The 72,089-nt window shown below is 37.4% G+C and overlaps 1 protein-coding gene across 3 annotated transcripts; it reads right to left on the bottom strand.

The window, feature by feature from the left end:
• Window positions 1-45,601: 45,601 nt before the first annotated feature.
• On the bottom strand, window positions 45,602-50,549 carry LOC146755960 (coiled-coil domain-containing protein 87-like). 3 transcript variants are annotated; one of them, XR_014937831.1, is made up of 2 exons: window positions 47,202-47,411; window positions 45,602-46,316 (listed from the first exon to the last, which is right to left on the bottom strand). XR_014937831.1 is itself a non-coding variant. In XM_085525118.1 (2 exons), exons 1-2 carry the CDS (start codon window positions 50,077-50,079, stop codon window positions 46,021-46,023), a joined length of 345 nt encoding a protein of 114 aa, XP_085381244.1. In that variant the 5' UTR covers window positions 50,080-50,549; the 3' UTR covers window positions 45,602-46,020. The 3 variants fall into 3 exon arrangements, 1 of the variants encoding a protein (XP_085381244.1); XR_014937832.1 differs by lacking the exon at window positions 47,202-47,411 and adding an exon at window positions 46,820-47,111; XM_085525118.1 differs by lacking the exon at window positions 47,202-47,411 and adding an exon at window positions 50,031-50,549.
• Between the last annotated feature and the right edge of the window lie 21,540 nt (window positions 50,550-72,089).

The following is a 72,089-nucleotide window of genomic DNA, read 5'->3' as shown; positions in this document are numbered from 1 at the left end:
TCTTACCTAAGAAAATGCTTTTCATTCCTGAGTATAGTATGTTCTAAACAACATATGGTTTTTAATTCCCAAAAGAAGATATTCTCTCTACTAAATGATACTTAGGAGCATAATATGACACATTGTTTCCAGAACACCAGTTTTACTCTACAAAATAAGGACAGTTCCACCCGAAATATCAATTTCTGTCAAAACATTAAAAATTTTCACACAAATATCACTACACATACCAGAAATAAAATGTTATCACTGAAGTATCACTAATTATCCTTGCAAAAATTTCATTTTCTTTCAAAAATAAAGCATTTCATTCCTAAAAATAGCATTTCTAAACAAAATACTGGTTTTCATACACAAAGAAAGACTTTATCCCTACAGAATGATGCTTTGGAGCCTAATAGAATACAGTGATTCAAGAATTCCCAAATTCCTCTACAAAATAAGGACATTCCCACCAGAAATAGCAAGTTGTGTCATAATGTAGAAAACTTTCACACTAATATCCTTGCTTATCTCAGAAATAAAAAGGAATCTCATAAGTATCACTAATTATCCTTTCAAATATTTCATTTTCTTACCAAACTAATGCTTTTCATTCCTAAAAATAGCATTTTCTAAACAAAATACTGGTTTTCATCCCCAAAGGTAGACATTATCTCTACAGAATGTTCCTTTGGAGCATAATAGAATACAGTGTTTCATGAATTCCTGTATTCCTCTACAAAATAAGGACATTTCCGCCCAAAATATCAATTTCTGTCAAGATTTAGAGAACTTTGACATTAATAGCAGTACTTATCCCAGAAAAAAAAAAAAAAAAGGGGTACATTCTTGAGTATCACTTCTTATCCTTGCAAAAATACATTTTTCTTAACAAATACAATGCTTTTCAGCCCTAAAAATATCATTTTCTCCCCAAAATACTGGGTTTCATCCTCAAAAGAAGACAGTTCCTCTAAAAAATGAATATTTGCAGCATAATATGATACATTGTTTACAGAATACCGGAACTCCTCTTTCAAATAAGGACACTTTCCCCCTAAAGATCAATTTCTGTTCTAATTTTTGAAATTTACACACGACTTTCACTACATAGACCAGAAATAATAAGTTCTCTCTAAAGCATCACCATTTATCCTGGCAAATATTTGAGTTTCTTTTGAAAATATGAATTTTCTTCACTAAAAATAGCATTTTCTAAACCTAATACCTGTTTTCATAACCAAAAGAAGATATTTTCTCTAGAAAATGATGCACTGTAGCATTATAGGATGCATTTCTACCAGAATACCCGTTTTCCTCTACAAATTATGGACATTTCCACCCAAAATGACAGTTTCTGTTAAAATTTTTACCATTTACACATGAATATCACCACTTCTTCCAGAAAGAAGAAGTTCTCTCTTAAGTATCACTCCGTATTCTGGCAAAAATACATTTTTCTTACCTAAGAAAATGCTTTTCATTCCTGAGTATAGTATGTTCTAAACAACATATGGTTTTTAATTCCCAAAAGAAGATATTCTCTCTACTAAATGATACTTAGGAGCATAATATGACACATTGTTTCCAGAACACCAGTTTTACTCTACAAAATAAGGACAGTTCCACCCGAAATATCAATTTCTGTCAAAACACTAAAAATTTTCACACGAATATCACTACACATACCAGAAATAAAAAGTTATCACTGAAGTATCACTAATTATCCTTGCAAAAATTTCATTTTCTTTCAAAAATAAAGCATTTCATTCCTAAAAATAGCATTTCTAAACAAAATACTGGTTTTCATACACAAAGAAAGACTTTATCCCTACAGAATGATGCTTTGGAGCCTAATAGAATACAGTGATTCAAGAATTCCCAAATTCCTCTACAAAATAAGGACATTCCCACCAGAAATAGCAAGTTGTGTCATAATGTAGAAAACTTTCACACTAATATCCTTGCTTATCTCAGAAATAAAAAGGAATCTCATAAGTATCACTAATTATCCTTTCAAATATTTCATTTTCTTACCAAACTAATGCTTTTCATTCCTAAAAATAGCATTTTCTAAACAAAATACTGGTTTTCATCCCCAAAGGTAGACATTATCTCTACAGAATGTTCCTTTGGAGCATAATAGAATACAGTGTTTCATGAATTCCTGTATTCCTCTACAAAATAAGGACATTTCCACCCAAAATATCAATTTCTGTCAAGATTTAGAGAACTTTGACATTAATAGCAGTACTTATCCCAGAAAAAAAAAAAAAAGGTACATTCTTGAGTATCACTTCTTATCCTTGCAAAAATACATTTTTCTTAACAAATACAATGCTTTTCAGCCCTAAAAATATCATTTTCTCCCCAAAATACTGGGTTTCATCCTCAAAAGAAGACAGTTCCTCTAAAAAATGAATATTTGCAGCATAATATGATACATTGTTTACAGAATACCGGAACTCCTCTTTCAAATAAGGACACTTTCCCCCTAAAGATCAATTTCTGTTCTAATTTTTGAAATTTACACACGACTTTCACTACATAGACCAGAAATAATAAGTTCTCTCTAAAGCATCACCATTTATCCTGGCAAATATTTGAGTTTCTTTTGAAAATATGAATTTTCTTCACTAAAAATAGCATTTTCTAAACCTAATACCTGTTTTCATAACCAAAAGAAGATATTTTCTCTAGAAAATGATGCACTGTAGCATTATAGGATGCATTTCTACCAGAATACCCGTTTTCCTCTACAAATTATGGACATTTCCACCCAAAATGACAGTTTCTGTTAAAATTTTTACCATTTACACATGAATATCACCACTTCTTCCAGAAAGAAGAAGTTCTCTCTTAAGTATCACTCCGTATTCTGGCAAAAATACATTTTTCTTACCTAAGAAAATGCTTTTCATTCCTGAGTATAGTATGTTCTAAACAACATATGGTTTTTAATTCCCAAAAGAAGATATTCTCTCTACTAAATGATACTTAGGAGCATAATATGACACATTGTTTCCAGAACACCAGTTTTACTCTACAAAATAAGGACAGTTCCACCCGAAATATCAATTTCTGTCAAAACACTAAAAATTTTCACACGAATATCACTACACATACCAGAAATAAAAAGTTATCACTGAAGTATCACTAATTATCCTTGCAAAAATTTCATTTTCTTTCAAAAATAAAGCATTTCATTCCTAAAAATAGCATTTCTAAACAAAATACTGGTTTTCATACACAAAGAAAGACTTTATCCCTACAGAATGATGCTTTGGAGCCTAATAGAATACAGTGATTCAAGAATTCCCAAATTCCTCTACAAAATAAGGACATTCCCACCAGAAATAGCAAGTTGTGTCATAATGTAGAAAACTTTCACACTAATATCCTTGCTTATCTCAGAAATAAAAAGGAATCTCATAAGTATCACTAATTATCCTTTCAAATATTTCATTTTCTTACCAAACTAATGCTTTTCATTCCTAAAAATAGCATTTTCTAAACAAAATACTGGTTTTCATCCCCAAAGGTAGACATTATCTCTACAGAATGTTCCTTTGGAGCATAATAGAATACAGTGTTTCATGAATTCCTGTATTCCTCTACAAAATAAGGACATTTCCACCCAAAATATCAATTTCTGTCAAGATTTAGAGAACTTTGACATTAATAGCAGTACTTATCCCAGAAAAAAAAAAAAAAGGTACATTCTTGAGTATCACTTCTTATCCTTGCAAAAATACATTTTTCTTAACAAATACAATGCTTTTCAGCCCTAAAAATATCATTTTCTCCCCAAAATACTGGGTTTCATCCTCAAAAGAAGACAGTTCCTCTAAAAAATGAATATTTGCAGCATAATATGATACATTGTTTACAGAATACCGGAATTCCTCTTTCAAATAAGGACACTTCCCCCCTAAAGATCAATTTCTGTTCTAATTTTTGAAATTTACACACGACTTTCACTACATAGACCAGAAATAATAAGTTCTCTCTAAAGCATCACCATTTATCCTGGCAAATATTTGAGTTTCTTTTGAAAATATGAATTTTCTTCACTAAAAATAGCATTTTCTAAACCTAATACCTGTTTTCATAACCAAAAGAAGATATTTTCTCTAGAAAATGATGCACTGTAGCATTATAGGATGCATTTCTACCAGAATACCCGTTTTCCTCTACAAATTATGGACATTTCCACCCAAAATGACAGTTTCTGTTAAAATTTTTACCATTTACACATGAATATCACCACTTCTTCCAGAAAGAAGAAGTTCTCTCTTAAGTATCACTCCGTATTCTGGCAAAAATACATTTTTCTTACCTAAGAAAATGCTTTTCATTCCTGAGTATAGTATGTTCTAAACAACATATGGTTTTTAATTCCCAAAAGAAGATATTCTCTCTACTAAATGATACTTAGGAGCATAATATGACACATTGTTTCCAGAACACCAGTTTTACTCTACAAAATAAGGACAGTTCCACCCGAAATATCAATTTCTGTCAAAACATTAAAAATTTTCACACAAATATCACTACACATACCAGAAATAAAAAGTTATCACTGAAGTATCAGTAATTATCCTTGCAAAAATTTCATTTTCTATCAAAAATAAAGCATTTCATTCCTAAAAATAGCATTTCTAAACAAAATACTGGTTTTCATACACAAAGAAAGACTTTATCCCTACAGAATGATGCTTTGGAGCCTAATAGAATACAGTGATTCAAGAATTCCCAAATTCCTCTACAAAATAAGGACATTCCCACCAGAAATAGCAAGTTGTGTCATAATGTAGAAAACTTTCACACTAATATCCTTGCTTATCTCAGAAATAAAAAGGAATCTCATAAGTATCACTAATTATCCTTTCAAATATTTCATTTTCTTACCAAACTAATGCTTTTCATTCCTAAAAATAGCATTTTCTAAACAAAATACTGGTTTTCATCCCCAAAGGTAGACATTATCTCCACAGAATGTTCCTTTGGAGCATAATAGAATACAGTGTTTCATGAATTCCTGTATTCCTCTACAAAATAAGGACATTTCCGCCCAAAATATCAATTTCTGTCAAGATTTAGAGAACTTTGACATTAATAGCAGTACTTATCCCAGAAAAAAAAAAAAAGGTACATTCTTGAGTATCACTTCTTATCCTTGCAAAAATACATTTTTCTTAACAAATACAATGCTTTTCAGCCCTAAAAATATCATTTTCTCCCCATAATACTGGGTTTCATCCTCAAAAGAAGACAGTTCCTCTAAAAAATGAATATTTGCAGCATAATATGATACATTGTTTACAGAATACCGGAATTCCTCTTTCAAATAAGGACACTTCCCCCCTAAAGATCAATTTCTGTTCTAATTTTTGAAATTTACACACGACTTTCACTACATAGACCAGAAATAATAAGTTCTCTCTAAAGCATCACCATTTATCCTGGCAAATATTTGAGTTTCTTTTGAAAATATGAATTTTCTTCACTAAAAATAGCATTTTCTAAACCTAATACCTGTTTTCATAACCAAAAGAAGATATTTTCTCTAGAAAATGATGCACTGTAGCATTATAGGATGCATTTCTACCAGAATACCCGTTTTCCTCTACAAATTATGGACATTTCCACCCAAAATGACAGTTTCTGTTAAAATTTTTACCATTTACACATGAATATCACCACTTCTTCCAGAAAGAAGAAGTTCTCTCTTAAGTATCACTCCGTATTCTGGCAAAAATACATTTTTCTTACCTAAGAAAATGCTTTTCATTCCTGAGTATAGTATGTTCTAAACAACATATGGTTTTTAATTCCCAAAAGAAGATATTCTCTCTACTAAATGATACTTAGGAGCATAATATGACACATTGTTTCCAGAACACCAGTTTTACTCTACAAAATAAGGACAGTTCCACCCGAAATATCAATTTCTGTCAAAACATTAAAAATTTTCACACAAATATCACTACACATACCAGAAATAAAAAGTTATCACTGAAGTATCAGTAATTATCCTTGCAAAAATTTCATTTTCTTTCAAAAATAAAGCATTTCATTCCTAAAAATAGCATTTCTAAACAAAATACTGGTTTTCATACACAAAGAAAGACTTTATCCCTACAGAATGATGCTTTGGAGCCTAATAGAATACAGTGATTCAAGAATTCCCAAATTCCTCTACAAAATAAGGACATTCCCACCAGAAATAGCAAGTTGTGTCATAATGTAGAAAACTTTCACACTAATATCCTTGCTTATCTCAGAAATAAAAAGGAATCTCATAAGTATCACTAATTATCCTTTCAAATATTTCATTTTCTTACCAAACTAATGCTTTTCATTCCTAAAAATAGCATTTTCTAAACAAAATACTGGTTTTCATCCCCAAAGGTAGACATTATCTCCACAGAATGTTCCTTTGGAGCATAATAGAATACAGTGTTTCATGAATTCCTGTATTCCTCTACAAAATAAGGACATTTCCGCCCAAAATATCAATTTCTGTCAAGATTTAGAGAACTTTGACATTAATAGCAGTACTTATCCCAGAAAAAAAAAAAAAGGTACATTCTTGAGTATCACTTCTTATCCTTGCAAAAATACATTTTTCTTAACAAATACAATGCTTTTCAGCCCTAAAAATATCATTTTCTCCCCAAAATACTGGGTTTCATCCTCAAAAGAAGACAGTTCCTCTAAAAAATGAATATTTGCAGCATAATATGATACATTGTTTACAGAATACCGGAATTCCTCTTTCAAATAAGGACACTTCCCCCCTAAAGATCAATTTCTGTTCTAATTTTTGAAATTTACACACGACTTTCACTACATAGACCAGAAATAATAAGTTCTCTCTAAAGCATCACCATTTATCCTGGCAAATATTTGAGTTTCTTTTGAAAATATGAATTTTCTTCACTAAAAATAGCATTTTCTAAACCTAATACCTGTTTTCATAACCAAAAGAAGATATTTTCTCTAGAAAATGATGCACTGTAGCATTATAGGATGCATTTCTACCAGAATACCCGTTTTCCTCTACAAATTATGGACATTTCCACCCAAAATGACAGTTTCTGTTAAAATTTTTACCATTTACACATGAATATCACCACTTCTTCCAGAAAGAAGAAGTTCTCTCTTAAGTATCACTCCGTATTCTGGCAAAAATACATTTTTCTTACCTAAGAAAATGCTTTTCATTCCTGAGTATAGTATGTTCTAAACAACATATGGTTTTTAATTCCCAAAAGAAGATATTCTCTCTACTAAATGATACTTAGGAGCATAATATGACACATTGTTTCCAGAACACCAGTTTTACTCTACAAAATAAGGACAGTTCCACCCGAAATATCAATTTCTGTCAAAACACTAAAAATTTTCACACGAATATCACTACACATACCAGAAATAAAAAGTTATCACTGAAGTATCACTAATTATCCTTGCAAAAATTTCATTTTCTTTCAAAAATAAAGCATTTCATTCCTAAAAATAGCATTTCTAAACAAAATACTGGTTTTCATACACAAAGAAAGACTTTATCCCTACAGAATGATGCTTTGGAGCCTAATAGAATACAGTGATTCAAGAATTCCCAAATTCCTCTACAAAATAAGGACATTCCCACCAGAAATAGCAAGTTGTGTCATAATGTAGAAAACTTTCACACTAATATCCTTGCTTATCTCAGAAATAAAAAGGAATCTCATAAGTATCACTAATTATCCTTTCAAATATTTCATTTTCTTACCAAACTAATGCTTTTCATTCCTAAAAATAGCATTTTCTAAACAAAATACTGGTTTTCATCCCCAAAGGTAGACATTATCTCTACAGAATGTTCCTTTGGAGCATAATAGAATACAGTGTTTCATGAATTCCTGTATTCCTCTACAAAATAAGGACATTTCCACCCAAAATATCAATTTCTGTCAAGATTTAGAGAACTTTGACATTAATAGCAGTACTTATCCCAGAAAAAAAAAAAAAAAGGTACATTCTTGAGTATCACTTCTTATCCTTGCAAAAATACATTTTTCTTAACAAATACAATGCTTTTCAGCCCTAAAAATATCATTTTCTCCCCAAAATACTGGGTTTCATCCTCAAAAGAAGACAGTTCCTCTAAAAAATGAATATTTGCAGCATAATATGATACATTGTTTACAGAATACCGGAATTCCTCTTTCAAATAAGGACACTTCCCCCCTAAAGATCAATTTCTGTTCTAATTTTTGAAATTTACACACGACTTTCACTACATAGACCAGAAATAATAAGTTCTCTCTAAAGCATCACCATTTATCCTGGCAAATATTTGAGTTTCTTTTGAAAATATGAATTTTCTTCACTAAAAATAGCATTTTCTAAACCTAATACCTGTTTTCATAACCAAAAGAAGATATTTTCTCTAGAAAATGATGCACTGTAGCATTATAGGATGCATTTCTACCAGAATACCCGTTTTCCTCTACAAATTATGGACATTTCCACCCAAAATGACAGTTTCTGTTAAAATTTTTACCATTTACACATGAATATCACCACTTCTTCCAGAAAGAAGAAGTTCTCTCTTAAGTATCACTCCGTATTCTGGCAAAAATACATTTTTCTTACCTAAGAAAATGCTTTTCATTCCTGAGTATAGTATGTTCTAAACAACATATGGTTTTTAATTCCCAAAAGAAGATATTCTCTCTACTAAATGATACTTAGGAGCATAATATGACACATTGTTTCCAGAACACCAGTTTTACTCTACAAAATAAGGACAGTTCCACCCGAAATATCAATTTCTGTCAAAACATTAAAAATTTTCACACGAATATCACTACACATACCAGAAATAAAAAGTTATCACTGAAGTATCACTAATTATCCTTGCAAAAATTTCATTTTCTTTCAAAAATAAAGCATTTCATTCCTAAAAATAGCATTTCTAAACAAAATACTGGTTTTCATACACAAAGAAAGACTTTATCCCTACAGAATGATGCTTTGGAGCCTAATAGAATACAGTGATTCAAGAATTCCCAAATTCCTCTACAAAATAAGGACATTCCCACCAGAAATAGCAAGTTGTGTCATAATGTAGAAAACATTCACACTAATATCCTTGCTTATCTCAGAAATAAAAAGGAATCTCATAAGTATCACTAATTATCCTTTCAAATATTTCATTTTCTTACCAAACTAATGCTTTTCATTCCTAAAAATAGCATTTTCTAAACAAAATACTGGTTTTCATCCCCAAAGGTAGACATTATCTCTACAGAATGTTCCTTTGGAGCATAATAGAATACAGTGTTTCATGAATTCCTGTATTCCTCTACAAAATAAGGACATTTCCGCCCAAAATATCAATTTCTGTCAAGATTTAGAGAACTTTGACATTAATAGCAGTACTTATCCCAGAAAAAAAAAAAAAAAAGGTACATTCTTGAGTATCATTTCTTATCCTTGCAAAAATACATTTTTCTTAACAAATACAATGCTTTTCAGCCCTAAAAATATCATTTTCTCCCCAAAATACTGGGTTTCATCCTCAAAAGAAGACAGTTCCTCTAAAAAATGAATATTTGCAGCATAATATGATACATTGTTTACAGAATACTGGAACTCCTCTTTCAAATAAGGACACTTTCCCCCTAAAGATCAATTTCTGTTCTAATTTTTGAAATTTACACACGACTTTCACTACATAGACCAGAAATAATAAGTTCTCTCTAAAGCATCACCATTTATCCTGACGAATATTTGAGTTTCTTTTGAAAATATGAATTTTCTTCACTAAAAATAGCATTTTCTAAACCTAATACCTGTTTTCATAACCAAAAGAAGATATTTTCTCTAGAAAATGATGCACTGTAGCATTATAGGATGCATTTCTACCAGAATACCCGTTTTCCTCTACAAATTATGGACATTTCCACCCAAAATGACAGTTTCTGTTAAAATTTTTACCATTTACACATGAATATCACCACTTCTTCCAGAAAGAAGAAGTTCTCTCTTAAGTATCACTCCGTATTCTGGCAAAAATACATTTTTCTTACCTAAGAAAATGCTTTTCATTCCTGAGTATAGTATGTTCTAAACAACATATGGTTTTTAATTCCCAAAAGAAGATATTCTCTCTACTAAATGATACTTAGGAGCATAATATGACACATTGTTTCCAGAACACCAGTTTTACTCTACAAAATAAGGACAGTTCCACCCGAAATATCAATTTCTGTCAAAACATTAAAAATTTTCACACGAATATCACTACACATACCAGAAATAAAAAGTTATCACTGAAGTATCACTAATTATCCTTGCAAAAATTTCATTTTCTTTCAAAAATAAAGCATTTCATTCCTAAAAATAGCATTTCTAAACAAAATACTGGTTTTCATACACAAAGAAAGACTTTATCCCTACAGAATGATGCTTTGGAGCCTAATAGAATACAGTGATTCAAGAATTCCCAAATTCCTCTACAAAATAAGGACATTCCCACCAGAAATAGCAAGTTGTGTCATAATGTAGAAAACTTTCACACTAATATCCTTGCTTATCTCAGAAATAAAAAGGAATCTCATAAGTATCACTAATTATCCTTTCAAATATTTCATTTTCTTACCAAACTAATGCTTTTCATTCCTAAAAATAGCATTTTCTAAACAAAATACTGGTTTTCATCCCCAAAGGTAGACATTATCTCTACAGAATGTTCCTTTGGAGCATAATAGAATACAGTGTTTCATGAATTCCTGTATTCCTCTACAAAATAAGGACATTTCCACCCAAAATATCAATTTCTGTCAAGATTTAGAGAACTTTGACATTAATAGCAGTACTTATCCCAGAAAAAAAAAAAAAAAAGGTACATTCTTGAGTATCACTTCTTATCCTTGCAAAAATACATTTTTCTTAACAAATACAATGCTTTTCAGCCCTAAAAATATCATTTTCTCCCCAAAATACTGGGTTTCATCCTCAAAAGAAGACAGTTCCTCTAAAAAATGAATATTTGCAGCATAATATGATACATTGTTTACAGAATACCGGAACTCCTCTTTCAAATAAGGACACTTCCCCCCTAAAGATCAATTTCTGTTCTAATTTTTGAAATTTACACACGACTTTCACTACATAGACCAGAAATAATAAGTTCTCTCTAAAGCATCACCATTTATCCTGGCAAATATTTGAGTTTCTTTTGAAAATATGAATTTTCTTCACTAAAAATAGCATTTTCTAAACCTAATACCTGTTTTCATAACCAAAAGAAGATATTTTCTCTAGAAAATGATGCACTGTAGCATTATAGGATGCATTTCTACCAGAATACCCGTTTTCCTCTACAAATTATGGACATTTCCACCCAAAATGACAGTTTCTGTTAAAATTTTTACCATTTACACATGAATATCACCACTTCTTCCAGAAAGAAGAAGTTCTCTCTTAAGTATCACTCCGTATTCTGGCAAAAATACATTTTTCTTACCTAAGAAAATGCTTTTCATTCCTGAGTATAGTATGTTCTAAACAACATATGGTTTTTAATTCCCAAAAGAAGATATTCTCTCTACTAAATGATACTTAGGAGCATAATGTGACACATTGTTTCCAGAACACCAGTTTTACTCTACAAAATAAGGACAGTTCCACCCGAAATATCAATTTCTGTCAAAACACTAAAAATTTTCACACGAATATCACTACACATACCAGAAATAAAAAGTTATCACTGAAGTATCACTAATTATCCTTGCAAAAATTTCATTTTCTTTCAAAAATAAAGCATTTCATTCCTAAAAATAGCATTTCTAAACAAAATACTGGTTTTCATACACAAAGAAAGACTTTATCCCTACAGAATGATGCTTTGGAGCCTAATAGAATACAGTGATTCAAGAATTCCCAAATTCCTCTACAAAATAAGGACATTCCCACCAGAAATAGCAAGTTGTGTCATAATGTAGAAAACTTTCACACTAATATCCTTGCTTATCTCAGAAATAAAAAGGAATCTCATAAGTATCACTAATTATCCTTTCAAATATTTCATTTTCTTACCAAACTAATGCTTTTCATTCCTAAAAATAGCATTTTCTAAACAAAATACTGGTTTTCATCCCCAAAGGTAGACATTATCTCTACAGAATGTTCCTTTGGAGCATAATAGAATACAGTGTTTCATGAATTCCTGTATTCCTCTACAAAATAAGGACATTTCCACCCAAAATATCAATTTCTGTCAAGATTTAGAGAACTTTGACATTAATAGCAGTACTTATCCCAGAAAAAAAAAAAAAAAAGGTACATTCTTGAGTATCACTTCTTATCCTTGCAAAAATACATTTTTCTTAACAAATACAATGCTTTTCAGCCCTAAAAATATCATTTTCTCCCCAAAATACTGGGTTTCATCCTCAAAAGAAGACAGTTCCTCTAAAAAATGATTATTTGCAGCATAATATGATACATTGTTTACAGAATACCGGAATTCCTCTTTCAAATAAGGACACTTCCCCCCTAAAGATCAATTTCTGTTCTAATTTTTGAAATTTACACACGACTTTCACTACATAGACCAGAAATAATAAGTTCTCTCTAAAGCATCACCATTTATCCTGGCAAATATTTGAGTTTCTTTTGAAAATATGAATTTTCTTCACTAAAAATAGCATTTTCTAAACCTAATACCTGTTTTCATAACCAAAAGAAGATATTTTCTCTAGAAAATGATGCACTGTAGCATTATAGGATGCATTTCTACCAGAATACCCGTTTTCCTCTACAAATTATGGACATTTCCACCCAAAATGACAGTTTCTGTTAAAATTTTTACCATTTACACATGAATATCACCACTTCTTCCAGAAAGAAGAAGTTCTCTCTTAAGTATCACTCCGTATTCTGGCAAAAATACATTTTTCTTACCTAAGAAAATGCTTTTCATTCCTGAGTATAGTATGTTCTAAACAACATATGGTTTTTAATTCCCAAAAGAAGATATTCTCTCTACTATATGATACTTAGGAGCATAATATGACACATTGTTTCCAGAACACCAGTTTTACTCTACAAAATAAGGACAGTTCCACCCGAAATATCAATTTCTGTCAAAACACTAAAAATTTTCACACGAATATCACTACACATACCAGAAATAAAAAGTTATCACTGAAGTATCACTAATTATCCTTGCAAAAATTTCATTTTCTTTCAAAAATAAAGCATTTCATTCCTAAAAATAGCATTTCTAAACAAAATACTGGTTTTCATACACAAAGAAAGACTTTATCCCTACAGAATGATGCTTTGGAGCCTAATAGAATACAGTGATTCAAGAATTCCCAAATTCCTCTACAAAATAAGGACATTCCCACCAGAAATAGCAAGTTGTGTCATAATGTAGAAAACTTTCACACTAATATCCTTGCTTATCTCAGAAATAAAAAGGAATCTCATAAGTATCACTAATTATCCTTTCAAATATTTCATTTTCTTACCAAACTAATGCTTTTCATTCCTAAAAATAGCATTTTCTAAACAAAATACTGGTTTTCATCCCCAAAGGTAGACATTATCTCTACAGAATGTTCCTTTGGAGCATAATAGAATACAGTGTTTCATGAATTCCTGTATTCCTCTACAAAATAAGGACATTTCCACCCAAAATATCAATTTCTGTCAAGATTTAGAGAACTTTGACATTAATAGCAGTACTTATCCCAGAAAAAAAAAAAAAAAGGTACATTCTTGAGTATCACTTCTTATCCTTGCAAAAATACATTTTTCTTAACAAATACAATGCTTTTCAGCCCTAAAAATATCATTTTCTCCCCAAAATACTGGGTTTCATCCTCAAAAGAAGACAGTTCCTCTAAAAAATGAATATTTGCAGCATAATATGATACATTGTTTACAGAATACCGGAATTCCTCTTTCAAATAAGGACACTTCCCCCCTAAAGATCAATTTCTGTTCTAATTTTTGAAATTTACACACGACTTTCACTACATAGACCAGAAATAATAAGTTCTCTCTAAAGCATCACCATTTATCCTGGCAAATATTTGAGTTTCTTTTGAAAATATGAATTTTCTTCACTAAAAATAGCATTTTCTAAACCTAATACCTGTTTTCATAACCAAAAGAAGATATTTTCTCTAGAAAATGATGCACTGTAGCATTATAGGATGCATTTCTACCAGAATACCCGTTTTCCTCTACAAATTATGGACATTTCCACCCAAAATGACAGTTTCTGTTAAAATTTTTACCATTTACACATGAATATCACCACTTCTTCCAGAAAGAAGAAGTTCTCTCTTAAGTATCACTCCGTATTCTGGCAAAAATACATTTTTCTTACCTAAGAAAATGCTTTTCATTCCTGAGTATAGTATGTTCTAAACAACATATGGTTTTTAATTCCCAAAAGAAGATATTCTCTCTACTAAATGATACTTAGGAGCATAATATGACACATTGTTTCCAGAACACCAGTTTTACTCTACAAAATAAGGACAGTTCCACCCGAAATATCAATTTCTGTCAAAACACTAAAAATTTTCACACGAATATCACTACACATACCAGAAATAAAAAGTTATCACTGAAGTATCACTAATTATCCTTGCAAAAATTTCATTTTCTTTCAAAAATAAAGCATTTCATTCCTAAAAATAGCATTTCTAAACAAAATACTGGTTTTCATACACAAAGAAAGACTTTATCCCTACAGAATGATGCTTTGGAGCCTAATAGAATACAGTGATTCAAGAATTCCCAAATTCCTCTACAAAATAAGGACATTCCCACCAGAAATAGCAAGTTGTGTCATAATGTAGAAAACTTTCACACTAATATCCTTGCTTATCTCAGAAATAAAAAGGAATCTCATAAGTATCACTAATTATCCTTTCAAATATTTCATTTTCTTACCAAACTAATGCTTTTCATTCCTAAAAATAGCATTTTCTAAACAAAATACTGGTTTTCATCCCCAAAGGTAGACATTATCTCTACAGAATGTTCCTTTGGAGCATAATAGAATACAGTGTTTCATGAATTCCTGTATTCCTCTACAAAATAAGGACATTTCCACCCAAAATATCAATTTCTGTCAAGATTTAGAGAACTTTGACATTAATAGCAGTACTTATCCCAGAAAAAAAAAAAAAAAAGGTACATTCTTGAGTATCATTTCTTATCCTTGCAAAAATACATTTTTCTTAACAAATACAATGCTTTTCAGCCCTAAAAATATCATTTTCTCCCCAAAATACTGGGTTTCATCCTCAAAAGAAGACAGTTCCTCTAAAAAATGAATATTTGCAGCATAATATGATACATTGTTTACAGAATACTGGAACTCCTCTTTCAAATAAGGACACTTTCCCCCTAAAGATCAATTTCTGTTCTAATTTTTGAAATTTACACACGACTTTCACTACATAGACCAGAAATAATAAGTTCTCTCTAAAGCATCACCATTTATCCTGACGAATATTTGAGTTTCTTTTGAAAATATGAATTTTCTTCACTAAAAATAGCATTTTCTAAACCTAATACCTGTTTTCATAACCAAAAGAAGATATTTTCTCTAGAAAATGATGCACTGTAGCATTATAGGATGCATTTCTACCAGAATACCCGTTTTCCTCTACAAATTATGGACATTTCCACCCAAAATGACAGTTTCTGTTAAAATTTTTACCATTTACACATGAATATCACCACTTCTTCCAGAAAGAAGAAGTTCTCTCTTAAGTATCACTCCGTATTCTGGCAAAAAATACATTTTTCTTACCTAAGAAAATGCTTTTCATTCCTGAGTATAGTATGTTCTAAACAACATATGGTTTTTAATTCCCAAAAGAAGATATTCTCTCTACTAAATGATACTTAGGAGCATAATATGACACATTGTTTCCAGAACACCAGTTTTACTCTACAAAATAAGGACAGTTCCACCCGAAATATCAATTTCTGTCAAAACGCTAAAAATTTTCACACGAATATCACTACACATACCAGAAATAAAAAGTTATCACTGAAGTATCACTAATTATCCTTGCAAAAATTTCATTTTCTTTCAAAAATAAAGCATTTCATTCCTAAAAATAGCATTTCTAAACAAAATACTGGTTTTCATACACAAAGAAAGACTTTATCCCTACAGAATGATGCTTTGGAGCCTAATAGAATACAGTGATTCAAGAATTCCCAAATTCCTCTACAAAATAAGGACATTCCCACCAGAAATAGCAAGTTGTGTCATAATGTAGAAAACTTTCACACTAATATCCTTGCTTATCTCAGAAATAAAAAGGAATCTCATAAGTATCACTAATTATCCTTTCAAATATTTCATTTTCTTACCAAACTAATGCTTTTCATTCCTAAAAATAGCATTTTCTAAACAAAATACTGGTTTTCATCCCCAAAGGTAGACATTATCTCTACAGAATGTTCCTTTGGAGCATAATAGAATACAGTGTTTCATGAATTCCTGTATTCCTCTACAAAATAAGGACATTTCCACCCAAAATATCAATTTCTGTCAAGATTTAGAGAACTTTGACATTAATAGCAGTACTTATTACAGAAAAAAAAAAAAGGTACATTCTTGAGTATCACTTCTTATCCTTGCAAAAATACATTTTTCTTAACAAATGCAATGCTTTTCAGCCCTAAAAATATCATTTTCTCCCCAAAATACTGGGTTTCATCCTCAAAAGAAGACAGTTCCTCTAAAAAATGAATATTTGCAGCATAATATGATACATTGTTTACAGAATACCGGAATTCCTCTTTCAAATAAGGACACTTTCCCCCTAAAGATCAATTTCTGTTCTAATTTTTGAAATTTACACACGACTTTCACTACATAGACCAGAAATAATAAGTTCTCTCTAAAGCATCACCATTTATCCTGGCAAATATTTGAGTTTCTTTTGAAAATATGAATTTTCTTCACTAAAAATAGCATTTTCTAAACCTAATACCTGTTTTCATAACCAAAAGAAGATATTTTCTCTAGAAAATGATGCACTGTAGCATTATAGGATGCATTTCTACCAGAATACCCGTTTTCCTCTACAAATTATGGACATTTCCACCCAAAATGACAGTTTCTGTTAAAATTTTTACCATTTACACATGAATATCACCACTTCTTCCAGAAAGAAGAAGTTCTCTCTTAAGTATCACTCCGTATTCTGGCAAAAATACATTTTTCTTACCTAAGAAAATGCTTTTCATTCCTGAGTATAGTATGTTCTAAACAACATATGGTTTTTAATTCCCAAAAGAAGATATTCTCTCTACTAAATGATACTTAGGAGCATAATATGACACATTGTTTCCAGAACACCAGTTTTACTCTACAAAATAAGGACAGTTCCACCCGAAATATCAATTTCTGTCAAAACACTAAAAATTTTCACACGAATATCACTACACATACCAGAAATAAAAAGTTATCACTGAAGTATCACTAATTATCCTTGCAAAAATTTCATTTTCTTTCAAAAATAAAGCATTTCATTCCTAAAAATAGCATTTCTAAACAAAATACTGGTTTTCATACACAAAGAAAGACTTTATCCCTACAGAATGATGCTTTGGAGCCTAATAGAATACAGTGATTCAAGAATTCCCAAATTCCTCTACAAAATAAGGACATTCCCACCAGAAATAGCAAGTTGTGTCATAATGTAGAAAACTTTCACACTAATATCCTTGCTTATCTCAGAAATAAAAAGGAATCTCATAAGTATCACTAATTATCCTTTCAAATATTTCATTTTCTTACCAAACTAATGCTTTTCATTCCTAAAAATAGCATTTTCTAAACAAAATACTGGTTTTCATCCCCAAAGGTAGACATTATCTCTACAGAATGTTCCTTTGGAGCATAATAGAATACAGTGTTTCATGAATTCCTGTATTCCTCTACAAAATAAGGACATTTCCACCCAAAATATCAATTTCTGTCAAGATTTAGAGAACTTTGACATTAATAGCAGTACTTATCCCAGAAAAAAAAAAAATAAGGTACATTCTTGAGTATCACTTCTTATCCTTGCAAAAATACATTTTTCTTAAGAAATACAATGCTTTTCAGCCCTAAAAATATCATTTTCTCCCCAAAATACTGGGTTTCATCCTCAAAAGAAGGCAGTTCCTCTAAAAAATGAATATTTGCAGCATAATATGATACATTGTTTACAGAATACCGGAACTCCTCTTTCAAATAAGGACACTTTCCCCCTAAAGATCAATTTCTGTTCTAATTTTTGAAATTTACACACGACTTTCACTACATAGACCAGAAATAATAAGTTCTCTCTAAAGCATCACCATTTATCCTGGCAAATATTTGAGTTTCTTTTGAAAATATGAATTTTCTTCACTAAAAATAGCATTTTCTAAACCTAATACCTGTTTTCATAACCAAAAGAAGATATTTTCTCTAGAAAATGATGCACTGTAGCATTATAGGATGCATTTCTACCAGAATACCCGTTTTCCTCTACAAATTATGGACATTTCCACCCAAAATGACAGTTTCTGTTAAAATTTTTACCATTTACACATGAATATCACCACTTCTTCCAGAAAGAAGAAGTTCTCACTTAAGTATCACTCCGTATTCTGGCAAAAATACATTTTTCTTACCTAAGAAAATGCTTTTCATTCCTGAGTATAGTATGTTCTAAACAACATATGGTTTTTAATTCCCAAAAGAAGATATTCTCTCTACTAAATGATACTTAGGAGCATAATATGACACATTGTTTCCAGAACACCAGTTTTACTCTACAAAATAAGGACAGTTCCACCCGAAATATCAATTTCTGTCAAAACATTAAAAATTTTCACACAAATATCACTACACATACCAGAAATAAAATGTTATCACTGAAGTATCACTAATTATCCTTGCAAAAATTTCATTTTCTTTCAAAAATAAAGCATTTCATTCCTAAAAATAGCATTTCTAAACAAAATACTGGTTTTCATACACAAAGAAAGACTTTATCCCTACAGAATGATGCTTTGGAGCCTAATAGAATACAGTGATTCAAGAATTCCCAAATTCCTCTACAAAATAAGGACATTCCCACCAGAAATAGCAAGTTGTGTCATAATGTAGAAAACTTTCACACTAATATCCTTGCTTATCTCAGAAATAAAAAGGAATCTCATAAGTATCACTAATTATCCTTTCAAATATTTCATTTTCTTACCAAACTAATGCTTTTCATTCCTAAAAATAGCATTTTCTAAACAAAATACTGGTTTTCATCCCCAAAGGTAGACATTATCTCTACAGAATGTTCCTTTGGAGCATAATAGAATACAGTGTTTCATGAATTCCTGTATTCCTCTACAAAATAAGGACATTTCCACCCAAAATATCAATTTCTGTCAAGATTTAGAGAACTTTGACATTAATAGCAGTACTTATCCCAGAAAAAAAAAAAAAAAGGTACATTCTTGAGTATCACTTCTTATCCTTGCAAAAATACATTTTTCTTAAGAAATACAATGCTTTTCAGCCCTAAAAATATCATTTTCTCCCCAAAATACTGGGTTTCATCCTCAAAAGAAGGCAGTTCCTCTAAAAAATGAATATTTGCAGCATAATATGATACATTGTTTACAGAATACCGGAACTCCTCTTTCAAATAAGGACACTTTCCCCCTAAAGATCAATTTCTGTTCTAATTTTTGAAATTTACACACGACTTTCACTACATAGACCAGAAATAATAAGTTCTCTCTAAAGCATCACCATTTATCCTGGCAAATATTTGAGTTTCTTTTGAAAATATGAATTTTCTTCACTAAAAATAGCATTTTCTAAACCTAATACCTGTTTTCATAACCAAAAGAAGATATTTTCTCTAGAAAATGATGCACTGTAGCATTATAGGATGCATTTCTACCAGAATACCCGTTTTCCTCTACAAATTATGGACATTTCCACCCAAAATGACAGTTTCTGTTAAAATTTTTACCATTTACACATGAATATCACCACTTCTTCCAGAAAGAAGAAGTTCTCTCTTAAGTATCACTCCGTATTCTGGCAAAAATACATTTTTCTTACCTAAGAAAATGCTTTTCATTCCTGAGTATAGTATGTTCTAAACAACATATGGTTTTTAATTCCCAAAAGAAGATATTCTCTCTACTAAATGATACTTAGGAGCATAATATGACACATTGTTTCCAGAACACCAGTTTTACTCTACAAAATAAGGACAGTTCCACCCGAAATATCAATTTCTGTCAAAACATTAAAAATTTTCACACGAATATCACTACACATACCAGAAATAAAAAGTTATCACTGAAGTATCACTAATTATCCTTGCAAAAATTTCATTTTCTTTCAAAAATAAAGCATTTCATTCCTAAAAATAGCATTTCTAAACAAAATACTGGTTTTCATACACAAAGAAAGACTTTATCCCTACAGAATGATGCTTTGGAGCCTAATAGAATACAGTGATTCAAGAATTCCCAAATTCCTCTACAAAATAAGGACATTCCCACCAGAAATAGCAAGTTGTGTCATAATGTAGAAAACTTTCACACTAATATCCTTGCTTATCTCAGAAATAAAAAGGAATCTCATAAGTATCACTAATTATCCTTTCAAATATTTCATTTTCTTACCAAACTAATGCTTTTCATTCCTAAAAATAGCATTTTCTAAACAAAATACTGGTTTTCATCCCCAAAGGTAGACATTATCTCTACAGAATGTTCCTTTGGAGCATAATAGAATACAGTGTTTCATGAATTCCTGTATTCCTCTACAAAATAAGGACATTTCCACCCAAAATATCAATTTCTGTCAAGATTTAGAGAACTTTGACATTAATAGCAGTACTTATCCCAGAAAAAAAAAAAAAAAGGTACATTCTTGAGTATCACTTCTTATCCTTGCAAAAATACATTTTTCTTAACAAATACAATGCTTTTCAGCCCTAAAAATATCATTTTCTCCCCAAAATACTGGGTTTCATCCTCAAAAGAAGACAGTTCCTCTAAAAAATGAATATTTGCAGCATAATATGATACATTGTTTACAGAATACCGGAATTCCTCTTTCAAATAAGGACACTTCCCCCCTAAAGATCAATTTCTGTTCTAATTTTTGAAATTTACACACGACTTTCACTACATAGACCAGAAATAATAAGTTCTCTCTAAAGCATCACCATTTATCCTGGCAAATATTTGAGTTTCTTTTGAAAATATGAATTTTCTTCACTAAAAATAGCATTTTCTAAACCTAATACCTGTTTTCATAACCAAAAGAAGATATTTTCTCTAGAAAATGATGCACTGTAGCATTATAGGATGCATTTCTACCAGAATACCCGTTTTCCTCTACAAATTATGGACATTTCCACCCAAAATGACAGTTTCTGTTAAAATTTTTACCATTTACACATGAATATCACCACTTCTTCCAGAAAGAAGAAGTTCTCTCTTAAGTATCACTCCGTATTCTGGCAAAAATACATTTTTCTTACCTAAGAAAATGCTTTTCATTCCTGAGTATAGTATGTTCTAAACAACATATGGTTTTTAATTCCCAAAAGAAGATATTCTCTCTACTAAATGATACTTAGGAGCATAATATGACACATTGTTTCCAGAACACCAGTTTTACTCTACAAAATAAGGACAGTTCCACCCGAAATATCAATTTCTGTCAAAACACTAAAAATTTTCACACGAATATCACTACACATACCAGAAATAAAAAGTTATCACTGAAGTATCACTAATTATCCTTGCAAAAATTTCATTTTCTTTCAAAAATAAAGCATTTCATTCCTAAAAATAGCATTTCTAAACAAAATACTGGTTTTCATACACAAAGAAAGACTTTATCCCTACAGAATGATGCTTTGGAGCCTAATAGAATACAGTGATTCAAGAATTCCCAAATTCCTCTACAAAATAAGGACATTCCCACCAGAAATAGCAAGTTGTGTCATAATGTAGAAAACTTTCACACTAATATCCTTGCTTATCTCAGAAATAAAAAGGAATCTCATAAGTATCACTAATTATCCTTTCAAATATTTCATTTTCTTACCAAACTAATGCTTTTCATTCCTAAAAATAGCATTTTCTAAACAAAATACTGGTTTTCATCCCCAAAGGTAGACATTATCTCTACAGAATGTTCCTTTGGAGCATAATAGAATACAGTGTTTCATGAATTCCTGTATTCCTCTACAAAATAAGGACATTTCCACCCAAAATATCAATTTCTGTCAAGATTTAGAGAACTTTGACATTAATAGCAGTACTTATCCCAGAAAAAAAAAAAAAAAAGGTACATTCTTGAGTATCATTTCTTATCCTTGCAAAAATACATTTTTCTTAACAAATACAATGCTTTTCAGCCCTAAAAATATCATTTTCTCCCCAAAATACTGGGTTTCATCCTCAAAAGAAGACAGTTCCTCTAAAAAATGAATATTTGCAGCATAATATGATACATTGTTTACAGAATACTGGAACTCCTCTTTCAAATAAGGACACTTTCCCCCTAAAGATCAATTTCTGTTCTAATTTTTGAAATTTACACACGACTTTCACTACATAGACCAGAAATAATAAGTTCTCTCTAAAGCATCACCATTTATCCTGACGAATATTTGAGTTTCTTTTGAAAATATGAATTTTCTTCACTAAAAATAGCATTTTCTAAACCTAATACCTGTTTTCATAACCAAAAGAAGATATTTTCTCTAGAAAATGATGCACTGTAGCATTATAGGATGCATTTCTACCAGAATACCCGTTTTCCTCTACAAATTATGGACATTTCCACCCAAAATGACAGTTTCTGTTAAAATTTTTACCATTTACACATGAATATCACCACTTCTTCCAGAAAGAAGAAGTTCTCTCTTAAGTATCATTCCGTATTCTGGCAAAAAATACATTTTTCTTACCTAAGAAAATGCTTTTCATTCCTGAGTATAGTATGTTCTAAACAACATATGGTTTTTAATTCCCAAAAGAAGATATTCTCTCTACTAAATGATACTTAGGAGCATAATATGACACATTGTTTCCAGAACACCAGTTTTACTCTACAAAATAAGGACAGTTCCACCCGAAATATCAATTTCTGTCAAAACGCTAAAAATTTTCACACGAATATCACTACACATACCAGAAATAAAAAGTTATCACTGAAGTATCACTAATTATCCTTGCAAAAATTTCATTTTCTTTCAAAAATAAAGCATTTCATTCCTAAAAATAGCATTTCTAAACAAAATACTGGTTTTCATACACAAAGAAAGACTTTATCCCTACAGAATGATGCTTTGGAGCCTAATAGAATACAGTGATTCAAGAATTCCCAAATTCCTCTACAAAATAAGGACATTCCCACCAGAAATAGCAAGTTGTGTCATAATGTAGAAAACTTTCACACTAATATCCTTGCTTATCTCAGAAATAAAAAGGAATCTCATAAGTATCACTAATTATCCTTTCAAATATTTCATTTTCTTACCAAACTAATGCTTTTCATTCCTAAAAATAGCATTTTCTAAACAAAATACTGGTTTTCATCCCCAAAGGTAGACATTATCTCTACAGAATGTTCCTTTGGAGCATAATAGAATACAGTGTTTCATGAATTCCTGTATTCCTCTACAAAATAAGGACATTTCCACCCAAAATATCAATTTCTGTCAAGATTTAGAGAACTTTGACATTAATAGCAGTACTTATTACAGAAAAAAAAAAAAGGTACATTCTTGAGTATCACTTCTTATCCTTGCAAAAATACATTTTTCTTAACAAATGCAATGCTTTTCAGCCCTAAAAATATCATTTTCTCCCCAAAATACTGGGTTTCATCCTCAAAAGAAGACAGTTCCTCTAAAAAATGAATATTTGCAGCATAATATGATACATTGTTTACAGAATACCGGAATTCCTCTTTCAAATAAGGACACTTTCCCCCTAAAGATCAATTTCTGTTCTAATTTTTGAAATTTACACACGACTTTCACTACATAGACCAGAAATAATAAGTTCTCTCTAAAGCATCACCATTTATCCTGGCGAATATTTGAGTTTCTTTTGAAAATATGAATTTTCTTCACTAAAAATAGCATTTTCTAAACCTAATACCTGTTTTCATAACCAAAAGAAGATATTTTCTCTAGAAAATGATGCACTGTAGCATTATAGGATGCATTTCTACCAGAATACCCGTTTTCCTCTACAAATTATGGACATTTCCACCCAAAATGACAGTTTCTGTTAAAATTTTTACCATTTACACATGAATATCACCACTTCTTCCAGAAAGAAGAAGTTCTCTCTTAAGTATCACTCCGTATTCTGGCAAAAATACATTTTTCTTACCTAAGAAAATGCTTTTCATTCCTGAGTATAGTATGTTCTAAACAACATATGGTTTTTAATTCCCAAAAGAAGATATTCTCTCTACTAAATGATACTTAGGAGCATAATATGACACATTGTTTCCAGAACACCAGTTTTACTCTACAAAATAAGGACAGTTCCACCCGAAATATCAATTTCTGTCAAAACACTAAAAATTTTCACACGAATATCACTACACATACCAGAAATAAAAAGTTATCACTGAAGTATCACTAATTATCCTTGCAAAAATTTCATTTTCTTTCAAAAATAAAGCATTTCATTCCTAAAAATAGCATTTCTAAACAAAATACTGGTTTTCATACACAAAGAAAGACTTTATCCCTACAGAATGATGCTTTGGAGCCTAATAGAATACAGTGATTCAAGAATTCCCAAATTCCTCTACAAAATAAGGACATTCCCACCAGAAATAGCAAGTTGTGTCATAATGTAGAAAACTTTCACACTAATATCCTTGCTTATCTCAGAAATAAAAAGGAATCTCATAAGTATCACTAATTATCCTTTCAAATATTTCATTTTCTTACCAAACTAATGCTTTTCATTCCTAAAAATAGCATTTTCTAAACAAAATACTGGTTTTCATCCCCAAAGGTAGACATTATCTCTACAGAATGTTCCTTTGGAGCATAATAGAATACAGTGTTTCATGAATTCCTGTATTCCTCTACAAAATAAGGACATTTCCACCCAAAATATCAATTTCTGTCAAGATTTAGAGAACTTTGACATTAATAGCAGTACTTATCCCAGAAAAAAAAAAAATAAGGTACATTCTTGAGTATCACTTCTTATCCTTGCAAAAATACATTTTTCTTAAGAAATACAATGCTTTTCAGCCCTAAAAATATCATTTTCTCCCCAAAATACTGGGTTTCATCCTCAAAAGAAGGCAGTTCCTCTAAAAAATGAATATTTGCAGCATAATATGATACATTGTTTACAGAATACCGGAACTCCTCTTTCAAATAAGGACACTTTCCCCCTAAAGATCAATTTCTGTTCTAATTTTTGAAATTTACACACGACTTTCACTACATAGACCAGAAATAATAAGTTCTCTCTAAAGCATCACCATTTATCCTGGCAAATATTTGAGTTTCTTTTGAAAATATGAATTTTCTTCACTAAAAATAGCATTTTCTAAACCTAATACCTGTTTTCATAACCAAAAGAAGATATTTTCTCTAGAAAATGATGCACTGTAGCATTATAGGATGCATTTCTACCAGAATACCCGTTTTCCTCTACAAATTATGGACATTTCCACCCAAAATGACAGTTTCTGTTAAAATTTTTACCATTTACACATGAATATCACCACTTCTTCCAGAAAGAAGAAGTTCTCACTTAAGTATCACTCCGTATTCTGGCAAAAATACATTTTTCTTACCTAAGAAAATGCTTTTCATTCCTGAGTATAGTATGTTCTAAACAACATATGGTTTTTAATTCCCAAAAGAAGATATTCTCTCTACTAAATGATACTTAGGAGCATAATATGACACATTGTTTCCAGAACACCAGTTTTACTCTACAAAATAAGGACAGTTCCACCCGAAATATCAATTTCTGTCAAAACATTAAAAATTTTCACACAAATATCACTACACATACCAGAAATAAAATGTTATCACTGAAGTATCACTAATTATCCTTGCAAAAATTTCATTTTCTTTCAAAAATAAAGCATTTCATTCCTAAAAATAGCATTTCTAAACAAAATACTGGTTTTCATACACAAAGAAAGACTTTATCCCTACAGAATGATGCTTTGGAGCCTAATAGAATACAGTGATTCAAGAATTCCCAAATTCCTCTACAAAATAAGGACATTCCCACCAGAAATAGCAAGTTGTGTCATAATGTAGAAAACTTTCACACTAATATCCTTGCTTATCTCAGAAATAAAAAGGAATCTCATAAGTATCACTAATTATCCTTTCAAATATTTCATTTTCTTACCAAACTAATGCTTTTCATTCCTAAAAATAGCATTTTCTAAACAAAATACTGGTTTTCATCCCCAAAGGTAGACATTATCTCTACAGAATGTTCCTTTGGAGCATAATAGAATACAGTGTTTCATGAATTCCTGTATTCCTCTACAAAATAAGGACATTTCCACCCAAAATATCAATTTCTGTCAAGATTTAGAGAACTTTGACATTAATAGCAGTACTTATCCCAGAAAAAAAAAAAAAAAGGTACATTCTTGAGTATCACTTCTTATCCTTGCAAAAATACATTTTTCTTAACAAATACAATGCTTTTCAGCCCTAAAAATATCATTTTCTCCCCAAAATACTGGGTTTCATCCTCAAAAGAAGGCAGTTCCTCTAAAAAATGAATATTTGCAGCATAATATGATACATTGTTTACAGAATACCGGAACTCCTCTTTCAAATAAGGACACTTTCCCCCTAAAGATCAATTTCTGTTCTAATTTTTGAAATTTACACACGACTTTCACTACATAGACCAGAAATAATAAGTTCTCTCTAAAGCATCACCATTTATCCTGGCGAATATTTGAGTTTCTTTTGAAAATATGAATTTTCTTCACTAAAAATAGCATTTTCTAAACCTAATACCTGTTTTCATAACCAAAAGAAGATATTTTCTCTAGAAAATGATGCACTGTAGCATTATAGGATGCATTTCTACCAGAATACCCGTTTTCCTCTACAAATTATGGACATTTCCACCCAAAATGACAGTTTCTGTTAAAATTTTTACCATTTACACATGAATATCACCACTTCTTCCAGAAAGAAGAAGTTCTCTCTTAAGTATCACTCCGTATTCTGGCAAAAATACATTTTTCTTACCTAAGAAAATGCTTTTCATTCCTGAGTATAGTATGTTCTAAACAACATATGGTTTTTAATTCCCAAAAGAAGATATTCTCTCTACTAAATGATACTTAGGAGCATAATATGACACATTGTTTCCAGAACACCAGTTTTACTCTACAAAATAAGGACAGTTCCACCCGAAATATCAATTTCTGTCAAAACATTAAAAATTTTCACACGAATATCACTACACATACCAGAAATAAAAAGTTATCACTGAAGTATCACTAATTATCCTTGCAAAAATTTCATTTTCTTTCAAAAATAAAGCATTTCATTCCTAAAAATAGCATTTCTAAACAAAATACTGGTTTTCATACACAAAGAAAGACTTTATCCCTACAGAATGATGCTTTGGAGCCTAATAGAATACAGTGATTCAAGAATTCCCAAATTCCTCTACAAAATAAGGACATTCCCACCAGAAATAGCAAGTTGTGTCATAATGTAGAAAACTTTCACACTAATATCCTTGCTTATCTCAGAAATAAAAAGGAATCTCATAAGTATCACTAATTATCCTTTCAAATATTTCATTTTCTTACCAAACTAATGCTTTTCATTCCTAAAAATAGCATTTTCTAAACAAAATACTGGTTTTCATCCCCAAAGGTAGACATTATCTCTACAGAATGTTCCTTTGGAGCATAATAGAATACAGTGTTTCATGAATTCCTGTATTCCTCTACAAAATAAGGACATTTCCACCCAAAATATCAATTTCTGTCAAGATTTAGAGAACTTTGACATTAATAGCAGTACTTATCCCAGAAAAAAAAAAAAAAGGTACATTCTTGAGTATCATTTCTTATCCTTGCAAAAATACATTTTTCTTAACAAATACAATGCTTTTCAGCCCTAAAAATATCATTTTCTCCCCAAAATACTGGGTTTCATCCTCAAAAGAAGACAGTTCCTCTAAAAAATGAATATTTGCAGCATAATATGATACATTGTTTACAGAATACCGGAACTCCTCTTTCAAATAAGGACACTTTCCCCCTAAAGATCAATTTCTGTTCTAATTTTTGAAATTTACACACGACTTTCACTACATAGACCAGAAATAATAAGTTCTCTCTAAAGCATCACCATTTATCCTGGCAAATATTTGAGTTTCTTTTGAAAATATGAATTTTCTTCACTAAAAATAGCATTTTCTAAACCTAATACCTGTTTTCATAACCAAAAGAAGATATTTTCTCTAGAAAATGATGCACTGTAGCATTATAGGATGCATTTCTACCAGAATACCCGTTTTCCTCTACAAATTATGGACATTTCCACCCAAAATGACAGTTTCTGTTAAAATTTTTACCATTTACACATGAATATCACCACTTCTTCCAGAAAGAAGAAGTTCTCTCTTAAGTATCACTCCGTATTCTGGCAAAAATACATTTTTCTTACCTAAGAAAATGCTTTTCATTCCTGAGTATAGTATGTTCTAAACAACATATGGTTTTTAATTCCCAAAAGAAGATATTCTCTCTACTAAATGATACTTAGGAGCATAATATGACACATTGTTTCCAGAACACCAGTTTTACTCTACAAAATAAGGACAGTTCCACCCGAAATATCAATTTCTGTCAAAACATTAAAAATTTTCACACGAATATCACTACACATACCAGAAATAAAAAGTTATCACTGAAGTATCACTAATTATCCTTGCAAAAATTTCATTTTCTTTCAAAAATAAAGCATTTCATTCCTAAAAATAGCATTTCTAAACAAAATACTGGTTTTCATACACAAAGAAAGACTTTATCCCTACAGAATGATGCTTTGGAGCCTAATAGAATACAGTGATTCAAGAATTCCCAAATTCCTCTACAAAATAAGGACATTCCCACCAGAAATAGCAAGTTGTGTCATAATGTAGAAAACTTTCACACTAATATCCTTGCTTATCTCAGAAATAAAAAGGAATCTCATAAGTATCACTAATTATCCTTTCAAATATTTCATTTTCTTACCAAACTAATGCTTTTCATTCCTAAAAATAGCATTTTCTAAACAAAATACTGGTTTTCATCCCCAAAGGTAGACATTATCTCTACAGAATGTTCCTTTGGAGCATAATAGAATACAGTGTTTCATGAATTCCTGTATTCCTCTACAAAATAAGGACATTTCCACCCAAAATATCAATTTCTGTCAAGATTTAGAGAACTTTGACATTAATAGCAGTACTTATCCCAGAAAAAAAAAAAAAAAAAGGTACATTCTTGAGTATCATTTCTTATCCTTGCAAAAATACATTTTTCTTAACAAATACAATGCTTTTCAGCCCTAAAAATATCATTTTCTCCCCAAAATACTGGGTTTCATCCTCAAAAGAAGACAGTTCCTCTAAAAAATGAATATTTGCAGCATAATATGATACATTGTTTACAGAATACCGGAACTCCTCTTTCAAATAAGGACACTTTCCCCCTAAAGATCAATTTCTGTTCTAATTTTTGAAATTTACACACGACTTTCACTACATAGACCAGAAATAATAGGTTCTCTCTAAAGCATCACCATTTATCCTGGCGAATATTTGAGTTTCTTTTGAAAATATGAATTTTCTTCACTAAAAATAGCATTTTCTAAACCTAATACCTGTTTTCATAACCAAAAGAAGATATTTTCTCTAGAAAATGATGCACTGTAGCATTATAGGATGCATTTCTACCAGAATACCCGTTTTCCTCTACAAATTATGGACATTTCCACCCAAAATGACAGTTTCTGTTAAAATTTTTACCATTTACACATGAATATCACCACTTCTTCCAGAAAGAAGAAGTTCTCTCTTAAGTATCACTCCGTATTCTGGCAAAAATACATTTTTCTTACCTAAGAAAATGCTTTTCATTCCTGAGTATAGTATGTTCTAAACAACATATGGTTTTTAATTCCCAAAAGAAGATATTCTCTCTACTAAATGATACTTAGGAGCATAATATGACACATTGTTTCCAGAACACCAGTTTTACTCTACAAAATAAGGACAGTTCCACCCGAAATATCAATTTCTGTCAAAACACTAAAAATTTTCACACGAATATCACTACACATACCAGAAATAAAAAGTTATCACTGAAGTATCACTAATTATCCTTGCAAAAATTTCATTTTCTTTCAAAAATAAAGCATTTCATTCCTAAAAATAGCATTTCTAAACAAAATACTGGTTTTCATACACAAAGAAAGACTTTATCCCTACAGAATGATGCTTTGGAGCCTAATAGAATACAGTGATTCAAGAATTCCCAAATTCCTCTACAAAATAAGGACATTCCCACCAGAAATAGCAAGTTGTGTCATAATGTAGAAAACTTTCACACTAATATCCTTGCTTATCTCAGAAATAAAAAGGAATCTCATAAGTATCACTAATTATCCTTTCAAATATTTCATTTTCTTACCAAACTAATGCTTTTCATTCCTAAAAATAGCATTTTCTAAACAAAATACTGGTTTTCATCCCCAAAGGTAGACATTATCTCTACAGAATGTTCCTTTGGAGCATAATAGAATACAGTGTTTCATGAATTCCTGTATTCCTCTACAAAATAAGGACATTTCCACCCAAAATATCAATTTCTGTCAAGATTTAGAGAACTTTGACATTAATAGCAGTACTTATCCCAGAAAAAAAAAAAAAAAAGGTACATTCTTGAGTATCACTTCTTATCCTTGCAAAAATACATTTTTCTTAACAAATACAATGCTTTTCAGCCCTAAAAATATCATTTTCTCCCCAAAATACTGGGTTTCATCCTCAAAAGAAGACAGTTCCTCTAAAAAATGAATATTTGCAGCATAATATGATACATTGTTTACAGAATACCGGAACTCCTCTTTCAAATAAGGACACTTTCCCCCTAAAGATCAATTTCTGTTCTAATTTTTGAAATTTACACACGACTTTCACTACATAGACCAGAAATAATAAGTTCTCTCTAAAGCATCACCATTTATCCTGGCAAATATTTGAGTTTCTTTTGAAAGTATGAATTTTCTTCACTAAAAATAGCATTTCCTAAACCTAATACCTGTTTTCATAACCAAAAGAAGATATTTTCTCTAGAAAATGATGCACTGTAGCATTATAGGATGCATTTCTACCAGAATACCCGTTTTCCTCTACAAATTATGGACATTTCCACCCAAAATGACAGTTTCTGTTAAAATTTTTACCATTTACACATGAATATCACCACTTCTTCCAGAAAGAAGAAGTTCTCTCTTAAGTATCACTCCGTATTCTGGCAAAAATACATTTTTCTTACCTAAGAAAATGCTATTCATTCCTGAGTATAGTATGTTCTAAACAACATATGGTTTTTAATTCCCAAAAGAAGATATTCTCTCTACTAAATGATACTTAGGAGCATAATATGACACATTGTTTCCAGAACACCAGTTTTACTCTACAAAATAAGGACAGTTCCACCCGAAATATCAATTTCTGTCAAAACATTAAAAATTTTCACACGAATATCACTACACATACCAGAAATAAAAAGTTATCACTGAAGTATCACTAATTATCCTTGCAAAAATTTCATTTTCTTTCAAAAATAAAGCATTTCATTCCTAAAAATAGCATTTCTAAACAAAATACTGGTTTTCATACACAAAGAAAGACTTTATCCCTACAGAATGATGCTTTGGAGCCTAATAGAATACAGTGATTCAAGAATTCCCAAATTCCTCTACAAAATAAGGACATTCCCACCAGAAATAGCAAGTTGTGTCATAATGTAGAAAACTTTCACACTAATATCCTTGCTTATCTCAGAAATAAAAAGGAATCTCATAAGTATCACTAATTATCCTTTCAAATATTTCATTTTCTTACCAAACTAATGCTTTTCATTCCTAAAAATAGCATTTTCTAAACAAAATACTGGTTTTCATCCCCAAAGGTAGACATTATCTCTACAGAATGTTCCTTTGGAGCATAATAGAATACAGTGTTTCATGAATTCCTGTATTCCTCTGCAAAATAAGGACATTTCCACCCAAAATATCAATTTCTGTCAAGATTTAGAGAACTTTGACATTAATAGCAGTACTTATCCCAGAAAAAAAAAAAAAAGGTACATTCTTGAGTATCACTTCTTATCCTTGCAAAAATACATTTTTCTTAACAAATACAATGCTTTTCAGCCCTAAAAATATCATTTTCTCCCCAAAATACTGGGTTTCATCCTCAAAAGAAGACAGTTCCTCTAAAAAATGAATATTTGCAGCATAATATGATACATTGTTTACAGAATACCGGAACTCCTCTTTCAAATAAGGACACTTTCCCCCTAAAGATCAATTTCTGTTCTAATTTTTGAAATTTACACACGACTTTCACTACATAGACCAGAAATAATAAGTTCTCTCTAAAGCATCACCATTTATCCTGGCAAATATTTGAGTTTCTTTTGAAAGTATGAATTTTCTTCACTAAAAATAGCATTTCCTAAACCTAATACCTGTTTTCATAACCAAAAGAAGATATTTTCTCTAGAAAATGATGCACTGTAGCATTATAGGATGCATTTCTACCAGAATACCCGTTTTCCTCTACAAATTATGGACATTTCCACCCAAAATGACAGTTTCTGTTAAAATTTTTACCATTTACACATGAATATCACCACTTCTTCCAGAAAGAAGAAGTTCTCTCTTAAGTATCACTCCGTATTCTGGCAAAAATACATTTTTCTTACCTAAGAAAATGCTTTTCATTCCTGAGTATAGTATGTTCTAAACAACATATGGTTTTTAATTCCCAAAAGAAGATATTCTCTCTACTAAATGATACTTAGGAGCATAATATGACACATTGTTTCCAGAACACCAGTTTTACTCTACAAAATAAGGACAGTTCCACCCGAAATATCAATTTCTGTCAAAACATTAAAAATTTTCACACGAATATCACTACACATACCAGAAATAAAAAGTTATCACTGAAGTATCACTGATTATCCTTGCAAAAATTTCATTTTCTTTCAAAAATAAAGCATTTCATTCCTAAAAATAGCATTTCTAAACAAAATACTGGTTTTCATACACAAAGAAAGACTTTATCCCTACAGAATGATGCTTTGGAGCCTAATAGAATACAGTGATTCAAGAATTCCAAAATTCCTCTACAGAATAAGGACATTCCCACCAGAAATAGCAAGTTGTGTCATAATGTAGAAAACTTTCACACTAATATCCTTGCTTATCTCAGAAATAAAAAGGAATCTCATAAGTATCACTAATTATCCTTTCAAATATTTCATTTTCTTACCAAACTAATGCTTTTCATTCCTAAAAATAGCATTTTCTAAACAAAATACTGGTTTTCATCCCCAAAGGTAGACATTATCTCTACAGAATGTTCCTTTGGAGCATAATAGAATACAGTGTTTCATGAATTCCTGTATTCCTCTGCAAAATAAGGACATTACCACCCAAAATATCAATTTCTGTCAAGATTTAGAGAACTTTGACATTAATAGCAGTACTTATCCCAGAAAAAAAAAAAAAAGGTACATTCCTGAGTATCACTTCTTATCCTTGCAAAAATACATTTTTCTTAACAAATACAATGCTTTCCAGCCCTAAAAATATCATTTTCTCCCCAAAATACTGGGTTTCATCCTCAAAAGAAGACAGTTCCTCTAAAAAATGAATATTTGCAGCATAATATGATACATTGTTTACAGAATACCGGAACTCCTCTTTCAAATAAGGACACTTTCCCCCTAAAGATCAATTTCTGTTCTAATTTTTGAAATTTACACACGACTTTCACTACATAGACCAGAAATAATAAGTTCTCTCTAAAGCATCACCGTTTATCCTGGCAAATATTTGAGTTTCTTTTGAAAATATGAATTTTCTTCACTAAAAATAGCATTTTCTAAACCTAATACCTGTTTTCATAACCAAAAGAAGATATTTTCTCTAGAAAATGATGCACGGTAGCATTATAGGATGCATTTCTACCAGAATACCCGTTTTCCTCTACAAATTATGGACATTTCCACCCAAAATGACAGTTTCTGTTAAAATTTTTACCATTTACACATGAATATCACCACTTCTTCCAGAAAGAAGAAGTTCTCTCTTAAGTATCACTCCGTATTCTGGCAAAAATACATTTTTCTTACCTAAGAAAATGCTATTCATTCCTGAGTATAGTATGTTCTAAACAACATATGGTTTTTAATTCCCAAAAGAAGATATTCTCTCTACTAAATGATACTTAGGAGCATAATATGACACATTGTTTCCAGAACACCAGTTTTACTCTACAAAATAAGGACAGTTCCACCCGAAATATCAATTTCTGTCAAAACATTAAAAATTTTCACACGAATATCACTACACATACCAGAAATAAAAAGTTATCACTGAAGTATCACTAATTATCCTTGCAAAAATTTCATTTTCTTTCAAAAATAAAGCATTTCATTCCTAAAAATAGCATTTCTAAACAAAATACTGGTTTTCATACACAAAGAAAGACTTTATCCCTACAGAATGATGCTTTGGAGCCTAATAGAATACAGTGATTCAAGAATTCCCAAATTCCTCTACAAAATAAGGACATTCCCACCAGAAATAGCAAGTTGTGTCATAATGTAGAAAACTTTCACACTAGTATCCTTGCTTATCTCAGAAATAAAAAGGAATCTCATAAGTATCACTAATTATCCTTTCAAATATTTCATTTTCTTACCAAACTAATGCTTTTCATTCCTAAAAATAGCATTTTCTAAACAAAATACTGGTTTTCATCCCCAAAGGTAGACATTATCTCTACAGAATGTTCCTTTGGAGCATAATAGAATACAGTGTTTCATGAATTCCTGTATTCCTCTGCAAAATAAGGACATTTCCACCCAAAATATCAATTTCTGTCAAGATTTAGAGAACTTTGACATTAATAGCAGTACTTATCCCAGAAAAAAAAAAAAAGGTACATTCTTGAGTATCACTTCTTATCCTTGCAAAAATACATTTTTCTTAACAAATACAATGCTTTTCAGCCCTAAAAATATCATTTTCTCCCCAAAATACTGGGTTTCATCCTCAAAAGAAGACAGTTCCTCTAAAAAATGAATATTTGCAGCATAATATGATACATTGTTTACAGAATACCGGAACTCCTCTTTCAAATAAGGACACTTTCCCCCTAAAGATCAATTTCTGTTCTAATTTTTGAAATTTACACACGACTTTCACTACATAGACCAGAAATAATAAGTTCTCTCTAAAGCATCACCGTTTATCCTGGCAAATATTTGAGTTTCTTTTGAAAATATGAATTTTCTTCACTAAAAATAGCATTTTCTAAACCTAATACCTGTTTTCATAACCAAAAGAAGATATTTTCTCTAGAAAATGATGCACTGTAGCATTATAGGATGCATTTCTACCAGAATACCCGTTTTCCTCTACAAATTATGGACATTTCCACCCAAAATGACAGTTTCTGTTAAAATTTTTACCATTTACACATGAATATCACCACTTCTTCCAGAAAGAAGAAGTTCTCTCTTAAGTATCACTCCGTATTCTGGCAAAAATACATTTTTCTTACCTAAGAAAATGCTTTTCATTCCTGAGTATAGTATGTTCTAAACAACATATGGTTTTTAATTCCCAAAAGAAGATATTCTCTCTACTAAATGATACTTAGGAGCATAATATGACACATTGTTTCCAGAACACCAGTTTTACTCTACAAAATAAGGACAGTTCCACCCGAAATATCAATTTCTGTCAAAACATTAAAAATTTTCACACGAATATCACTACACATACCAGAAATAAAAAGTTATCACTGAAGTATCACTGATTATCCTTGCAAAAATTTCATTTTCTTTCAAAAATAAAGCATTTCATTCCTAAAAATAGCATTTCTAAACAAAATACTGGTTTTCATACACAAAGAAAGACTTTATCCCTACAGAATGATGCTTTGGAGCCTAATAGAATACAGTGATTCAAGAATTCCCAAATTCCTCTACAAAATAAGGACATTCCCACCAGAAATAGCAAGTTGTGTCATAATGTAGAAAACTTTCACACTAATATCCTTGCTTATCTCAGAAATAAAAAGGAATCTCATAAGTATCACTAATTATCCTTTCAAATATTTCATTTTCTTACCAAACTAATGCTTTTCATTCCTAAAAATAGCATTTTCTAAACAAAATACTGGTTTTCATCCCCAAAGGTAGACATTATCTCTACAGAATGTTCCTTTGGAGCATAATAGAATACAGTGTTTCATGAATTCCTGTATTCCTCTACAAAATAAGGACATTTCCACCCAAAATATCAATTTCTGTCAAGATTTAGAGAACTTTGACATTAATAGCAGTACTTATCCCAGAAAAAAAAAAAAAGGTACATTCTTGAGTATCACTTCTTATCCTTGCAAAAATACATTTTTCTTAACAAATACAATGCTTTTCAGCCCTAAAAATATCATTTTCTCCCCAAAATACTGGGTTTCATCCTCAAAAGAAGACAGTTCCTCTAAAAAATGAATATTTGCAGCATAATATGATACATTGTTTACAGAATACCGGAACTCCTCTTTCAAATAAGGACACTTTCCCCCTAAAGATCAATTTCTGTTCTAATTTTTGAAATTTACACACGACTTTCACTACATAGACCAGAAATAATAAGTTCTCTCTAAAGCATCACCATTTATCCTGGCAAATATTTGAGTTTCTTTTGAAAATATGAATTTTCTTCACTAAAAATAGCATTTCCTAAACCTAATACCTGTTTTCATAACCAAAAGAAGATATTTTCTCTAGAAAATGATGCACTGTAGCATTATAGGATGCATTTCTACCAGAATACCCGTTTTCCTCTACAAATTATGGACATTTCCACCCAAAATGACAGTTTCTGTTAAAATTTTTACCATTTACACATGAATATCACCACTTCTTCCAGAAAGAAGAAGTTCTCTCTTAAGTATCACTCCGTATTCTGGCAAAAATACATTTTTCTTACCTAAGAAAATGCTTTTCATTCCTGAGTATAGTATGTTCTAAACAACATATGGTTTTTAATTCCCAAAAGAAGATATTCTCTCTACTAAATGATACTTAGGAGCATAATATGACACATTGTTTCCAGAACACCAGTTTTACTCTACAAAATAAGGACAGTTCCACCCGAAATATCAATTTCTGTCAAAACATTAAAAATTTTCACACGAATATCACTACACATACCAGAAATAAAAAGTTATCACTGAAGTATCACTAATTATCCTTGCAAAAATTTCATTTTCTTTCAAAAATAAAGCATTTCATTCCTAAAAATAGCATTTCTAAACAAAATACTGGTTTTCATACACAAAGAAAGACTTTATCCCTACAGAATGATGCTTTGGAGCCTAATAGAATACAGTGATTCAAGAATTCCCAAATTCCTCTACAAAATAAGGACATTCCCACCAGAAATAGCAAGTTGTGTCATAATGTAGAAAACTTTCACACTAATATCCTTGCTTATCTCAGAAATAAAAAGGAATCTCATAAGTATCACTAATTATCCTTTCAAATATTTCATTTTCTTACCAAACTAATGCTTTTCATTCCTAAAAATAGCATTTTCTAAACAAAATACTGGTTTTCATCCCCAAAGGTAGACATTATCTCTACAGAATGTTCCTTTGGAGCATAATAGAATACAGTGTTTCATGAATTCCTGTATTCCTCTGCAAAATAAGGACATTTCCACCCAAAATATCAATTTCTGTCAAGATTTAGAGAACTTTGACATTAATAGCAGTACTTATCCCAGAAAAAAAAAAAAAAGGTACATTCTTGAGTATCACTTCTTATCCTTGCAAAAATACATTTTTCTTAACAAATACAATGCTTTTCAGCCCTAAAAATATCATTTTCTCCCCAAAATACTGGGTTTCATCCTCAAAAGAAGACAGTTCCTCTAAAAAATGAATATTTGCAGCATAATATGATACATTGTTTACAGAATACCGGAACTCCTCTTTCAAATAAGGACACTTTCCCCCTAAAGATCAATTTCTGTTCTAATTTTTGAAATTTACACACGACTTTCACTACATAGACCAGAAATAATAAGTTCTCTCTAAAGCATCACCATTTATCCTGGCAAATATTTGAGTTTCTTTTGAAAATATGAATTTTCTTCACTAAAAATAGCATTTTCTAAACCTAATACCTGTTTTCATAACCAAAAGAAGATATTTTCTCTAGAAAATGATGCACTGTAGCATTATAGGATGCATTTCTACCAGAATACCCGTTTTCCTCTACAAATTATGGACATTTCCACCCAAAATGACAGTTTCTGTTAAAATTTTTACCATTTACACATGAATATCACCACTTCTTCCAGAAAGAAGAAGTTCTCTCTTAAGTATCACTCCGTATTCTGGCAAAAATACATTTTTCTTACCTAAGAAAATGCTATTCATTCCTGAGTATAGTATGTTCTAAACAACATATGGTTTTTAATTCCCAAAAGAAGATATTCTCTCTACTAAATGATACTTAGGAGCATAATATGACACATTGTTTCCAGAACACCAGTTTTACTCTACAAAATAAGGACAGTTCCACCCGAAATATCAATTTCTGTCAAAACATTAAAAATTTTCACACGAATATCACTACACATACCAGAAATAAAAAGTTATCACTGAAGTATCACTAATTATCCTTGCAAAAATTTCATTTTCTTTCAAAAATAAAGCATTTCATTCCTAAAAATAGCATTTCTAAACAAAATACTGGTTTTCATACACAAAGAAAGACTTTATCCCTACAGAATGATGCTTTGGAGCCTAATAGAATACAGTGATTCAAGAATTCCCAAATTCCTCTACAAAATAAGGACATTCCCACCAGAAATAGCAAGTTGTGTCATAATGTAGAAAACTTTCACACTAATATCCTTGCTTATCTCAGAAATAAAAAGGAATCTCATAAGTATCACTAATTATCCTTTCAAATATTTCATTTTCTTACCAAACTAATGCTTTTCATTCCTAAAAATAGCATTTTCTAAACAAAATACTGGTTTTCATCCCCAAAGGTAGACATTATCTCTACAGAATGTTCCTTTGGAGCATAATAGAATACAGTGTTTCATGAATTCCTGTATTCCTCTGCAAAATAAGGACATTTCCACCCAAAATATCAATTTCTGTCAAGATTTAGAGAACTTTGACATTAATAGCAGTACTTATCCCAGAAAAAAAAAAAAAAGGTACATTCTTGAGTATCATTTCTTATCCTTGCAAAAATACATTTTTCTTAACAAATACAATGCTTTTCAGCCCTAAAAATATCATTTTCTCCCCAAAATACTGGGTTTCATCCTCAAAAGAAGACAGTTCCTCTAAAAAATGAATATTTGCAGCATAATATGATACATTGTTTACAGAATACCGGAACTCCTCTTTCAAATAAGGACACTTTCCCCCTAAAGATCAATTTCTGTTCTAATTTTTGAAATTTACACACGACTTTCACTACATAGACCAGAAATAATAAGTTCTCTCTAAAGCATCACCATTTATCCTGGCAAATATTTGAGTTTCTTTTGAAAATATGAATTTTCTTCACTAAAAATAGCATTTTCTAAACCTAATACCTGTTTTCATAACCAAAAGAAGATATTTTCTCTAGAAAATGATGCACTGTAGCATTATAGGATGCATTTCTACCAGAATACCCGTTTTCCTCTACAAATTATGGACATTTCCACCCAAAATGACAGTTTCTGTTAAAATTTTTACCATTTACACATGAATATCACCACTTCTTCCAGAAAGAAGAAGTTCTCTCTTGAGTATCACTCCGTATTCTGGCAAAAATACATTTTTCTTACCTAAGAAAATGCTTTTCATTCCTGAGTATAGTATGTTCTAAACAACATATGGTTTTTAATTCCCAAAAGAAGATATTCTCTCTACTAAATGATACTTAGGAGCATAATATGACACATTGTTTCCAGAACACCAGTTTTACTCTACAAAATAAGGACAGTTCCACCCGAAATATCAATTTCTGTCAAAACATTAAAAATTTTCACACAAATATCACTACACATACCAGAAATAAAAAGTTATCACTGAAGTATCACTAATTATCCTTGCAAAAATTTCATTTTCTTTCAAAAATAAAGCATTTCATTCCTAAAAATAGCATTTCTAAACAAAATACTGGTTTTCATACACAAAGAAAGACTTTATCCCTACAGAATGATGCTTTGGAGCCTAATAGAATACAGTGATTCAAGAATTCCCAAATTCCTCTACAAAATAAGGACATTCCCACCAGAAATAGCAAGTTGTGTCATAATGTAGAAAACTTTCACACTAATATCCTTGCTTATCTCAGAAATAAAAAGGAATCTCATAAGTATCACTAATTATCCTTTCAAATATTTCATTTTCTTACCAAACTAATGCTTTTCATTCCTAAAAATAGCATTTTCTAAACAAAATACTGGTTTTCATCCCCAAAGGTAGACATTATCTCTACAGAATGTTCCTTTGGAGCATAATAGAATACAGTGTTTCATGAATTCCTGTATTCCTCTACAAAATAAGGACATTTCCACCCAAAATAACAATTTCTGTCAAGATTTAGAGAACTTTGACATTAATAGCAGTACTTATCCCAGAAAAAAAAAAAAAAAGGTACATTCTTGAGTATCACTTCTTATCCTTACAAAAATACATTTTTCTTAACAAATACAATGCTTTTCAGCCCTAAAAATATCATTTTCTCCCCAAAATACTGGGTTTCATCCTCAAAAGAAGACAGTTCCTCTAAAAAATGAATATTTGCAGCATAATATGATACATTGTTTACAGAATACCGGAACTCCTCTTTCAAATAAGGACACTTTCCCCCTAAAGATCAATTTCTGTTCTAATTTTTGAAATTTACACACGACTTTCACTACATAGACCAGAAATAATAAGTTCTCTCTAAAGCATCACCATTTATCCTGGCAAATATTTGAGTTTCTTTTGAAAATATGAATTTTCTTCACTAAAAATAGCATTTTCTAAACCTAATACCTGTTTTCATAACCAAAAGAAGATATTTTCTCTAGAAAATGATGCACTCTAGCATTATAGGATGCATTTCTACCAGAATACCCATTTTCCTCTACAAATTATGGACATTTCCACCCAAAATGACAGTTTCTGTTAAAATTTTTACCATTTACACATGAATATCACCACTTCTTCCAGAAAGAAGAAGTTCTCTCTTAAGTATCACTCCGTATTCTGGCAAAAATACATTTTTCTTACCTAAGAAAATGCTTTTCATTCCTAAGAATAGCATATTCTTAACCACATCTGCTTTTCATCACCAAAAGTAGAAATTTTCCCTACAGAATGATGCTTTGGAGCATAATAGAATACAGTGTTTCTAGAATTCCCAAATTCCTCTACCAAATAAGGACATTCCCACCAGAAATATCAATTTATGTCAAAATTTAGAAAACTTTCACATTAATATCCTTGCTTATCTCAGAAATAAAAAGGAATCTCCTAAGTATCACTAATTATCCTTGCAAAAATTTCATTTTCTTGCCAAAATAATTCTTTTCATTCCTAAAAATAGCATTTTCTAAACAAAATACTGGTTTTCATACACAAAGGTAGACATTATCTCTACAAAATTATGCTTTGGAGCATAACATGGTAGATTGTTTCCAGAATTCCTGTATTCCTTTACAAAATTAGGACATTTCCACCCGAAATATCGATTTCTGTCAAGATATAGAGAACTTTGACACCAATTGCTGTACTTATCTCTGAAAGAAATAAAAAGTTCATTCTTGATCATCACTCTTTATCCTTGCAAAAATACATTTTTCTTACCAAATAAAATGATTTTCATTCCTAAAAATTGCATTTTCTAAACCAAATAATGGTTTTCATCCCCAAAGAAGACATTTTCTTTACTGAATGTTGGTTTGTGGATAAGAGAATACATTATTTCAGGAATTCTTGTTTTCCTCTGCAAAATAAAAGACATTTCTACCCCAGTTATCTGTCTCCAGATGCAGGTCAACCCAATGCTGTCATGACTTGAGCAGGTTGCCCTCCCTTTGCTGCTTAACCCAGTACTGCCATGCCATGTGCAGGGTGCCCTCCATCCAGCAGCAGCTCAACCCAATGCTGCCATGCTATGTGCAGGGTGCCATCCAGATGCAGCTCAACCCAGTGCTGCCATGCCATGTGCAGGTTGCCCTCCATCCAGCTGCAGCTCAACCCAATGCTGCTCGTCCATTCATTGCTCACCTGCTTCTGCTCCTGCAGCAGCTTCACACACTGCAGCGCTGTTAATGTTCCGCTGGCAAATTGGGCCCGCATTGCTGCACCACTCACACAGCTCCTTGCAGGACCTGAACCAATTGCAGAATGGGGCCGGTGGGTTCCGTGCTGAGCCACTGCCCCTTCCCCACCCTGGGTGGCTTCTATGAGGTCAGAGTGTCATTGTGACACACCAGCACAGGAGGGTCCTTGAAGGTCACAGTGGGTTTGTGTCTATGTTGGGTTTGGGTTTGAGGATTGGATTTGGGGTAGGGTTGGTTTTAGCTTTGGAGTTTGGTTTTGTGTCTATGTTGGGTTTAGGTTTGGGGTTTGGGTTTGGGGTAGCTGTGGTTTTAGGTTTGGGGTTTGGGCTTGGGGCAGGGTTGGTTTTAGGTTTGGGGTTTGGGTTTGGGATAGGATTGGTTTTAGGTTTGGGGTTTGGGTTCAGGGTAGGGTTGGTTTTAGGTTTGGGGTTTGGGTTTGGGGTAGGGTTGGTTTTGGTTTGGGTTTGGAGTAGGGTTGGTTTTAGGTTTGGGGTTTGGGTTTGGGGTAGGGTTGGTTTTAGCTTTGGGGTTTGGTTTTGTGTCTATATTGGGTTTAGGTTTGGGGTTTGGGTTTGGGGCAGGGTTGGTTTTAGGTTTGGGGTTTGCGTTTGGGATAGGGTTGGTTTTAGGTTTGGGGTTTGGGTTCAGGGTAGGGTTGGTTTTAGGTTTGGGGTTTGGGTTTGGGGTAGGGTTGGTTTTGGGTTGGGTTTGGGGTAGGGTTGGTTTTAGGTTTGGGGTTTGGGTTTGTGTCTGTGTTCAGTTTGGGGTAGCTGTGGTTTTAGCTTTGGGGTTTGCATTTGGGGCAGGGTTGGTTTTAGGTTTGGGGTTTGGGTTTGGGGTAGGGTTGGTTTTGGGTTGGGTTTGGGGTAGGGTTGGTTTTAGGTTTGGGGTTTGGGTTTGGGGTAGGGTTGGTTTTAGATTTGGATTAGGGTTTGTGTCTATGTTCAGTTTGGGATAGGATTGGTTTTAGGTTTGGGGTTTGGGTTTGTGTCTGTGTTCAGTTTGGGGTAGGGCTGCTTTTAGGTTTGGGGTTTGGGCTTGGGGTAGGGTTGGTTTTAGATTTGGATTAGGGTTGAGGGTAGGGTTGGTTTTAGATTTGGATTAGGGTTCAGGGTAAGGTTGGTTTTAGGTTTGGGGTTTGGGTTTGTGTCTATGTTGGGTTTGGGGTAGGGTTGGTTTTAGGTTTGGGGTTTGGGTTTGTGTCTGTGTTCAGTTTGGGGTAGCTGTGGTTTTAGCTTTGGGGTTTGCGTTTGGGGCAGGGTTGGTTTTAGGTCTGGGGTTTGGGTTTGGGATATGGTTGGTTTTACGTTTGGGGTTTGGGTTTGGGGTAGGGTTGGTTTTGGGTTTGGGTTTTTGGTTTGGGGTAGGGTTGGTTTTAGATTTGGATTTGGGTTTGGGGCAGGGTTGGTTTTAGATTTGGATTAGAGTTCAGGGTAGGGTTGGTTTTAGGTTTGGGATTTGGGTTTGTGTCTATGTTGGGTTTGGGGTAGGCTTGCTTTTAGGTTTTAGGTTTGGGGTTTGGGGTAGGGTTGGTTTTCGATTTGGATTTGGCTTCAGGGTAGGGTTGGTTTTAGATTTGGATTAGGGTTCAGGGTAGGGTTGGGTTTAGCTTTGGGGTTTGGGTTTGTGTCTATGTTGGTTTTGGGGTTTCAGTTTGGGGTAGGGTTTGTTTTAGATTTGTGGTTTGCGTTTGTATCTATGCTGGGTTTGGGTTAGGGGTACAGTTGGTTTTAGGTTTGGGGTTTGGGTTTGTGTCTATGTTGAGTTTGGGTTTGTGTCTGTGTTGGTTTATGGTTAGGCTTTGGCACTGGATTAGGGTAGGGTTGGGTTTGGGTTAGGCTTCGGCCTTGGATTAGGGTTCGGTTTTGGTTTAGGGTTTGGGATGGCATTTGGGTCAGAGTTAGGGTTGTGAATCATGCACAACTTAAGCAGATCCAACCTGAAGGACAAAGGCGCTGGAGTAAATGTCAGCTCAGGAACAGAACTGGGAGTGGGCCGCAGAGTTTGCTTTCAAGGGAAGATTGGACAGATGTGCTGCTGTTGAAAATAAGATTGCAGATGTGCTGGTGTTGAAGATAAGATGGCAGAACAGATGCCTCAGCTGGATGTAGCATCAACAGGAACCAGTTTGGGCACCCCCCCTTAGAGAGTTGGGCATTTATAGTGAGAATGGCTATTAGCCTTCATCCCACCACCACCAGAGATGTTCATTAATGCTTGGAATCTCTGCCCATGTCATTGGGATTAATGACCATGTATAGGCTATGCCTATCAATGGGTAGTCGCTGCAGTGATCCCCACGCACCCAGTGCTGCAATAAAGGGAACAGAACTCATTGGCGTGTCACATTCCTGTCTTGATTTCGTTGGCTTCACCATGGCCACAGCTTATAGGACTGGTCATAGATCAGCTTCCAAAGCCCCTTTTTTTAAAGGAGATGCCACAAAGCTGTACTGCCTGGTGGTGTTGTTGATCAGGTAGTAGAGAGCATTCAAAAGGCTCCAAATGATGCATTATAGAAAGCTGCAGCCACATCATGAATCCCTTCCCCTGCCCCCATCCCCAAATCCATCACCAATCAACCCCTCCATCCACGGCCCCAAATCCCCCCCTTCCATTTCTAGGAACCTATGAAGCTACATTGTGTGCCTCCGGTGGCACAGTGGTTAAGGACGCCACTTTGCAACACCAGAGGCCCGGGTTCAAATCTCCCCTGTGTCGCAAGTGGTAGAAGTGCCGCTCTGCTACACAGGAGGCTCAAATCCTGGGGGTTGGACTCGATGATCTCTAAGGTCCCTTCCAACCCGCATGAGACTGTGATACTCTGATACATCCATGGCCCCAGATCCATCTCCAATGAACCTTTATTCACAGCCCCAAATTCATCCCTCCATTTAGAGGAACCAATGAACCCCTTTATCCACAGCCCCAAATCCATCTCCAATGTACCTCCACCCATGACCCCAAACCCATCACCAATGAACCTTCATCCACCACCCCAAATCCATCCCTTCCATTTATAGGAACCAACGAACCCCTTCATTGATGGCCCCAAATCCTTCCCTTCCATTTATAGGAACCAATTAACCCCTCCATCCCATCCCCAACCCCCCACTTCCCCCTTCAGCCTCAACGCACAGAACTGACACATTGTGGGCCTAAAAATGAACCCAAAATCCAAACCCTAAATAAACAGGCCCAAAATGATGCAAAATGAACCCAAAACCAGACCCCAAATTAAGCCGTGGGGCTTCCAAACTCCACCTCAGCACCTTCCCACCTTTGGCTGCTTGATGCCCCCCATGGCAGCAGCTCTCCTGCCCTGCTGCAGCCTGTAGAGCATCTCCCCCCGGTTCCTCCTCATCTTTTCCTCATAGCTTCGGCCCTTTAAGGTCACGACGTCGCCATATTCCTCCTTCAGCTTCTTCATCACAGCCTTCAGTTCCCCTTCGTACCTCGTGAGCTCTGCATTCAGCTGTTGCCGTGTCTCACCAGGCCATGATGGGAGCCCATGTTGGCCTTGGAAGCCATTGGGGTTGGAGTCTGGGATCCCACGTTGACCTATAAAGAAGCCATTGGGGTTGGAGTCACAGCCACCCAGGAGGGGGGTTGAAGGCAGAGCACAGATGAGGGTCCTGCATCCTGAAGGAGCATCTGGTACAGAGCAGACACATCTGAAGGATGAGCTCCAGCATGGCTGGCACCAACAAGGAGCAACCCAGGATGAGCAAGAACGGCCCCAGGGTGGGAACTGCCTCTGGACAGACATGCAGTGACACTGAAGGTACACGTGCCCACAGCCACCAAGGGAGCGGTGCTGCAGCCAGTCTTGGGATGGAAATGGCACTTTCCATCTGCCACCTCCATCCTGCCCAGCAGTGGGAGGGGTGCCAGGAAGCAGCAGATGCAGAGTGTGACCTGCTTTTATTTTAATCTCCAGAGCGAGTTGCCGTCTGGGATGCCGTGGCAGCCTTTGTATGAGAGAATCATGGAACAATTGGAGCAGGAAGGAACCCCAAAAGGGCACCCGGTCCCACCGCCCTGCGGGGAACAGGGACACCTACCTCCAGATGAGGTTGCTCTGAGCCTGGTCCAGCCTGGCCTTGAAAGCCTGTCTGGGCACCCACCACCTCTCTGGGCAAGACATCCCAGTGCCTCACCACCCTCCAGCCAAATCCTTCTTCCTCCCATCCAAAGCCAATCTTCCCTCTTTCTGCCTGAAACTGTTTCCCCTCCTCCTATCCCAAGTGACCCTGCTAACAGCTTTAGAAAGCCTTCATGCAGCATGAAAACATGCCTGTGAGCAAACAAGGAGAGAGCAGCAAGGATTGCTGTTGCACTGCGTCACGCCGCTCACTGCCCTCTCCTCCCTTACCAACTCCCCAAAATAAAGCCCACCCCCCCCCCCCTTCAATATATACTCATTAATAACACACACACACACACCCTTTATATAGAAACCCGGAACGCAGCGTTGGGTGCGGCGCAGCCCCGGGGCAGGAAGCGCTGATGATGGGAGGGGGCTGGGCCATATACACTCATATGGGCCCGCCCCTAAGCTCTGCCCCCCTGCACGGAAGGACACAAAGTTCCCCTGTCGTGGCTGTGGGTGACCACTAGGGGGCGCCGTAGGCATAAAGATTGCCCCCCACGCCCCTTCCCCTTCAACCCAATTTGGTTCCAAAGAGACCCCCCCGCCCCCCCCATTAAACTGGGGTCTTAGAGTGCCCCCACTGACTCCAAATACCTCCCCCAACCCACCCTATAGACCCCAAACCCACCCCACTGCACCCTAATCCCACCCCACAGCCCCCAAACACCCCCCCAAGCCCACCTTAAAACCCCCAAAGTCCACCCCATAACCCCCAGATACCCCCCAAACCCACCCTATGGCCCCAAAATCCACCCCTCAGCCCCCAAATACTCCCTTAAACCTACAATATAGACCCCAAACCCACCCCACTGCACCCTAATCCCACCCCACAGCCCCCAAACACCCCCCAAACCCACCTTAAAACCCCCAAAGGCCACCCCATAACCCCCAGATACCCCCCAAACCCACCCTATGGACCCCAAATCCACCCCTCAGCCCCCAAATACCCCCTTAAACCCACCCTATGGATCTCAAATCCACCCCTTAGCTCCAAAATACCCCCTTAAACCATGCTGGAGCCTTGGGGGCGGCTGTTGGCGGCCCTCAGCCCACAAACCTCTTCCGCTCCCTCTGCCGTTCCCCCCCCTCCGCCCCACGCAACCAGGTCAGGCCTCTCCGGTCTCCACTCCCCCTTCCCCCCATTATCCCCAATGGGTCCGTGCCGTAACCCGCTCCCCCGGAGGGAACGCGTGCTCTGCAGAAATGAGTCCCCTGGGAAACGCGATCCGCTTCACTGGTGTTCCGCCCTTGCTTTGGTTCCTACGGCCTACAGAGCCGGAGGAAGGCGATCCCGGGAAGGGGGGGGGGGTGGTGTCCTCAGAGGGGTGGGGACGTGTCAGCTGTGTCTCCACGGAGGGCTGTGTGTCCCCCCCCTACAGGTGGAGCTGCTGCTGCTGCTGCTCGTGTACCCCCGTGGGCGCCCCCCCCCACCACCCAAAACGAAGGGGGGCTGCGGGGATACCTGAGAGTATTGGCTCGGGCGCCCGGCCCGCCCCGGCCCAAAGCGTGCAGCCGCTACCTGCGGCGTTTGGCTGCCCGGAGCCTGGGGGGGTTACGGGTGGGCTTTGGCACGATGGGGAGCCCCGGAGGGGGGTTACGGCTTTGCCTCCGTTTGGAGCCCGACAACGCGACCCCCCCTCATCGCCTCCACATCCTGCCGGTGCTGCTGCAGATGGGGGGGGGGGCTCAGGGCTGATCGGTGCGGTTGGAGTCGGGGGGAGCAGAATTAAGGCTCACCCTGCGCCCCTCCCGGTTTCCCCCCCACCCCCCACTCCTCCCGGTCAATGCCCTATTCAGCTCCTAAGGCCCCGGGCGATGGGGGGTGTCTCCGACTCCTCTTTGCCCCCCCTTCCTTTACCCGTAGCGGCTCAATTGCGACCCTCCCCCCACCTTGGGATGCCTCCAGGCGACGCCGCATGTTCGACGCCATGTGGGAAACGCTGGGAGTGGGACCCGAAAGCCAGTTGGTGTGAGAAGGGGCTCGGCCCCCCGCCGTCATCACCCCCTTCATGTTGGATGAAGGGGACGGAGATGGGGGGTGGGTGGCGGCCGCCTCGTTGCCCCCCCGTGGTCTGGCCATAGGAAATAATTCATCTCGATGGTTTTCTTATGGATTCATTTGCTTCCTCGAGGTTGTCCTGACATTTGGCAATTTCCTTCAGTAGCGTTTTGAGCCTTTTCACTTCTGCATCCTTCTGCTGTAGAAATATCACATTCCAAACAGGACGAACCAGATCATTTTAGAAACAATTACAAGCCAAGTTGCATTTTGGTGTTAAAAACAGCCATAGACTCATAGAATAGCCTGGGTTGAAAAGGACCACATTGTGCAGGGTCTCCAACCAGCAGACCAGGCTGCCCAGAGCCACATCCAGCCTGGCCTGGAATGCCTCCAGGGATGGAGCATCCACAACCTCAATGGGCAACCTGTTCCAGTGTGTCACCACCCTCTGTGTGAAAAACATCAACCTAATATCCAACCTAAACGTCCCCATATAACTTTAAAACCATTCCCCCTTGTCCTATCACTATCCACCCTTGTAAACAGCCATTCCCCTGCCTGTTTATATGCTCCTTTCAAATACTAGAAGGCCACAGCGAGGTTTCCCTGGAACCTTCTCTTCTCCAAGCACAACAAGCCCAGTTCCCTCAACCTGTCCTCACAGGAAAGGTACTCCAGCCCTCTGATCATCTTACTGGCCCCCCTTAGCGTTATTTGCAATTCTCTTTTGCCTTCCTGCAAGCACACCTGCTTCAGGGCACATTTCATCCCACTGTTAGGCCTTGTAAGAAGCACTATGGAAAGTCCATATGCAGAAAACACTGGCATTCCATTCACTAACTGAGAAACTATTCTGCCCTTGCTCCTGACTCTTGTCCCTGCCTCCTCCTGCACTGGGCAGTGTTTGTGGGCAATGAAAGAAATACCCACATTCTGGAAAATACAGACAAAAAAGAAACAGGCAGAAAAGCGGCACTAATACTTTGTCACTGGTGGGAATCTCCACAGAAAGTGCTGTGCTAAAGGTGTGAGGTTAAGGGATCATCACTGTCATGATAAAAGTCACAGCATGGAAGATTTAGCGATGGCGTGCTGACTAGAAGGAAAAAACAACACTTACCTTGGAGCTTGTTCATTTTCTCTCCTATCATCGGATATCTTCTCATCATCTACGTAGCTCTGAAGTTGGCCAAAGCCTGTTGCCATGAGCTTTGCTAAACGCAACAGTGCTGTGGCTCAGAGGTATTACACCGGCACATAGCATAGGAGAACTCCATAACCCAAGTGTCAAGGGAAGAAGAAAGGGGAACTGTTACAATTAATTACGTTCACTAAATTGATAATTGTAGGCTTCTTGTCACACACTACTGCCTACAGCAAAACAGCACAGATGTTGACAACTGTGATTTCTGCATACAAGCAACCACTCGAGGCTGAGCACACTCTCCTGTCCCTTTGCCATGTCTAGAAAGACCCAGAAGAGCTCAGTGTTCTCTCGCTGTTAGTTTACATCCTCCAAGCACTTCCAAAGGCACGCTGCTCTGTAGAAAAAGCTGAGCTTATCAGAAAGTTTGTGCAGGAAGAAGGCAGCAGTGTCAGTGCACGTCATCCTGGGGGATCTGAAAGCATTTGTGAAGAGAACAGGGAAAGAAGAGGGAAGAGAGCAAAACCAACAGGCACTAGCACTGCTGCCCACAGGGGGCGGGGCTTGAGGCACGGCCTGTTCCAGAGGGGGGCCTGGCACAGTTAGGGCCAGCTCAGGGCCCAGAGCAGAGGGGGAGCAGGCAGAGGCAGGGCCTTGGGGCCCAGGATGGAGGAGGACCAGGCACAGCTGGGGCCAGCTCAGGGCCCAGAGCAGAGGGGGACCAGGCACAGCTGAGGCCACTGCAGGGCCCAGGTGAGAGGGGAACCCAGCACAGTCGGGGCTGCTTTGGGGCCTGGGCCGGAAGGGGGCCGGGCACAGCCAGGGCCTATCCCCCTTTTTTGCACATATGAAATGCTCCCAGCTGTGCTGCACAGCAGAACATCTTTCAATGGAGATGAAAGCCTGTGAAATGAAAGAATCCTTTCTTATTTCTTTCACATTTGTGTTTGTTGACTGCAGTTCCAACCAGGTGGACTCGCAGTGTCTTGCAAGTGCCACCTGGAAGCAGGTACAGACTGGAGACACAGCACCCTCAATGTCCAGGTGAGTAACAGCAGCCAAGGAGGCCTTTGGGCTCTGCAGGGTCCAAGTGTGGAGCATTACACACAGGAGCAGCTGAGTATAAAGACAGTGGCAGAGCTGCAGAGCTTGCCATAGTAGGGAGGCACAGTGGCTCAGCTCATTTCCCACAGTAACACAGGAAATAAGAGCCATGAGGGAAATGCAGATGCCTTCTGCCCCCATCAGAGGGGAGGAATGAGCTGCACTTCCACAGAGACATTCCTCTCACAGCCACTCACACCTCAGGTGTGGAGGGACGAGCTGGGGCTGCTGGTGGCAGCTGTGGAACACTGCCATCTGTGGTGCTCCATCCTACCTTGGAGGTGGGCATGTAGAGCTGAGGACCTTTGTCACTGCACAAATGACTGCAAGCAGAGATGTAGCAGAGGGAACATAAAGCATTTGATAACTTATACAAAGCAATGAGTAATAGAAATGACAATATTTCCAACCAAATATCCCCCATCCTAACAGTCATATCTGATCTCTACAATCCCACCCAAACAATTTCCCAGCCCCCTCCAATTCCTCCTCACTATCCCACCCCTGAATTTCCCTCCCCCAATTCCCACACAGTAATTGCCCACACTAATTACCAGCATGCAGGGCATGGGGAACACCTGTTCCTTGTGTGCAGACACCTGGAAAAAAAAGAAGTGGCAGGGAACTGGGGGTCTGTAGCAGGTTGTGGAGGCTCTGCATAGAACGTAACCCCAGACCACAACCCCATCAGCTGCTGGAGCAGCATCATCCCTGTCATTGGGGGATGTTGCCAGTGGTGGACAGGGACACAGGGAGAAGCCACACCTTGGTGTAGCTCTGATCTGCTCATGTCCAGTCCAATCCTCTATAGCACTTTCCATCTTCTGTCCTTTGTTCTTAACCGTATCCTTCCTTCTCTTCTGCTCTTTTCCTTTCTTTTAGGTGTCTTACCTGTATCTGCTTTTCCCCTCTTCTGTTCTTTTACTGCTCTGGTCAGCATCCAGTGTCTGCACCACAACTCTAGGTTTTGGGATGGAGAAAGGTACACAGGGCATAGATTTGTACAAGAAAAGCTCTCTTGCTGTGCCCAACAGATGACAAAAAGGAACCCTCAGGACCACAGAGGCAGCTTGTTTCTCCAAAGGCCACAGCGTAAGCTCGTGTAACTGGGAAGGACTCTGTTATACATCTCCTAAAAGTGCCTTTGAATTAATAATTTTCTGGTCTTGTTTCCAATTGTTGCTCAGAGGAAATGAGGTTTTTATCCTTGTATCTTTGCAGGAAGACAGAGAGGAGGGAACCTGTCTGGTGAAATGCTCAGGTGCTGTTTCCTTCCTTGCACCAACAGCCTGTTTGTGTCCATGCGATGCCAGTTGTCCTCCTGACAGTTTCTACCGGTCCTTCTCCGAGTCCTTCTGCTAAGCACTGCTATTTCTGTATCCTCAGGGCCCTGTTAGGACTAAAAAGGGGAGCAGATAACAGACGGAAGAATCTGGCCTTCTGCTGGGTGAAAGCCGCCTGCATGTCCTGTTCCTGCTTTCTCTTTTCCCCAGGTGGCATTGTGCTTCCCAAGGAGCTGACTCGCGGAATCAAACTCTATAATCCAGAGATGGGTTATAAAGCAGGTATGTTTATTCCAGCGTTGCGCAGCGCCGGGTGCAAGGGGGATAGCTCCTCCAAACTTGCACACCGTAAAGAGAAAAGTGTGTTACAGATATAGGTTAAGCTAATACATAAACAATAGTCTCCTCCTCAGTTTGATTACATATTCATTACATTCCCTATGGCCCTGTTCCCCGCGACCCCATTCCCTCATTCCCCCTGACCCCATTCCCCGTGACCCTTGCCGATGTTTTGGGGTGAAATTCTTCTTCTGTTTTCTTCTTGGTGTTATCTGCTGTTATTGTTCTCCCATGTCGGCATCATCTTGCCCGGCGGGGGATCTAATCCTTCTTGTCAGAGGTCTCCGGACAGTTTCTTCTTATCTTTATTGCCCTCTTCTCTGGCTTTATTTTGACTAAGTGTCTGCAATTCCCCCTTTCCCTGCACTTTTAAATGTACAGTTACCCTTTGTCTTGGTTTCTGTGAAGTTCCCCTTTCCCTTTCTATAGCAAAGTGTTACCTTACCACCATTTTGAGGCTTTGCTCACTCTTCAATTCCCCCCTTTTCTTTAATCTAGCAGGCTTTTACCTGCTAGATTCTTAATGGGTCTCAAAATAGATTCCGCTCTCTACCTTTTGTCTCAGCTCATGTCTCTTCCAAACCTCGTATTCCCTTCCAGTACCTTGGTACAGACACAAAAGACATCTTATAACAACACAAGTAAAACACACCAAGAGTAGCAAGGTGATGCAGGCTTAGAAAAGCTGTTTTAGTCATCCTAAATTTGGCAACTAGTAAGTTTATCCCATGATCCAGAGAAAACTATTCCCCAATCGGTGTTATCCCTGCCTACTCCATGTTGCAATGCATCTTTGGATAAACAGGATATCTCCTTTTGGATTGTCCATCAAGCATCTGCAGCAGCATCCTCAATTGTTTCTAAGGTTACAGAAATTTTCATACAATGGTACCCCCCTTTTCTTGGGAGTTCTGTGAACTCAATTTGCTGTTGTTGCCCTGGAAGGCCCTCTCCCATGAGGCCCACTTGTGCCCTATTCCTGGTACTGGGACTGTACTTTGTAGTGTTGGTTTGCTCAATATATTCTCTTATCTTCCCTTATAACCAATTTCCATAAAATACTAAAGGGCATAATAATGTGTCCATTTGGGCATGCACACATCTGTCAGCTTGCTCTCTTCCTTTCTAAATTATTAATTGGACTCCTGTTCTCTTTAGAATATTTTACAGGTTTTGACTTGGCTTCAGAGATTTTAAGTTTACCGTCTGGAATTGAAGCCCTCTTCAACTGCCTGTTCTGCCACCTGATCTATCATCTTATTTTCTGTTTCCTGTACAGTGTTACATTTCTGATGTCTTTTACAACATATAATAACCATTGGTAGATTTAAATCAGGCTGTTTTCCTTGTGTGTGAGCAATCCTTGCTCTTTTCAGATGGTACTATGAGCGTGTGGCACATATTTAGCATCTGTCCATATGATTAAAGCTCTTGTCAAGGCAGTTATTTCAGTCTTCTGAGGGGAAGTCCCCACAGCTGGTGGTTGTGCTTCGGTTACCTGGTCAGTAGCAGTTACTGCATGTCCTGCCTTACAGTCTCCTTGTCTCATAAAACTGCAGCTTCTGGTAAACCAGGTGTCTTCTGCATCTTCTAAGGGTTCGTCCTTCAGGTTCGACTGACTGGCTGGAATGTGCAGCTTCAGTTGATTTAAAGCAGTCATGTAATACTGGTTCTCCGGGTGTTCCGCTAAGGAAAGATACTGGGTTGACAATATTAGTCACAATTATTTCTACATCACCCTGCTCTACCAGGATGGCCTGGTATTTCAGGAATCTTTGGGGTGAGAGCCAATGAACTAATGTCCCCCCTTTTGCCTCCAATACAGTAAACACTGTATGAGATATTAAAACTGGTATCCTTTGGCCCAGTGTAGATTTATGGGCTTCTTGAATATTGAGCACTAGTGCAGCCACTGCCCTCAGGCACCCTGGCCATCCCTTACTCACTTCAAGCTGTTTGAGGTTTACCATCAGTCCGTAGCTGTGTATCCATGGTCAGCACCCTCCTGTCATTCCTGGGAACGTATGGAGTTCCTTGGCAGTTTGCAGCTCATTGGCTTAGCAGATGGCTTCTTTCTTGGTAGTCCTTAAGGTTCAAAGTCCAGCTGTAATTTCTGAGTTATTTGTGCTTTCTGTAAACCAAGAAACTCAGCAAACTCTCAGTCTATTCTACACAGTCCTTTTGTCGCTGTGGCATCCACATGCTCCGGTAAAGTTCCACCCTAGGATGGAGGATCCCAGGTCTCAGGCTCACAAGTTGACCGGTTCTCAAAAATCATTAAGCTGTTCTCACAACCCTGGGTAACACTGTCCAGGTTAACTGAGTCTCTTCTCCCTTTATTAGGGCTTTCCTATTCAAAGGCAAATAACCTTAGGCTTCCTTTAGCCAAACCAGGCAGAAGAGACATCCCTCAAATCCAGAAGGTAAACTCCACCTAGTCATTCCTTAACTTGGTTGATAAAGTGCATGGATTTTCCATTACTGAGTGTATCCATTCAACAGTTCCATTACTTGTCCTCATGTCTTCTACCAAACTATCAAAAATTTAGCAAATTGGCAAAACTGGAGTTTTGTACTTGGATTCCCATTCAATTAGTAATTCAAACTCAAAAAATTATCTATTATTTCTTTTATCCTTCTACAGTCACATATCCTCAAAGGGCATCACTTTACCCTGAGTGGGTGAGCTCTTGCTTTTAACTTAATTTTTGGCCCTGATGCCCACACCCCTAAGTGTGTCTTATTTGAGATTGCTGTGGCTCCTGGGGGTATAACATTGTTTTTCCCAGTTTGTGTTAATAGTCAGACTTACAATTCTTAATCAGCCAATATTGTTTGACCCTTAGCTCCAGTTTTATTAAATTTCTTGCCAGGGTAACCTGACAGGTACAAGAATTCCTGTATTCCTACTTGTTTTCTTAGCTTATATTTAATTAATTCCAAAAGTAAGCCTTTTCTTGTTGGGCAGTAGCACCTACTAATGTTACAAAACCATCTATGGGTAGTAAGAAGCTCCCATATCCATCAGAAAATGAACTACTTTATCCTGCTTCTTTAGCTGCAGTTTCATCGGTGTATCTGCTAGGGTAAACTTCCCAAGTTCTCATTGTTCAGCTCTGCAATCAGAGACAATTCCTTCTCACTCAGCTTGGTCAGATTTCTCTACCAGTGTCCCACTGCAGTTTGTACACTGCTTTCATTCCAGCGGAGCAGAGCCCTCCCTGGGCTCTTCAAGCCTCCATCCCCTTTCCTCGTGGGGGATCCCTGGGTCCTATGGCCCTACTCTAGCACCACAACAGTAACAGCTGTTATTATTCTCAATTTCCTGAACATCTCTGATTCTCAATCAGGTGTTTGTTTTGTTTTCTGTTGTTGTTGTTGTTTGTTTGTTTTCTTCTTATTGTACTCCTCTCTTCAGACCTGACATCCCTGTTTTTATCTTTGCCTTCCTCAACCTGCGTCCTTCCCAAACTTTTTCGCTTTCCAAACTCTAATCATTACATTTCACCTCCTCTCCAGAGCCATCCAGTGCTGCCCAGATTTCAGATTTCCCACATCTCTGCACATGAAGGCTATTCTCACTTCCAGTGCCCTGTCCTCTCCACCTTCCCCTTTGCTGTTTACTGCAGCAGTCTCTGACCCTGGCTCCCTCTCCCACTCTGAGAGTTCTGATTGCAGGGGAACGGTGCGGGGGGGTTGTTCTCATGCCAGCACAGATAAACTCACTTTCTCTTTAACCCTTTTTCCTCTGTACACTATTCCACTATTTGTACCCTCATTTACACTTCCACGTACCCTCAACGATACTTCCGTATGACATTAACAACTACACTTTCTTATACCAGCAAAACAGTTTGTCCCATTCCCTTCAAAACCCACAAATCAAACAACACAGTTCTTCAGTTTCCATAAACACTCTTACTACCTTATAACTTTCCCTTAGCAATCCATATCGTTCAGTTATACACCTCTCGCCACAGAGCCATCACTGACTGACCCACCTCCCTTACACCTCTTCGCAGGCAGAACACAGTATCACATAAATGGCTTGATACTCATACCACACAGACATCCCTCTATATGTTCATTGTCCCTGTCCTCTAGCTTATACATCAACCACCACTGATTACAATATTTAATCAGAATTTTTTTTCAGCTCAGGGTTCCTCCTGGTTCCCCAGCGATATCTCGCCAATGTGCCAGTATACACGTCAGGGGTGAGCGCGCAGGGACCTCTTTGCTCTGTGATTTTCCCATCGTAACTTAATATAAACCACCGTATTCTTTTATAAGTAAAACCACTTCTGACACAACAGCATTGTTATGACTTATGACCACATACTTTACAACAACCAGTAATTAATAATACAAAATAAACATGTATTAAAACAAAGACAAACAAGTATTGGAGACAACTTTCGCTTCGTCCGTCCCCGGCCGTTTCCCTCGCGGGAGGACGGAACCGCGGGTCAGGACTCCACACTCGCCCCGCAGCTGTGCTGCGTCTCACTCACACCACACTCACACGACAATTCAAACACAATTACAATATATCATTTGTTAAGCTTAACCAAAGATGTTAAGAACACCGGTGCTAGTTGTTGACTTAGGTCACCTATATAGACAGCGCTGTATGATACCAATTATCCCAGGATTACCCAAATCACCCTGTACCAGAGAGCAGACAAGCTCTGCCCAATTAGCAATCACCTGAATGTGAGCAATAGATCTTTTACCATGCGTACGACTTACTGGCCCCTTTGTAAGCATTCCCTAGGGAGTCCTAACCCAGCCGGCAACCTAACCTAACCCGTGAGCTCACATCCCTGGGGGGGAGCACGCCGACTCCACTGTGCCCTGCGTAGGACGTCTCCTCACGACTTACGGCTCCCCCATTTCACATACCTGGTCCGCCGATAGATGGTTCTTGTCTGCTCCTGCAGTGATCAGATGAGGGAGGGGAGTCCTTCCGAGAAATCTCGGGGCGCGCCAAAGGCGTCCCCCTTCTCAGCTGGTCCTGCAGCCGAACAGAGAGGGTCCCATCTGGGGTGCCAAATTGACTCGCGGAATCAAACTCTATAATCCAGAGATGGGTTATAAAGCAGGTATGTTTATTCCAGCGTTGCGCAGCGCCGGGTGCAAGGGGGATAGCTCCTCCAAACTTGCACACCGTAAAGAGAAAAGTGTGTTACAGATATAGGTTAAGCTAATACATAAACAATAGTCTCCTCCTCAGTTTGATTACATATTCATTACATTCCCTATGGCCCCGTTCCCCGCGACCCCATTCCCTCATTCCCCCTGACCCCATTCCCCGTGACCCTTGCCGATGTTTTGGGGTGAAAGTCTTCTTCTGTTTTCTTCTTGGTGTTATCTGCTGTTATTGTTCTCCCATGTCGGCATCATCTTGCCCGGGGGGGGATCTAATCCTTCTTGTCAGAGGTCTCCGGACAGTTTCTTCTTATCTTTATTGCCCTCTTCTCTGGCTTTATTTTGACTAAGTGTCTGCAATTCCCCCTTTCCCTGCACTTTTAAATGTACAGTTACCCTTTGTCTTGGTTTCTGTGAAGTTCCCCTTTCCCTTTCTATAGCAAAGTGTTACCTTACCACCATTTTGAGGCTTTGCTCACTCTTCAGAGCATATGGACCTTTTAGATGGGAGTGCGCAGCAAGGAACACATGGGGTCTCAGCTTCCTTCCTGCTCTACATCTGAGTGAGGGACACTGTGACCTGCTCAGGAGGCAAGATGTCATGTCAGGGAGGTGTGTTTTCCTTGTTGTTTTTTATCATCTGTGCTTTGCTTTGCTGTGTTATTTTTTTTCCTTTGCAGTTCTATGGTTTTCTTTCCTATTTGGTGTTTTCTATGTCGTGTTTTTTTTGTTTTTTGTTTTTTGTTTTTTGTTTTTTGGTTTTTTTATAAGTTTTTTTCTGTTTTTCCTTGTCTTAGTTTTTTTCTTTTGTTTGATTTATCATTTTTTCTTTGCTTTTATTATTATTATTTTTTTTAATTCTGTGTTATTTCCTAAAATCCTTCATGGTTTATTTGTTGTTGTGTTTTTCATCTATGTTTTGCTATTTTTCTTTATATACGCTGTATGAGAACTGTTGAATCACAGTCTGAGCCACTGATTATCACCTAGGGAAGGGACCTGGTCAGCCCTGGTTAGTGCAGGTGAGGGCAATGCAGCTGAGTGACTGGAAGGGATGGAGCCTGGCTGCACCTCTCTTACAGCTCATTTTTGAAGGCTGACTGCCCCTGGGTGGAATTTTTTTTGATGGTTTCTCCTCTGTGGAGTTTGTTCTGTGCACTTCCATCCTCAGTGGTGGGTGAGCCATTCTTTCCTTACCTTTGTAGTATATTCACACTGTGCTAGTCTTTCTGTTGTTACAGATAGTATGTGTTTTTTTTCTATTTGTTTTCTGTGGTTTTTTAAACTTTGATTCCCTGGTTTTTGGCTTGCTTTTTTTCTTTATATTTCTTTTTTTTTTTTCTTTTTCTTTTTTTTTTTTTTTTTTTTTTTGCTGTGTCCTATTCTGCTTTACGGTGACATTTGCAAGAGACTGTGAATTCTCCTGGTTCAAATTGCAGTTGGCTTAATCAAATGTGTAAGAAATATATAAGGGCTGCTGAGGCCAGGCTGGAGTTGCATTTCTTTATGAACTGGGGTGTTGCTGCGGATGCGTTTCTCTCCTGTTTTGTCTCTTTTGCGGCTGTTCAAGAATATTAGATTGTGCTATGTCAGTATTTGTTGCCATCCTGCTTTCTCTTCTCTGTCTTGCAGGTCAGCTCGTGCTAGAAGTCAGTGGTATCACTGTATGAATGGAGGTCAGTTTAGGAGCAGCTGCTGATGGAAGGAATCAAGACCAGGCTAATAAATGGAAGCATCTCCTGGTAAGGTGTCAGAGGTGGCAGTAATGATGTCTGTCATCGTTAAAACCAGAGGTCAGGCTCATCCGAGTGCTTGCTGACTGATACTTCGGAGTATCTCGTTCTCCAGCTGAACGATAAGAAAGCTAAATATGCTGAGCCATTACAGCTTGTGCTGAAGTTGTGAATGTGCTCCCAGATGTTTCCTTTAGTGGTAAATCATGTTCTGGCACTGTGGTAGTCCTATCTCTGGCATGATCTGGAGCACCGTGTCTTGTTGCGAGCCTTGTGTGCCTGTTTCCATGAACCTTGCTTTCTTTCTCTCTTCAGAGTAAGGGCAGGGTGCTTCCTTGCTTTTGGTGGATTCATCCAGGAGGCTGTTAGAAGGCCAAATGCAATGTTCATTAAATGGAGGGACAGGATGGGAATGGACTGTCGTTGCCACCAGGCAAAAGTGAGTTTCTTATGTCATGAATGATATAATTTTGATTATTCTGAGCAGTTGCAGTGTGGTAGAGGATGTCACGAAACCATTTATTTCGGAGCGCAGGGAAGAGTCATGAGAACCGAAACCGTAGTTTCTGTTTTGGATGTCAAAATGGTGGAGTTTCTTTGGGAGGGCAATAGCTGGGCTTCCTGTTAGCAGGCCCCCTCTGAGAGATTGGGCTTTGCTTGCTGCTTTGCTGTGCCTACCTGCCTGCTACCTGTGCTTGTTCCTTTTACATTTCAGTGCTTCTTTTCCCTTGCTTTGATGTTTTTCCCTTTCAGGGCTTCTTTTCTCTTTCAGTGCTGCCTTTGCCCTTTATGTACTCCTTTTCCCTATCAGTGTTACTTTATGCTGTTCCTTTCCCTTTCGGGGCTCCTTTTCCCTTTCAGGGCTGCATTTCATTGCTTATTTTCATTCTCAGGGCTGCTTATCCCTTTCAGGGCTGCTTTCCTTTGCTTATTTTCTTTTTCAGGGCTCCTTTTCCCTTTCAGGGCTCCTTTTCTTTATCAGTTCTGCTTCTCCCTTTCAGGGCTGCATTTTCTTGTTCCTTTTCCATGTCACTGCCGCTTATCCCTTTCACTGCCGCTTTTCCCTTTCATGCTGCTTTTCCCTATTAGTCTTGCTTTTCCCATTCATTGCTGCTTTTCCCTTTTATTCTTGCTTTTCCCGTTCACTGCTGCTTTTCCCTTTCACTGCTGCTTTTCCCTTTCACTGCTGATTTTCCCTTTCACTGCTGCTTTTCCCTTTCAATGCTGCTTTTCCCTTTCACTGCTGCTTTTCCCATTCCATGCTGCTTTTCCCTTTTAGTCTTGCTTTTCACTTTTAGTCTTGCATTTCCCTTTCACTGCTGCTTTTCCCTTTTAGTCTTGCTTTTCCCTTTTAGTCTCGCATTTCCTTTTCACTGCTTATTTTCCCTTTTAGTCTTGCTTTTCCCTTTTAGTCTTGCTTTTCCCTTTTAGTCTTGCTTTTCCCTTTCACTGCTGCTTTTTCCTTTCAGTCTTGCTTTTCCCTTTCTGTTCTGCTTTTCCCTTTCACTGCTGCTTTTCCCGTTCACTGCTGCTTTTCCCTTTCACTGCTGATTTTCCCTTTCACTGCTGCTTTTCCCTTTCACTGCTGCTCTTCCATTTCACTGCTGCTTTTCCCTTTCACTGCTGCTCTTCCATTTCACTGCTGCTTTTCCCTTTCACTGCTGCTCTTCCCTTTAACTGTGGCTCTTCCCTTTCACTGCTGCTTTTCACTTTCACTGCTGCTTTTCCTTTTCACTGCTGCTCTTCCCTTTCACTGCTGCTTTTCCCTTTCACTGCTGCTTTTCCCTTTTCACTGCTGATTTTCCCATTCACTGCTGCTCTTCCCTTTCACTGCTGCTCTTCCCTTTCACTGCTGCTTTTCCCTTTCACTGCTGCTTTCCTTTTTATTCTTGCTTTTCCCTTTCACTGCTGCTTTTCCCTTTTAGTCTTGCTTTTTCCTTTCACTGCTGCTTTTCCCTTTCACTGCTGCTTTTCTCTTCCCCTGCTGCTCCTCCCTTTCACTGCTGCTCTTCCCTTTCACTGCTGCTTTTCCCTTTCACTGCTGATTTTCCCTTATAGTCTTGCTTTTCTTTTTCAGTCTTGCTTTTCACTTTTAGTCTTGCTTTTCTCTTTCAGTCTTGCTTTTCTTTTTCACTGCTGCTTTTCTCTTTCACTGCTGCTCTTCCCTTTCACTGCTGCTCTTCTTTTTCACTGCTGCTTTTTCCTTTCTCTGCTGCTTTTTCCTTTCTCTGCTGCTTTTCCCATTCACTGCTGCTTTTCCCTTTCACTGCTGCTTTTCCCTTTCACTGCTGCTTTTCCCATTCCATGCTGCTTTTCCCTTTTAGTCTTGCTTTTCACTTTTAGTCTTGCATTTCCCTTTCACTGCTGCTTTTCCCTTTTAGTCTTGCTTTTCCCTTTTAGTCTCGCATTTCCTTTTCACTGCTTATTTTCCCTTTTAGTCTTGCTTTTCCCTTTTAGTCTTGCTTTTCCCTTTTAGTCTTGCTTTTCCCTTTCACTGCTGCTTTTTCCTTTCAGTCTTGCTTTTCCCTTTCTGTTCTGCTTTTCCCTTTCACTGCTGCTTTTCCCGTTCACTGCTGCTTTTCCCTTTCACTGCTGATTTTCCCTTTCACTGCTGCTTTTCCCTTTCACTGCTGCTCTTCCATTTCACTGCTGCTTTTCCCTTTCACTGCTGCTCTTCCATTTCACTGCTGCTTTTCCCTTTCACTGCTGCTCTTCCCTTTCACTGCTGCTTTTCCCTTTCACTTCTCCTTTTCCCTTTCACTTCTCCTTTTCCCTTTCACTGCTGATTTTCCCTTTCACTGCTGCTTTTCTTATTAAGTACTGCTTTTCCCTTTCACTGCGGCTTTTCCCTTTCACTGCTGCTTTTCTTATTAAGTACTGCTTTTCCCTTTCACTGCGGCTCTTCCCTTTAACTGTGGCTCTTCCCTTTCACTGCTGCTTTTCACTTTCACTGCTGCTTTTCCTTTTCACTGCTGCTCTTCCCTTTCACTGCTGCTTTTCCCTTTCACTGCTGCTTTTCCCTTTTCACTGCTGATTTTCCCATTCACTGCTGCTCTTCCCTTTCACTGCTGCTCTTCCCTTTCACTGCTGCTTTTCCCTTTCACTGCTGCTTTCCTTTTTATTCTTGCTTTTCCCTTTCACTGCTGCTTTTCCCTTTTAGTCTTGCTTTTTCCTTTCACTGCTGCTTTTCCCTTTCACTGCTGCTTTTCTCTTCCCCTGCTGCTCCTCCCTTTCACTGCTGCTCTTCCCTTTCACTGCTGCTTTTCCCTTTCACTGCTGATTTTCCCTTATAGTCTTGCTTTTCTTTTTCAGTCTTGCTTTTCACTTTTAGTCTTGCTTTTCTCTTTCAGTCTTGCTTTTCTTTTTCACTGCTGCTTTTCTCTTTCACTGCTGCTCTTCCCTTTCACTGCTGCTCTTCTTTTTCACTGCTGCTTTTTCCTTTCTCTGCTGCTTTTTCCTTTCTCTGCTGCTTTTCCCATTCACTGCTGCTTTTCCCTTTCACTGCTGCTTTTCCCTTTCACTGTTGCTTTTCCCTTTTAGTCCTGCTTTTCCCTTTCTCTGCTATTTTCCCTTTTAGTCTTGATTTTCCCTTTCACTCGTGCTTTTCCCTTTTAGTCTTGCTTTTCCCTTTCACTCGTGCTTTTCCTTTTTAGTCCTGCTTTTCTCTTTCACTGCTGATTTTCCCATTCACTGCTGCTCTTCCCTTTCACTGCTCGTCTTCCCTTTCACTGCTGCTCTTCCCTTTCACTGCTGCTCTTCCCTTTCACTGCTGCTCTTCCCTTTCACTGCTGCTCTTCCCTTTCACTGCTGCTTTTCCCTTTCATTGCTGCTCTTCCCTTTCACTGCTGCTTTTTCCTTTTAGTGCTGCATTTCCCTTTCACTGCTGCTTTTTCCTTTCACAGCTGCTTTACCTTTTCACTGCTGCTTTTCCCTTTTAGTCTTGCTTTTCCCTTTTAGTCTTGCTTTTCCCTTTCACTGCTGATTTTCCCATTCACTGCTGCTTTTCCCTTTCACTTCTGCTTTTCCCTTTTAATCTTGCTTTTCCCATTCTCTGCTGCTTTTCCCATTCACTGCTGATTTTCCTTTCACTGCTGATTTTCCCTTTTAGTCTTGCTTTTCCCTTTTAGTCTTGCTTTTCCCTTTCAGTCTTGCTTTTCCCTTTTACTGCTGCTTTTCCCTTTCACTGCTGCTCTTCCCTTTCACTGCTGCACTTCCCTTTCTCTGCTGCTTTTCCCTTTCACTGCTGCTTTTCCCTTTTAGTCCTGCTTTTCCCTTTCTCTGCTGCTTTTCCCTTTTATTCTTGCTTTTCCCTTTCACTCGTGCTTTTCCCGTTCACTCGTGCTTTTCCCTTTTAGTCTTTCTTTTCCCTTTTAGTCCCGCTTTTCCCTTTCACTGCTGCTTTTCCCATTCACTGCTGCTCTTCCCTTTCACTGCAGCTCTTCCCTTTCACTGCAGCTCTTCCCTTTCACTGCTGCTCTTCCCTTTCACTGCTGATTTTCCCATTCACTGCTGCTTTTCCCTTTCACTGCAGTATTTCCCTTTTAAGTCTTGCTTTTCCCGTTCACTCTGCTTTTCCCTTTCACTGCTGCTTTTCCCTTTCACTGTTGCTCTTCCCTTTCACTGCTGCTTTTCCCTTTCACTGCTGATTTTCCCCTTCACTGCTGATTTTCCCTTTCACTGCTGCTTTTCCCTTTAACTGCTGCTTTTCCCTTTTAGTCTTGCTTGTCCCTTTCACTGCTGCTTTTCCCTTTCATTCTACTTTTCCCTTTCACTACTGCTTTTCCCTTTCACTTCTGCTTTTCCCTTTCACTGCTGATTTTCCTTTTTATTCTTGCTTTTCCCTTTCACTGCTGCTTTTCCCTTCCCCTGCTGCTTTTCCCTTCCCCTGCTGCTTTTCCCTTTCACTGCTGCTCTTCCCTTTCACTGCTGCTCTTCCCTTTCACTGCTGCACTTCCCTTTCTCTGCTGCTTTTCCCTTTCTCTGCTCCTTTTCCCTTTCACTGCTGCTTTTCCCTTTTAGTCCTGCTTTTCCCTTTCTCTGCTGCTTTTCCCTTTTATTCTTGCTTTTCCCTTTCACTCGTGCTTTTCCCTTTTAGTCTTTCTTTTCCCTTTTAGTCCTGCTTTTCCCGTTCACTGCTGCTTTTCCCATTCACTGCAGCTCTTCCATTTCACTGCAGCTCTTCCATTTCACTGCTGCTCTTCCATTTCACTGCTGATTTTCCCATTCACTGCTGCTTTTCCCTTTCACTGCTGTTTTTCCCTTTTAGTCTTGCTTTTCCCGTTCACTCTGCTTTTCCCTTTCACTGCTGCTTTTCCCTTTCACTGTTGCTTTTCCCTTTGACTGCTGCTTTTCCCTTTCACTGCTGCTTTTCCCTTTCATGCTGCTTTTCCCTTTCACTGCTGCTTTTCCCTTTCACTGCTGCTTTTCCTTTTTGCTTTTCCCTTTCACTGCTGCTTTTCCCTTTTAGTCTTGCTTTTTCCTTTCACTGCTGCTTTTCCCTTTCACTGCTGCTTTTCTCTTCCCCTGCTGCTCTTCCCTTTCACTGCTGCTCTTCCCTTTCACTGCTGCTTTTCCCTTTCACTGCTGATTTTCCCTTTTAGTCTCGCTTTTCTTTTTCAGTCTTGCTTTTCACTTTTAATCTTGCTTTTCCCTTTCAGTCTTGCTTTTCTTTTTCACTGCTGATTTTCCTTTCACTGCTGCTCTTCCCTTTCACTGCTGAACTTCCCTTTCTCTGCTGCTTTTTCCTTTCTCTGCTGCTTTTCCCATTCACTGCTGCTTTTCCCATTCACTGCTGATTTTCCCTTTCACTGTTGCTTTTCCCTTTTAGTCCTGCTTTTCCCTTTCTCTGCTATTTTCCCTTTTAGTCTTGCTTTTCCCTTTCACTCGTGCTTTTCCCTTTTAGTCTTGCTTTTCCCTTTCACTCGTTCTTTTCCTTTTTAGTCTTGCTTTTCTCTTTCACTGCTGATTTTCCCATTCACTGCTGCTCTTCCCTTTCACTGCTGCTCTTCCCTTTCACTGCTCGTCTTCCCTTTCACTGCTGCTCTTCCCTTTCACTGCTGCTCTTCCCTTTCACTGCTGCTCTTCCCTTTCACTGCTGCTCTTCCCTTTCACTGCTGCTTTTCCCTTTCACTGCTGCTTTCCTTTTTATTCTTGCTTTTCCCTTTCACTGCTGCTTTTCACTTTTAGTCTTGCTTTTTCCTTTCACTGCTGCTTTTCCCTTTCACTGCTGCTTTTCTCTTCCCCTGCTGCTCTTCCCTTTCACTGCTGCTCTTCCCTTTCACTGCTGCTTTTCCCTTTCACTGCTGATTTTCCCTTTTAGTCTTGCTTTTCTTTTTCAGTCTTGCTTTTCACTTTTAGTCTTGCTTTTCTCTTTCAGTCTTGCTTTTCTTTTTCACTGCTGCTTTTCTCTTTCACTGCTGCTCTTCCCTTTCACTGCTGCTCTTCTTTTTCACTGCTGCTTTTTCCTTTCTCTGCTGCTTTTTCCTTTCTCTGCTGCTTTTCCCATTCACTGCTGCTTTTCCCATTCACTGCTGCTTTTCCCTTTCACTGTTGCTTTTCCCTTTTAGTCCTGCTTTTCCCTTTCTCTGCTATTTTCCCTTTTAGTCTTGATTTTCCCTTTCACTCGTGCTTTTCCCTTTTAGTCTTGCTTTTCCCTTTCACTCGTGCTTTTCCTTTTTAGTCCAGCTTTTCTCTTTCACTGCTGATTTTCCCATTCACTGCTGCTCTTCCCTTTCACTGCTGCTCTTCCATTTCACTGCTCGTCTTCCCTTTCACTGCTGCTCTTCCCTTTCACTGCTGCTCTTCCCTTTCACTGCTGCTCTTCCCTTTCACTGCTGCTCTTCCCTTTCACTGCTGCTCTTCCCTTTCACTGTTGCTTTTCCCTTTCACTGCTGCTCTTCCCTTTCATTGCTGCTCTTCCCTTTCACTGCTGCTTTTTCCTTTTAGTGCTGCATTTCCCTTTCACTGCTGCTTTTCCCATTCACTGCTGCTTTTCCCTTATACTGCTGTTTTTCCCTTTCACTGCTGCTTTTCCCTTTCACTGCTGCTTTTCCTTTCACTGCTGCTTTTCCTTTTTATTCTTGCTTTTCCCTTTCACTGCTGCTTTTCCCTTTCACTGCTGCTTTTCCCATTCACTGCTGCTTTTCCCATTCACTGCTGCTTTTCCCTTTTAGTCCTACTTTTCCCTTTCTCTGCTGCTTTTCCCTTTTATTCTTGTTTTTCCCTTTCAATCGTGCTTTTCCCTTTTAGTCCTTCTTTTCCCTTTCACTGCTGCTTTTCCCATTCACTGCTGCTCTTCCATTTCACTGCAGCTCTTCCCTTTCACTGCTGCTCTTGCCTTTCACTGCTGCTCTTCCCTTTCACTGCTGATTTTCACATTCACTGCTGCTTTTCTCTTTCACTGCTGTTTTTCCCTTTTAGTCTTGCTGTTCCCGTTCACTCTGCTTTTCCCTTTCACTGTGGCTTTTCCCTTTCACTGCTGATTTTCCCCTTCACTGCTGCTTTTCCATTTCACTGCTGCTTTTCCCTTTCACTGCTGCTTTTGCCTTTTAGTCTTGCTTTTCCCTTTACTGCTGCTTTTCCATTTCACTGCTGCTTTTCCCTTTCACTGCTGCTTTTACCTTTCACTTCTGCTTTTCCTTTTTATTCTTGCTTTTCCCTTTCACTGCTGCTTTTCCCTTTCACTGCTGTTTTTCCCTTCCCCTGCTGCTCTTCACTTTCACTGCTGCTCTTCCCTTTCACTGCTGCTTTTCCCTTTCACTGCTGATTTTCCCTTTTAGTCTTGCTTTTCCTTTCTAGTCCTGCTTTTCCCTTTCACTGCTGCTCTTCCCTTTCACTGCTGCTCTTCCCTTTCACTGCTGCTCTTCCCTTTCACTGCTCGTCTTCCCTTTCACTGCTGCTCTTCCCTTTCACTGCTGCTTTTCCCATTCACTGCTGCTTTTCCCATTCACTGCTGCTTTTCCCTTTCACTGTTGCTTTTACCTTTTAGTCCTGCTTTTCCCTTTCTCTGCTACTTTCCCTTTTAGTCTTGATTTTCACTTTCACTCGTGCTTTTCCCTTTTAGTCTTGCTTTTCCCTTTCACTCGTGCTTTTCCTTTCTAGTCTTGCTTTTCCCTTTCACTGCTGCTCTTCCCTTTCACTGCTGCTCTTCCCTTGCACTGCTGCTCTTCCCTTTCACTGCTGCTCTTCCCTTTCACTGCTGCTCTTCCCTTTCACTGTTGCTTTTCCCTTTCACTGCTGCTTTTCCCTTTCACTGCTGATTTTCCCTTTCACTGCTGATTTTCCCTTTCACTGCTGATTTTCCCTTTCACTGCTGATTTTCCCTTTCACTGCTGCTTTTCCCTTTTAGTCTTGCTTTTCCCTTTCACTGCTGCTTTTCCCTTTCATGCTGCTTTTCCCTTTCATGCTGCTTTTCCCTTTCACTGCTGCTTTTCCCTTTCACTGCTGCTTTTCCTTTTTATTCTTGCTTTTCACTTTCACTGCTGCTTTTCCCTTTTAGTCTTGCTTTTTCCTTTCACTGCTGCTTTTCCCTTTTTACTGCTGCTTTTCTCTTCCCCTGCTGCTCTTCCCTTTCACTGCTGCTCTTCCCTTTCACTACTGCTTTTCCCTTTCACTGCTGATTTTCCCTTTTAGTCTTGCTTTTCTTTTTCAGTCTTGCTTTTTCCTTTTAGTCTTGCTTTACCCTTTCAGTCTTGCTTTTCTTTTTCACTGCTGCTTTTCTCTTTCACTGCTGCTCTTCCCTTTCACTGCTGCACTTCCCTTTCTCTGCTACTTTTTCCTTTCTCTGCTGCTTTTCCCATTCACTGCTGCTCTTCCCTTTCACTGCTGCTCTTCCCTTTCACTGCTGCTCTTCCCTTTCACTGCTGCTCTTCCCTTTCACTGTTGCTTTTCCCTTTCACTGCTGCTCTTCCCTTTCATTGCTACATTTCCCTTTCACTGCTGCTTTTTCCTTTTAGTGCTGCATTTCCCTTTCACTGCTGCTTTTTCCTTTCACAGCTTCTTTAACTTTTCACTGCTGCTTTTCCCTTTAAGTCTTGCTTTTCCCTTTCACTGCTTCTTTTACCTCTCACTGCTGCTTTTCCCTTTAACTGCTGATTTTCCCTTTCACTGCTGCTTTTCCCTTTCACTGCTGCTTTTCCCTTTTCACTGCTGCTTTTCCTTTTTATTCTTGCTTTTCCCTTTCACTGCTGCTTTTCCCTTTCACTGCTGCTTTTCCATTTTAGTCCTGCTTTTCCCTTTCTCTGCTGCTTTTCCCATTCACTGCTGCTTTTCCCATTCATTGCTGCTTTTCCAATTCACTGCTGCTTTTCCCTTTTAGTCCTACTTTTCCCTTTCTCTGCTCCTTTTCCCTTTTATTCTTGCTTTTCCCTTTCAATCGTGCTTTTCCCTTTTAGTCCTGCTTTTCCCTTTCACTGCTGCTTTTCCCATTCACTGCTGCTTTTCCCTTTCACTGCTGATTTTCACATTCACTGCTGCTTTTCCCTTTCACTGCTGTTTTTCCCTTTTAGTCTTGCTTTTCCCGTTCACTCTGCTTTTCCCTTTCACTGTTGCTTTTCCCTTTCACTGCTGCTTTTCCCTTTCGCTGCTGCTTTTGCCTTTTAGTCTTGCTTTTCCCTTTACTGCTGCTTTTCCATTTCACTGCTGCTTTTACCTTTCACTCCTGCTTTTACCTTTTACTTCTGCTTTTCCTTTTTATTCTTGCTTTTCCCTTTCACTGCTGCTTTTCCCTTTCACTGCTGCTTTTCCCTTCCCCTGCTGGTTTTCCCTTTCACTGCTGCTCTTCCCTTTCACTGCTGCTCTTCCCTTTCACTGCTGCACTTCCCTTTCTCTGCTGTTTTCCCTTTCTCTGCTGCTTTTCCCTTTCTCTGCTGCTTTTCCCATTCACTGCTGCTTTTCCCATTCACTGCGGCGTTTCCCATTCACTGCTGCTTTTCCCTTTTAGTCCTGCTTTTCCATTTTAGTCTTGCTTTTCCCTTTCACTCGTGCTTTTCCTTTTTATTCCTGCTCTTCCCTTTCACTGCTGCTCTTCCCTTTCACTGCTGCTCTTCCCTTTCACTGCTGCTCTTCCCTTTCACTGCTGCTCTTACCTTTAAATGCTGCATTTCCCTTTCAGTGCTGCTTTTCCCTTTCACTGCTGCTTTTCCCTTTTAGTCTTTCTTTTCCCTTTTAGTCTTGCTTTTCCCTTTCAGTGCTGCTTTTCCCTTTTACTGCTGATTTTCCCTTTCACTGCTACTTTTCACATTCACTGCTGCTTTTCCCTTTCACTGCTGCTTTTCCCTTTCACTGCTGCTTTTCCCTTTAACTGCTGCTCTTCCCTTTCACTTCTGCTCTTCCCTTTCACTGCTGCTTTTCCCTTTCACTGCTGCGTTTCCCTTTTCAGTGCTGCTCTTCCCTTTCACTGCTGATTTTCACATTCACTGCTGCTTTTCCCTTTCACTGCTGTTTTTCCCTTTTAGTCTTGCTGTTCCCGTTCACTCTGCTTTTCCCTTTCACTGTTGCTTTTCCCTTTCACTGCTGCTTTTGCCTTTTAGTCTTGCTTTTCCCTTTACTGCTGCTTTTCCATTTCACTTCTGCTTTTCCCTTTCACTGCTGCTTTTCCCTTTCACTGCTGCTTTAACTTTTCACTGCTGCTTTTTCCTTTAATTCTTGCTTTTCCCTTTCAGTCTTGCTTTTCCCTTTCACTGCTGATTTTCCCTTTTAGTCTTGCTTTTCTTTTTCAGTCTTGCTTTTCCCTTTTAGTCTTGCTTTTCCCTTTCAGTCTTGCTTTTCTTTTTCACTGCTGCTTTTCTCTTTCACTGCTGCTCTTCCCTTTTACTGCTGCTTTTCCCTTTCACTGCTGCTCTTCCCTTTCACTGCTGCACTTCCCTTTCTCTGCAGCTTTTCCCTTTCTCTGCTGCTTTTCCCTTTCACTGCTGCTTTTCCCTTTTAGTCCTGCTTTTCCCTTTCTCTGCTGCTTTTCACTTTTATTCTTGCTTTTCCCTTTCACTCGTGCTTTTCCCGTTCACTCGTGCTTTTCCCTTTTAGTCTTTCTTTTCCCTTTTAGTCCCGCTTTTCCCTTTCACTGCTGATTTTCCCACTCACTGCTGCTCTTCCCTTTCACTGCTGCTCTTCCCTTTCACTGCTCGTCTTCCCTTTCACTGCTGCTCTTCCCTTGCACTGCTGCTCTTCCCTTGCACTGCTGCTCTTCCCTTTCACTGCTGCTCTTCCCTTTCACTGCTGCTCTTCCCTTTCACTGCTGCTCTTCCCTTTCACTGTTGCTTTTCACTTTCACTGCTGCTCTTCCCTTTCATTTCTGCATTTCCCTTTCACTGCTGCTTTTTCCTTTTAGTGCTGCATTTCCCTTTCACTGCTGCTTTTTCCTTTCACAGCTGCTTTACCTTTTCACTGCTGCTTTTCCCTTTCAGTCTTGCTTTTCCCTTTCACTGCTTTTTTTACCTTTCACTGCTGATTTTCCCTTTCACTGCTGATTTTCCCTTTCACTGCTGCTTTTCCCTTTCACTGCTACTTTTCCCATTCTCTGCTGCTTTTCCCATTCACTGCTTCTTTTCCCTTTCACTGCTGCTTTTCCTTTCACTGCGGCTTTTCCTTTTTATTCTTGCTTTTCCCTTTCACTGCTGCTTTTCCCTTTTACTGCTGCTTTTCCCTTTCAGTCCTGCTTTTCCCTTTCTCTGCTGCTTTTCCCATTCACTGCTGCTTTTCCCATTCACTGCTGCTTTTCCCATTCACTGCTGCTTTTCCCATTCACTGCTGCTTTTCCCTTTTTGTCCTACCTTTCCCTTTCTCTGCTGCTTTTCCTTTTTATTCTTGCTTTTCCCTTTCAATCGTGCTTTTCCCTTTTAGTCCTGCTTTTCCCTTTCACTGCTGCTTTTCCCATTCACTGCTGCTCTTCCATTTCACTGCATCTCTTGCCTTTCACTGCTGCTCTTCCCTTTCACTGCTGATTTTCACATTCACTGCTGCTTTTCCCTTTCACTGCTGTTTTTCCCTTTTAGTCTTGCTTTTCCCGTTCACTCTGCTTTTCCCTTTCACTGTTGCTTTTCCCTTTCACTGCTGATTTTCCCCTTCACTGCTGATTTTCCCTTTCACTGCTGCTTTTCCCTTTCACTGCTGCTTTTGCCATTTAGTCTTGCTTTTCCCTTTACTGCTGCTTTTCCATTTCACTGCTGCTTTTCCCTTTCACTGCTGCTTTTACCTTTTACTTCTGCATTTCCTTTTTATTCTTGCTTTTCCCTTTCACTGCTGCTTTTCCCTTTCACTGCTGCTTTTCCCTTCCCCTGCTGCTTTTCCCTTTCACTGCTGCTCTTCCCTTTCACTGCTGCTTTTCCCTTTCACTGCTGCTTTTCCCTTTCACTGCTGATTTTCCCTTTTATTCTTGCTTTTCTTTTTCAGTCTTGCTTTTCCCTTTTAGTCTTGCTTTACCCTTTCAG

Source organism: Coturnix japonica, chromosome 29 (assembly GCF_054131305.1).
Source record: "Coturnix japonica strain WE chromosome 29, WE-NBRP24, whole genome shotgun sequence".
NCBI classification, from domain to species: Eukaryota; Metazoa; Chordata; class Aves; order Galliformes; family Phasianidae; genus Coturnix; species Coturnix japonica.
Note: the sequence above shows the minus strand (reverse complement) of the source record. Positions and strands in the feature narration are given on the sequence as shown.

Coding starts and splice junctions, on each gene's coding strand:
- LOC146755960 (XM_085525118.1), bottom strand. CDS start 50,079: ATGATGAGAAGATATCCGATGATAGGAGAGAAAATGAACAAGCTCCAA. Junction 46,317..50,030: donor GAAAATGAACAAGCTCCAAG/GTAAGTGTTGTT, acceptor GCTTCTTTATAG/GTCAACGTGGGATCCCAGAC.